At 45.0% G+C, this 72,089-nt stretch overlaps 1 protein-coding gene and 2 pseudogenes across 1 annotated transcript; all 3 read left to right on the plus strand.

The window, feature by feature from the left end:
* Positions 1-305: 305 nt before the first annotated feature.
* LOC117039017 (thioredoxin) lies at positions 306-836 on the plus strand. Its single transcript, XM_033136050.1, has one exon. It carries the CDS (start codon positions 364-366, stop codon positions 679-681), a length of 318 nt encoding a protein of 105 aa, XP_032991941.1. The 5' UTR covers positions 306-363; the 3' UTR covers positions 682-836.
* Positions 837-22,544: 21,708 nt separating this feature from the next.
* On the plus strand, positions 22,545-23,651 carry LOC117039095 (annotated as a pseudogene).
* Positions 23,652-33,528: 9,877 nt separating this feature from the next.
* On the plus strand, positions 33,529-33,674 carry LOC117039323 (annotated as a pseudogene).
* Positions 33,675-72,089: the final 38,415 nt, after the last annotated feature.

Here is a 72,089-nt window from a genome sequence, read left to right on the forward strand (position 1 = left end):
TATTTTCCTGTTCCCCTAATGTGTAAACAGTGATTCCCCACTGCAACAGGAGAGTTAATCCATAGGCCACTTAAGACAGTGTAGCTGGATTTAACACTCAGCAACTTAAAAGGTTCTATGTGGAAGCGAGTCTCCCATTGAACTCTGTCATGGCGATAAGGATGAAAGTGTTGAAAGTGGCAGAGATCCAGTGATGGCTGGTGAATCGCACGCGGATAATACACTGTTTGTTGGGGAGTTGGAAGGGACTGGATAAAGGAAAGGGGAAAGGGTACAACTCTTGAAAAGTTATTATTATTGACGGAAAGAGCTGCTGCAGCCGCCGCCGAGAAGCCGCAGGAACCGCCAGAAGGACGCGCAAAGATGGTGAAGACCGTGGGCAACCTGATGGAATTTCAGGCAGAATTAACAAATGCTGGTGGGAAGCTCATATTCGTCGACTTCTCCGCCACATGGTGCGGACCATGCAAAATGATCAAGCCGTTCTTCCACAGTCTTCTCGAAAAGTATCCAGATGTAGTGTTTATTGAAATCGATGTGGATGATGCTCAGGATGTTGCCGCTCACTGTGACGTCAAGTGCATGCCAACATTCCAGTTCTACAAGAATAATCAAAAGGTGCATGAATTCTCTGGAGCGAACGAAGAAAAGCTGGAAGAAACCATCAAGAATCTAAAGTAAACTAACCACAGATTCCTGCGTCATTAAAAAAAAAGTGCTGACTGTTAAATTATAGCCTTTTCTACATAATGAACTGATCAAGTTAGCTCATGTATCCAAATACACTTTTGACTCGTTGGCCTGTAAATGAGAAGAATAAAAATGTATAAAACCGGGGGGGGGGGGAAGTTATTATTATTGAAATTAATTTATCAATTACCTTCTAAACCAATGTTTCCCAACTGGGGGCCATATGGCCCCATGGCCCCTCCCTCCAGGAAATTCCGTGGGGGCCACAGGTGAAAATCACATGAATGCAGGGCCACAGCACAAGGCTAGGGGGGCACAGAGGGAAGTGATAAGTGAACGGGGGGGGGATCATTTTTTTAAAAAAAATCGTGATTGGCTGGCTATCTGCTTGGAAGATGGATCTCCCTTCGGAAGGTTCTGCACTCTCCTTCCTTGGAAGTTTCTTAGCGGAGGTTGGATGGCCATCTGTCATGGATGCTTTAGCTGAGTTTCCTACATTGCAAGGGGTTACATTAGGAAGATGACACTTGAGGTCCTTTCCAGCTCCATGTTTTTTTTCTGCTTCAACAATATTTCATTGTCGAAACAAAATAGAAAATTCTTTCCAGTAGCACCTTAGAGACCAACTGAGTTTGTTCTTGGTATGAGCTTTCGTGTGCATGCACACTTTTTCAGATACACTTCAGATACATATTTCATTGTGTTCCTATCAGGTCACCTGATCTGCTCTGAAGAAGTGTGCATGCACACGAAAGTTCATACCAAGAACTAACTTAGTTGGTCTCTAAGGTGCTACTGGAAAGAATTTTTTGTTTTGTTTTGACTATGGCAGACCAACACGGCTACCCACCTGTAACTATCATTTTATGTAATTGTATTTTGTATAAATTATAAAAAAATTATAAATAAAACATGTTCTATTTACAAACAAAACTTTTAAATAGCTACCATTCTACCAGTAAGGGGTGGGGCATGGGCATGGCTAGGATTTTTGTTAGTGGGGCAGGTTTTTGTTGGGGGGGGGGCAGAACCTCAGAACTGTATTGATTTGTATTGATTTTTACTTATTTGGAGGGGCAGCTGCACCCTGCCCACCCCCGGCTACACCCATGGGGTGGGCCCACAGGAAAGGAACAAGGTTGAAAGGGGACCATGTTCCGAAAAAGGTTGGGAAACACTGTTCTAAACTACCCTCTCAAGGTGATTTACACATAAGGTCATTAAAAACAGTTAAACTCACAAAAACAACGAATCCATTTAGAGCAAGACTAAAGCCTCAGCGAGCCGACACTCTTGGCAAAGACCTGTTTATTCAGCTGAGAAAGCCTGTCAGAACAAAAACCTTCTTCGGTTGTTTCCGGAAGGAGCAGATAGTGAGCGCCTGTGAAATCTTGAAAGGAATGCCATTCCACAGAACAGGGGAAGACACACTAAAAGCCCTGCTCCAAGGAAATGCAGAACAGACTTCTGAGGTCTTTGGAACTGGTAGGAGAAACCACAGTGACCTATACTGGGTGTATATGATGGTCTTTTAGGTAACCTGATCCGCTCTGATTGAATTCAACATATGTCCTTGACTTTTAGGTAAACATGCATTAGACTGCAATGCACATCAACATCTAGGGGGGCAATTAAAACAAGTGAATTAACTTTCTTCTCTTGAAATCTGTAGAGTGATCCAGGCTGATTGGACACATGCTTTTCTCACTTTTAAGAAGGCAAGAAGAACCTGCTTGATCAGATCAATGGTCCATCTAGTCCAGCCAGGGTTGGCCCACCCATGAGGCAAGGTGAAGCAGGATCCACAGGGGAAATAAATCCAGCCTCCAAGGAACGCATTGCCTGCTGCTGCTGCGATGGCAGCGATGACTGCGGTATGCTCCTTGTAGGCCAGATCTGCCACCTCCTCAGCAGCCCCCACCCTTTGCCGCTTCTACAGCGAATAGGAGGTGCTATTGGTCTCCTTCCAACCCTAGAGAGGAAATGGCAGGTGCTGCTATTCGGGGTCTCCTGGGCTCTGCAACTGCCTGGCATGATTCATCTTCACCATGTCCTTTGATTCCCACTGCAACCATCTGGTAAGGTTGATTTAACCCCCCCCACACACACACCCTGGACATGTTCCTTCATTTCTTGCATCGTTCCTGATGTAGATCTACACTCACCCATTCTTCCCTGGGGGCTCACACCATTTTTTGGCTCACTTCAGGTGTCAAAATGTCTTGGGCTGCCCCTGAGTCCAGCATCCTGTTCTCCCAGTGGCCAATCAGATGCCCCAATAGGAAACACGCAAGCAGGACCTGAGCACAAGAGCGCTCTCCCCTCCAAAGTTTCCAGCAACTGATATTTGGAAGCATTGCTGCCTCTGACTGTGGAGGCAGAGCACAGGCATCATGGCTAGGAGTCATTGAATGATAACCTTATTATTTCTTGGTATGAGCTTTCGTGTGCATGCACACTTCTTCGGATACACTGAAACAGAAGCCACCAGATCCTTAAATATAGTGAGGGAGTGGGGAGGGGTATTACTCAGAAGGGTGGTGGGAATGGGTGATCAGCTGATAGGTGTGGAAAACCTGTTGACTACTCTTAATGGCTGCAATTAGTCTTGCAGGGAAAGGCAAGGGGTGAGATGGCTAAAGATAGCTTTGTTATGTATAATGAGATAAGAATCCAATGTCTTTGTTCAGACCAGGTTTCTCCATGGTTTTAAGTTTGGTGATTAGTTGCAATTCAGCCACTTCTCTTTCCATTCTATTTCTGAAATTTCTTTGTATTAAGACAGCTACTTTGAGATCTTTATTTAAGGATCTGGTGACTTCTGTTTCAGTGTATCTGAAGAAGTGTGCATGCACACGAAAGCTCATACCAAGAACAAACTCAGTTGGTCTTTAAGGTGCTACTGGAAAGAATTTTCTATTTTGTTTCGACTATGGCAGACCAACACGGCTACCCACCTGTAACTGGACTTATTATTTCCCATGAGATTTAGTTGGACATGTGTGTGCATATGTATGTGTGTGTGTGTGTGTGAGAGAGAGAGAGAGAGAGAGAGAGAGAGAGAGATCTGTGCATCTGTGTAAATTATCTTTGTAAGTTCCCTATCAGGAACATGTTCCAGGTGAGCCACTTAATGTTTAACATGAAATAACTCCTCTCTCCCACTCCCCTGCCCCCATTTGCTGAGGACCTATCAAAAAGAAAAGGTGGGGGGACCCATGACAAAATGGATTTATATGTGTACACAGAGGAGACAAGAGGGTTGGAATGGCACTTATTTGCTTTGCCTTAGCAAACAGTTGATGGGTTTTTTTTTTTACTTGAAGGTACACCATAAAAACCCACCCTGCGGGGAGGCTTATTCTTAAAACAAGACCAAAAAAGAGCACCCTGCTGGGTTTATTTGCTCTGAGTAATAAATGGGAGCCCTTCAGGTGAGGAGGTGCTGGGAGGCTGGAATGTCAGGAGAGATTTACACCTGTACCTTATAGCTGGGATTGACAGCCCTTATAGCCTACAGAAATGACCACTGGAGACAGGCTGTCTAGGGAGAAAGCGGCAGGTTAACTTGAAGAGCAACTCGGAGCAAAAAGGGGAGATTACCCAAACTGATATACACACAGTTTCCTATATCAGGAGTGACTCCTCAGAAGTGATCCTCCTCCTCCTCCCTCTCCTTGCAAGTCATCCTTGCTGCATCAATCCATGAGCTCTTAGAATCCAAAGAGCAAGCCACCTTAATCTGGTATAGAAAAAAAAAAGCATAATCAAGAGTCTTGTGGCTAACATCCTTTTGAAAATGGCATAGAATTCCATGGACCAGTGTCTCTAATCAGTTTTTAAGGTGCTACAAGAGTCTGGATGACTGCAATGTGCTCTGCATGGGGCTGCCCTTGGGAGTTCCGAAGCTCCAGCTGGTGCAGAAAGAGGAGGCCATACAATGGGTGGGAGCATGTGGCTGGGAACAAGCAACACTGTTGCTAAAACATCTGCACAGGCTGCCTGTCTACTTCTGAGCTAGGTTCAAGGTCCTTGTATTAAGCTATAAAACCCTGGACAACTTAGGTCCAGGGTACCTTTAGGACTACCCGAACCTTTCTATCCCAGGTCGGTCACTGAGATCCTCTGCAGAAGTGTCGTTACAAGAAGACACTGAATTTTTAGTGTCATGGCCCAGTGCTATGGAACGCTCTGCCTATAGCTAATTCACTGAGCTTCTTCTGTTTCAAGTTTCATATGCCTGCTGAGAACGTTTCTATTCCATCTGAACACACCTTTCCAGAATAGCTGATTTCCGATGTTAACATTTTTATCTGATTTTACTGTACCATTTTTATGTACAATAATTGTAAACTGCTATTTGTTATGAATAACAGCATACACATTGTTCTTCTTTTTACTTATTGTATTTTTTAAAATAAATAAATAAATAAATAAATCACATATACACTCTGATATCGTGTTGGTTTTATTTGAAATCAGATGCATCTCCCAGTACAGATCCACACCTGGGGAATATGTTTTCTGCCTCGTACCAATGGACTCACCACCCCCAGCTAGCTCTTCACACTCAGAGGAAGTGGGGGGGGGAAAGCAGCCTTCTTTGGCCTCCCCTCCCCAACCTTGCTGACAGATGTTATCCAGATTCCCCAGGAATCCAGCCTAGCAAAGTTGCCTTCCTTATTTTGTGGACGATGGTGGTGAGGGGTGGGGGGAATGAGATGAATGCATTCCTGTCTCCCCAAGGGCCTGTTGCCACCCCTTTCAGCCTGCTGAAACCCGCCTATCTTGTTGCTGTCTTTCTCTGATGGCTCTTGGAGCCGTGGGCCACTCAGCCCCAGGTTGGAAAAGCGCACATGACTCTCTCCAGACTCAGAGACCCAAGAGGGCTCTTGAGAGTCAGCAGAGATGCCAGAGATTTGATGAGAGGGTTCAGGGTGATAGCTGGCAAACACCATCACTGGAATAGCTCTTCAGAATGAGGGTTGCTAGTGGCGAAGGCTGCTGTTTGGGTAGTCAGACGCAGCAGGGGATGAGACACATTGTACAGAAGAAAGGGTCTCAGCAGTTGTAGCCTACGTGACCAGTTACACCTGCTGATATTCCATCTTTTACATGTCTGTTAAAGGCGTGGCATCACTGTCCTCTTTCTGGCCACTTTAGCTGCAGCCCTGCACCCTGACAGCGAGACTTCACTTCAGAGTAATTTCCAGAGGTGCAACTGTGTTGGAGCAAAGTCAGGCAAGAGACTTGTTGTTGTTGTTGTTGTTCAGTCGTGTCTGACTCTTCGTGACCCCATGGACCAGAGCACGCCAGGCACGCCTATCCTTCACTGCCTCCCGCAGTTTGGCCAAACTCATGTTAGTAGCTTCGAGAACACTGTCCAACCATCTCATCCTCTGTCGTCCCCTTCTCCTTGTGCCCTCCATCTTTCCCAACATCAGGGTCTTTTCCAGGGAGTCTTCTCTTCTCATGAGGTGGCCAAAATACTGGAGCCTCAACCTCAGGATCTGTCCTTCTAGTGAGCACTCAGGGCTGATTTCCTTGAGAATGGATAGGTTTGATCTTCTTGCAGTCCATGGGACTCTCAAGAGTCACCTTGAAACAGCTGTGGTCTTTCAGACATTGTTGGACTACATCTCCCATCATCCTTGATCTTTGGCCGTACTGGTCCAACATTCCTTCCTCCATCCCTACCTTAAAGATGAACAAATTTATTATGGCAAACAGTTGCATGTACTACCAGAGTCCATTCCATGCATGAAGCGTGGTCTGCAGAAGGGATCCAGATGCAAAATAGGACAGGGTCATGTGCACCTTTAATTATTATGTAGAAGAGGGCATTGGGCATGCAAGCTCACCAGTTGAAATTCCCCCCTCTGTACAGTTATTTAAAGTGCAGGAGCCCTTTCTCTCTAGTGTATCTACCAGTTGGCAGGTAAATGCAGGGTATCGGATGAAATGGGCTCCCTAGTCCAGGGGTGGAGAACCTCAGGCTCAGGGGATGATTTATATATTGGTACTTATTCACAGATATACAAAAATACATATCCATTACAAAAGTATCTTTTTTATAATATACTAAGATAAGACAGCTACCTAGTGTAAAAAATAACAAAGCCAGAAAGAAGAAGAAAAAACAAGAAAAGGAGGGACCTAAAAAAAGAGAAAGGGAGAGAAAAGGGAATACAGTATTAGAGGTATCTCTCTATATGACAGTAGTGTATTATTCTGGGGTCATGGGGGTGCCAAAGACTCATTAGTATTTCTGCAGCACAGTCCCTGCAGGATCCTTATCTCCCATGTCCTATAGCTATAGCTGCATGATCAGCATGATAGGGGAGCTTTTTAGCCACCATAACGAAGTCTTCTCACCCTTTGTGCCGATTGGAACCAACCAGGTTGAAAGGAGGCATGTCAGCCATGGAAGACTGGCACCTAGGGTCCTTCTGGAGAAGGTGGGCAGGAGTTGTTGCTCTGTATGCTCCAAAGCTAAGTATTTAGAAACACTGACAACACCAGACGTTTCAGTTTCAAGAGAATGGTCTGCAAGTTCAGTGACATACAATGGAACTTCACGGAAAACACATTTAGTCATGTTGAAAGAAGATATTGGAGGTCTCCAAATCATTTGTCCAGGCACATGAACAGAAAATAGTAGCTCTAGCCACACTGCTACACATGGAGATTTGCATCGATTGTTGCAATGCATTCCTAATTATTATTATTGCATCATTCTCACATTGTTGTGCAACCTTAGAAGCAGAGGTGTCTGTAAAGGGGCATGGCTGTGACTATCATATGGGACCCTGAACTTCTGAATGTGCCACCACACTGCTGCTATCTGACCCACGAGACTCTGTCCAAGCCATGCCCTGGGATCACGCCCCTCATGGGACCTGCTGTCCACATTCTCTAGTGATTTTACCTGGCTGGAATCTGTCTTTTAACAACTACGTGAAAGAAGTGATTTCATGTAAGTAAGTGACGACACCTGTTGAAATTGATAGGATTTGCAAACTGGTTTCCCACCCCCACTCTTGAAAAAAAAGGAGGTTTTTTAAAAATTAACTTATTTATTGATACTTCTTCAGAGATATACAAAAATACATACCCATTACAAAATATCTTTTTATAATATACTAAGATAAGATAGCTACTATCTTATGTTAGTATATTATATTATTATAAAAAATAACAAAGCCGGATAGAAGAAGAAGAAACAAGAAAAGGAGAGACCTAAAAAAAGAGAGAAAGGGAGAGAAAAGGAAAAGAAAGGAAAAAGTACAGAAAGATTGTTGTTGTTCAGTCGTTCAGTCGTGTCCGACTCTTCGTGACCCCATGGACCAGAGCACGCCAGGCACGCCTATCCTTCACTGCCTCCCGCAGTTTGGCCAAACTCATGTTAGTAGCTTCGAGAACACTGTCCAACCATCTCATCCTCTGTCGTCCCCTTCTCCTTGTGCCCTCCAGAAAGATAGAAAAGAGTAAAAGGACCTCTGGCTCTCTGTTCTGCAGCTACATATAATATTCATTCCTTAAACTCCAGTCATTCTATCTCTTATAAACCAGTAAAGGTACTGGTGATTATTTTTGCTTTGTGATGTTTGCATTAGTATGAGTGTGTGTATGATTTAGGTCAGATTGGCCAGAAAGCAATAAAATTATTTTCACTATTAATACCATCTCATCGTAGCCTGTGTGCTTGCTCAGTCTGCTCTCCAGGTGCTAGAGCAGTTGATGGGTAGTTTCAAGGTCCCCCCCCACTCCCCCTTGTCCTGACTTTTTTACCTTCAAACTGGACCAGACAGAGGACCATCCTTGGTAAAGTAGGGCATGCGGCCACCGCAGGGCTTTTAAATAGCCCTGTTGCAAACATCCTCATGCCAGGATGTCTGCAAAGGACTTCTAGACACCATCCCTGGTTTCTCCTTCAAAGCACAGAGCCTTGAAGGAGAAGTGAGGGGTCTGCGTTTGAAGGGGCACTGGCCACTGGCCCATCAGCTGATGGACAGAGGGAAGTGTGCTTTACTTGATCAAAGGAACGTACCTTAAGCTCCTAATTGTTCCTTTGCAGCCAGGTGTGAGGCTGGTGGGCGTGGCTACCTGCAAATAGCTTCAAGGGCCAAAGGTTGAGGACAAGAAAGCTGCATGTGGACCATGGGCTGGAGATTCCTTACCCCTGCTCTAGTTTAACAGCCTCCTGGGCTCTGGCTGCAATCCTAACTCCACTTACCTGGGGGCAGGTGCTCCTGAATTAAATAGGACTTAATGTCTGAGTAGGAATGGCTAGCCTCTGTTGTTTATTCCATGCTTGGACTCTGACTCCCAGCCCATCTCAATTCCTGGCTCACTCTGACAGCTACCTGTTCTGCCGCATTGACAAACTACCTTTCTAGCTTAGGCCAACACTGATAGATCTTAAGCAGGTCACTCCCAGTGCCGTCAGCAACTGAATGTTTCTTTGTGCGAAGGCAGGGCAGTAGAACTGCTAAACTGCCGATAAAATTTAAGTAGAGACATGCTCTGTGCTGGGTGCTTCTAGAGTTATCTGATTGCTCTTGAGCCAAAATAGCTCTCATCGTGCCTCTGGGTACAGTCAACTAAGGGCCCTGTTTTAACACTGTTTCACAATTTGTCCCATGGAACTAGGGCAGGGGTAGGGAACTGGATCCAGCCACCAGAATCTTTATCTCTCCCCACCCCCTGCGGGCCAAGTTTGACCAGTGGCTGGGGTCAGGTACCCGTCAATCACCTGACATCACAATGAGGTCAGGTGATCCACCCCCCCCCCAAAGTGTTTTGAAATTGAAACATGTGGGCAAAAACAAAGAGCTTTGAAAGCCCTGATTTGATTTTATTTGTTTCAGAAAAAGTACATATTGCCTGATCACCATTAATTGTCCTGAATTTGTCATCACTGCGAGTTCCATAGTGCACTGCATGAAGAAAGACTTTCTGTTATCTATCCTGAATTCTGCTTCATTGCAGGCCCACTAGTTCTAGTGTTATGAGAGAGGGAGGAAACATTTTCCTCTATCACCTTCTCCAGGCCACCCATGTCTTATAAATTTCCCCCTGACTTGTGTTTTCTCCAAAGTAAAAGGTCCCCAATGCTGCAACCTTTTCTCATAAGGGAGTCACTCCAACCCTTGATTATTTGCCCCTGTTGGACCATTTCCCCTAATGGACCAGCCTCCACTGCAATAAGTATAAAATGGCTGGGTAACGACACTTGACAAAGTCATAAATACCAGTGTGGTGTAGTGGTTAAGAGCGGTGGACTCGTTATCTGGGGAACCGGGTTCGCGTCTCCGCTCCTCCACATGCAGCTGCTGGGCGACCTTGGGCTAGTCACACTTCTCTGATGTCTCTCAGCCTCACTCACCTCACAGAGTGTTTGTTGTGGGGGAGGAAGGGAAAGGAGAATGTTAACCGCTTTCAGACTCCTTCGGGTAGTGATAAAGCGGGATATCAAATCCAAACTCTTCTTCTACTAGATTCCCCCCCTTCCTTGTATCCACACTGAAGTCACTCAGTGAAAAGTGGAATATTTAAGCCTTGCTTGTTATATGTCCTTTCCACTTTGAAAAGCCACAGAAATCCCTTTCAGAAAGGAAACACATAGAAGAATCTCAGGGAACTGTCCCAAGCTCAGCACAGGGTGGTGGAAGGGCTCTCCAGATGCTACAGAGAGCCTCAGCCCCACCTGGACAGTAGCACTTCCACTTCCAGCGGAGGCAGCGGCGACATCTCTAGTGGGGAGGGGCAGGCCGCCCAGGGGCTGAGGAGCCAGGCTCTGGGGATGTTGGAGAGCCTTTGCAGTCCCCTCGCTCAGAGGGGGAGCAGGGGGACATGACATTTCCTTCACCCAGAATGTGTAGAGGGGTGAAACGCAAAGAGGGGAGGCGAGGATTCCGTATACCAAAACTCTTTTGTTGGGGTCAGAACCGGAAGGGGTCACTCCCGGATTCTGCCGTCGGTTGATACAGACATGAACTTTTAGCTCGGCACTGTACATAGTATGCACAATAAAACTACCAAAGGAGAGGTCGGAGTCTTGCCTGTTTACTCATGAGCAACTACCTACGGACCTTACAAAGAAATTGGCTGTGTTTGTACCTTTCATGGCAAGTGTTAGTTTTCCTACAGGCACGGATGTGTGCGAGATAAACACATGTGCCATTTAGGCCTCCCTTCCTCCCCCTGCCAATCTTCCAAGCCTTCAAGGTCCTGGGAAAAAAATGAGTGGCAGCTAAATTGCCCAGCAGGCCCCATTCCCCTCACTCGATACCCTTTCATTGCAGGTCTGCTCCACGAACAGGTGGCTTTCACACCTAGCAAATATTTCTCTTGCCTGAGTGTTAACAGGGGGAAATCAAATCATTCCCTTTGAGCCTGGAATTTTGATGGGGAGATGTCAGGGCTCCTTGCTTCGGAGGGGGCGTGTGACATCTTTCAGCAGAAACATCCATCATTTCTCAGTCGAGAGGGCGGCCTATAAAATATGCTCCTGTGCCTGTTATTACTCGGTCAATTCAAAGGTGTCTGCTTTTTTTAAAAAAATAGTCCCTTAGCAATCACACGTGCATCTCCTCCATCTATCATCTCGCTGTCACATCCACCTCAATGGAAGGTGGTATTGAGTGGTGTGGCTAAATGGGGACTGGCAAAGGCAGGATGAACTAGGAAATGTGTCCCCACTCTTAGGGCCTAGCTCACACATGCATCAGATGAGCATGGACAACTGTGCCTGGATATATATATATATATATATATATATATATATATATGTCATATAGTAAAACAATTACCACAGTTGGAGGCAGCAATGCTTCTGAATATCAGTTGCTGGAAAATGCAGGAGGAGAGAGGGCTCTGCTGCTCAAGTCCTGCTTACTAGTTTCCTGTAGGCATCTGGTTGGCATAGGCCTAATGGCTAGTAGCCACGGAGAGCCTTTTCCTCCATGAATTTCTCCAATCCTCTTACAATACAATACAATACAATACAATACAATACAATACAATACAATACAATACAATACAATACAATACAATACAATACAATACAATACAATACAATACAATACAATACAATACAATACCTTTATTGGCATAGATAAAACAATAGGCATAAGAACCATCAGTATATATTAAAATCCTCTTTTAAAGACATCCAGGTTGGTGGCCATCACTGCCTCCTGGGGGTAGTGAGTTCCATTGAGTTCCACAATGAGATGTGTCCTTGGGGACGGGTCATAGCTTGGTGGCAGAGCAGTTGTTTTGTGCGCAGAAGGTCTCAGTTTCAATTCCCTGGCATCTGCAGGTAAGGCTGGGAGTGTCACCTCTCTGAGATCCTGGAGAGCTGCTGCAAGTCAGTGTAGGCAATACTGAGAGAGATGGACCAATGACCTGACTCAGTATTAGGCAGATTCCTATTTTCTTATGGCTGAAGATGGATCCAGTTCATCATCCTGGTCCACAGTGGTCAATGGAGCAGCCTCTACTATGTGGGAGGAATAGCCTACCCTTTTTTGGTACGCTCCTCCATTAAAAATATAATCCGAACTCCCTTCGTGTAGAAAACTAGCATACAAGGGGGAAAATGCTATAGCCCAGCACTCTTTCTGTAGATTTTCTGAATGAAGGAGGACTTCTGAAGCTGCCAAGGCATTCCAGGAAATGTGGTCAGTGGGATGTGGTTCAGGGCTCACAGCAAACAGACCTCCTTCCAGTTGCACTTCCTGGTCAGATCCAACAAGGTTAAGCAGCGATGTTATCCTGAAAGATTTGGAGAAATTTCTTCTCCCCTCCCAAGAATTAATCAGAAAAAATTGGGCCCCATTTTCACAGCGAGAGAATACTTTTGGCGGGATTTTGGCCCAGCCTTAGGAGAAAAATCACTCCCAGGGAGATAATTGTGGATCAGTTGGGGCATCATCAAAGATTTGTGGGTGGTAATTAAAGTGATGTTCAAGTTATTCACATAAACCACTCAAAGTATATTCAGGTTTCACTCTCGTGTCATAATAACTCCAACTTCTAGGTCTGGCAAGGTATCAGGGAATAGGAAAATGTGGTGCATAAATCACCACAAAATAAATGTCTTGCTTCAAAAGAGGTGCCTGAGTGCTCATCATCTAATCCTCCACCTCTCCTTTAATTACAACAACTATGGTTCATTATATTCCTCACCATCCCCACAGAAGCTAACACAACAAAGTGTGGGATGTGAAACACAGAGCAGTCAAGTAGAACATCCCTAGAGTGGACATAAAAAGGGGATGTCTGGACCAGCCAGCTGGAACTTCCTGTTTCCTCCTAGGCTGGGACAGACTTCCTCTACATGTGACCAGAGGTGGGCGTGGCCTCACCTGTGCAGGTTAGAAAAGCATAGGACAGGCCGCCACCTCTCTCTCTCTCTCTGACTACATTCCTTGAAGAAGCAACATCTGCTTAGCCTAAGATGCTCTCTTGGCTTCCAGCCTAGGGCTTGCAGAACAGAAGGTTGGCGGTTCGAATTCCTGAGACGGGGTGAGCTCCCGTTGCTCGGTCCCAGCTCCTGCCAACCTAGCAGTTTGAAAGCATGTCAAAGTGCAAGTAGACAGATAGGTACTGCTCCGACGGGAAGGTAAACGGCATTTCTGTGCGCTGCTCTGGTTCGCCAGAAGTGGCTTAGTCATGCTGGCCACATGACCCGGAAGCTGTACGCTGGCTCCCTTGGCAGTAAAATGAGATGAGCGCCGCAACCCCAGAGTCGTCCGCGACTGGACCTAATGGGGAAATTACCAGGTATGGTAACTTATTTTAGAGGCTTTAGCGAGCCTGAGCAAACGCATCTGCTGTGCAAGTTTAAAAAGGGGAATGTTACTCCGCTAAATTGTAGAACTTGTTAACATCAGTTGGAAAGGATATAATCAAACAATATATCCTCTCCTGCATCCCTGAACATTCCCACACAAAGGGTAAGGACAGTGGCGGAGGAAGGCTCCGCGCTACCTGGGGCAGCAAAAGAAAATGCCCCGGGGGCAGGGCGCCGTGACGTCACATTGTGGCGTCACAATGGAGTGCGCCTGTGCGAAATGTCGCACAGGCGCACTCCATGGTCGGGCCACCACCGCTTCCGCAGCCCCCTTTTGCGCCGCAGAGCGAAAAGGCGGCTTGTGGGGCTGCCGAGTGCTATCGGCAGCTTCCCACCGATCACGCACAGCAGCCCCACGAGCCGCCTTTTCGCTCTGCGGCGCAAAAGGGGGCCGCAGAAGCAGCAGTCCGACGACGGAGTGCACCTGCGCGAAATGTCACGCAGGCACACTCCGTCATTGGGCCATGTGCTGCTGCTCCCGCGGTGACGGAGGGAGCGGCAGCGCGTGGGAGTGGCGGGAGGGGCTGCCGCTTGTCACCCCCACGCGCCGCCGCTTGTCACCCCCCTCCCCTGTCACCCGGGGCGTACCGCCCCTACCGCCCCCCCCAGCGACGCCCCTGGATAAGGAGAACATAGTCACAAGCAATCTAAAACAGAGGTCCCCCAGCCTTTTTATGCCAATGGACCTATTTGGATTGTTGAGCATGTGCCTCGGACACCACCCCCTCTGGTCACTCCACACTCTCCTTTTCTTGGATCAGTTCTTCCCAAGGAATAGAGAGATAGCACACACACACACACACACACACACGCAAACACACACTTTGCTTTTCTAAGGAATCTGTGCAAAGCTAATAAAATCATAGGGTTGGAAGGGACCCCAAGGGTCTTCTAGCCCAACCACCTGCAATGCAGGACTCATACTAAAATCACAGATCCAGGAGAATTAACCTGAGTCTTGGAAAGCTCATAAAGGAGGAGGAGGAAATGGGAAAGAGGGCCACTCTTAGTGTCACACATAGGTATTAAGAGGCACACTGTCTTGACAGTGGAGGTAGAACAATACCCATCATCGACCACTGCCCCCTGAAAGCTTTATCTTTCATGAAAGGCATACCTTCAAGAATTTAAAAGATGATTATGATTAATTAAATTTATATGCCACCCTATACCCACAGGTCTCAGGGCAGTTCACAGGATAAAATTACAATGTAAATACATAGAATACATAATCAAAATAAAAACAGAAAAAACGAATAACACGCACCCCCCCCCCAAATCTCTAAGCTCTATTTACTTCCTTTAACTGGACTGCAGATTGGCCAGCCCATTGATGCCAATAACGGCCAGCCAGTTGCTTTGATGATCCATCCTTGCCTGACCCAGCTAATCTCCATGTTGTGATATAAACCCTGTGTGCTTTTTTCTCTTTGGTAGGGATTACTCCAGGCTACAAGGTTAATGCCCTAGCCTTTCTTGAAAGTGTTCTGTGGATTATCCACTTCTTAAAGGGATTGTCTCTCAAACGGCAAGAGTGTTGCTTCTCGTTGCGCTTCTTCTTGCATAGACCAGAAAAATGGTGAGCAAAGTGGCTAGCGTTGACCTCCCATTTGCTTTCTATGTGATGACGGATGTGAAAGGTTGGCGCATCAGGCTATCCACCTGCTCAATAACTCTGATGTGTGGGATGTAATCCACTGAGAGCAGTCAAGTACAACATTCCTTGAAACAAAATAGAAAATTCTTTCCGGTAGCACCTTAGAGACCAACTGAGTTTGTTCTTGGTATGAGCTTTCGTGTGCATGCACACTTCTTCAGATACAACATTCCTTGTAATACTAGAAAAGACATGTGGGGGAATGTTTGGTCCAGCCAGTCGAAAACTTCCTGTTTCCAACTGGCTGGAGCATCCTTCCTTTTGCATGAGACTAGAGGTGGGTGTGACCTTACCTGTCCAGGTAACAAAAGGACAAGGCATGCTCTCTCTTTTCCCCCACTTCCTTTGTCTTTGAACCAGCTTCTTAGCTAGGAATGCTCCTGCTAGCTTCTCAGCTAGCAGAAGCACTGGGATTATTCCCCCATATGGGGCAGATCCACATGTACATATTTGTAACTAAGCCTGCCTTCATGAATCCAACTGGGAACTGATGTGAGTAAACTTCTTTTATTATGTTTGAATAAGATTATCATGTGTTTACTCTTTTTAAGAGGGATTAAAGGGAATTTACCAGGAATATACAATTCAATATACAGTATTGTATAACTAATTCAAAAATTGTATAACAGTGAGAGGCTTACACAAGCCTGCAACCAGCTATCTGCTGTGCATGTACGAAGGGGAATGTAAACACTACTAAGTAAAGAAACTTGCTAGTACAAGTTAGGAAGGATATTAATAAACAATATATCCTCTGCTGCCACCTTGAACATTCCCACATGATGAACTTTATTTTTCTGGGTTCGTATTCAATGCGCCATTGTGTTCTGGTGGTTTCTGCTGCTGCTATAGTTTAGAATCCTGCGTTGAAGGGGGTGCAACTTGATGAACCTTGGGGATCCTTTCCAACGTGATGATTTGCTCAGTGACTTGATGAGTCTACAATACAGTGGTACCTCGGGTTGCGGACATGATCCATTCCGGGGTGCTGTTCGCACCCCGAAAAGTCCGCATCCCGAGCGGCGATATCGCGCATGTGCGAAAGCGCAATATTGCACTTCTGCACATGCGCGAACTGCGCAGAACGCTTCTGCGCATGCGCAGACCACGCGGAGCACTTCTGCGCGTGCAGCGAAACCCAGAAGTAAACACTTCCGGGGGTGCTGCGTTTGCAACCCCAAAAAACGCAACCCGCAGCGGATGTAACCAGAGCTATGACTGTAATTCAGTGCAGTCCTTGGAACAATTTCACATGGGAGTGGGGTTGCTCAGAGACAAAAGGAAAAGGGGGCAAATAATATTAAATCTTCCTTTCTTCTCTCGCTTCCTTTTACTCATTCTTTACCCTCCCCAAAAGAAACTCATACTGAGCAGAGAGTGATAAAGGACCGGCCAAGTAAAAAGTCTCAGATCCATCTATTCTAAAAGAATGCCACCCAACTCAAGAAGAAAAGCTTCCCCTGGGAACCCTTTATATATTGATCCTTTCATTTATGTCCTTAAAAAAACCCACACCCTTAATTTTCAACCCTGGCTGCTCTTAAATTTGCCTTCCTTCCGCTTCTGGTCTATGTAATGCGAACATTACTCCACTTCTGGCATTTAAGCCAGGAGTCCATTCTCCATTCAGCAGGTTCAAACAAATACCACTTCGATATATTTAATATAAGTAGTGCTCTGTAATATGGGTAATGGTTCCGGTGGTCTGCATGGAGGCAATGGGCACCCCCCTCCAGCACACAATGCTATGCAAGACTTTGATTGAATTGCTGGAAGCTGCCTTGGCTTCCAAGCTGCCCTTGGCCTTTCCCGATGTCCTTGGGACGCTTGTAAATTTCATTTGAAGGCTGTCTGAACCCCCTACGCTCCCCAGGTCCAGAAGTCCCAGCTCAAGAGGCTGCCATATTTTACAGACGGATCCCCGAGGCTGAGAGACAGCCAGTCGATGCCTCACAGGAAGTCCATGAATCACTTGCGTATCCTAAACAAGTTGCCCTGAAATTAATGGGACTCATTTTCAACTAGTAAATTTATTTGATTGGCTTATTTTCAGGGAGGACCATAGCTCACTACAGAAAATAAGGAGGGCCCTGCTGGATTAGACCAAAGGCACATCTAGTCCAATTTCTTGGTGGCCAACCAGACCCTTCTGGGAAGCCCAGAGCCACGACTATGGCAGGATCCCACTGTTACCCATCCCCCACTGGGACTGGTAATGTTGGGGCACATGGCCTCTTAATGGCTACCAGCCATAATGCCTATGTACTACCTCTACTGTAAGATGTACTAATGCACCTGAACATCAGTTGCTGGGAGCTGCAGGAGAAGAGAGGGCTCTTGTGCTCAGGTCCTGCTCGATGTTTTTCCACAGGCATCCTGTGAGAACAGGATGCTGGACTAGATGGGCCATTGGCGTGATCCAGCAGGCTCCACTTAGGTTCAAATGTTCTTATGACACTTCTGGATGTAACACACAGTCATCAACATGACCTTTCTGGTTCCAGAGAGTGATTCAAGTTCAGGTTGCCCCCTGGCACCTCTAGGTTAAGAAGGCTTCATCCAGAGATTTTGGAGACTACGTTCCTGCTTGCTGGCTTCCCCTGGGCATCTGTCTGGGGACCATGAGAAAAGGGTGTTCACCTAGATGGACCTTTGGCTTGATCCAGTAGGACTCTTCCTATGAGAGCAGATCTTGACAACTCCATTACTAAAGATTGCAGAAAATGAACAAACTACTGCAACCCCAAGTGCACCAGGATAGGATTCCTAAACAATAATATTCTGCTGCAATGCACTCTACGTGGGGCTACCTTTGAAGGTGACTCGGAAAATTCAACTAAGCCAGAATGTGGCCAGAGGTGGAGCTAGTTGCTCCGGCACCCAGAGCGGCACACATGCTATGGAAATGGGGGGAGGGCTAGCCGCCCGTGGGGGCGGGGCTAGCCGCCTGTGAGGGTGCTGCCCGCAGCGGGTGGCCCTGGGTGGTGCCCCCCATGTCGAGCAACAAACGTCCTGGGGGGAGATGTGGCAATGTCATATCCCCTCAGGGATGACACCCGGGCCGGCTGCACCCCCCCCCCGTTCCTCTGCCAGTGAATGTGGCAGGCAGCTAGGAGTGGTTCCTGGGAGTGGCTGCTGGTACCATATAACACTGGTCCTAAAAGAAGTGCATTGGCTCCCAGTATGTTTCTGAGTACAATTCAAAGTGTTGGTGGTGACCTTTAAAGCCCTAAATGGCCTGAAGGAGCGTCTCCACCCCCATCATCAAGTCAGGACACTGAGACGCAGCTCCAATGGCCTTCTGGTGGTTCCCTCACTGCGAGACATGAAGCTAGAGGGAACCAGACAGGCGGCCTTCTTGGTAGTTACCCCTGCCCTGTAGAACACCCTCCCATCAGATGTCAAACACATAGGTAGTTATAGTATGTGATTTTTAAAAGACACCTGAAGGAATCCCTGTCCAGGGAAGTTTTTAGTGTATGATGTTGTATAGTGGTTTACTGTTTTTGTTGGGAATGGCTGGGGCAACCCAGTCAGATGGGCGACATATAAGTAATAAGTTAATAATAATAATAATAATAATAATAATAATAATAATAATAATAATAATAATAATATATTGTGTTATATTGTAACACAAAATGGATTTTAACATGGAAAAGGAACTTCTTGCACAGGCTGGGGATTCTGCCTGCTTTACAATACATCACTTTATGCGCAGGACCAGAAGTTTGCCTTTACTGCAAAACTGCCCACAATTGGGGGGGGGGAATTGCAGAATATTGATTATAGGATGAATGAACAGGAAAGCACGGGGGTTTCAGGGGTCTTTTCCTGAGGCAAAAAACCAAAAGCGGGAATACACAGCCCTGGACAAAACTGAAATGGGACCATTAGATATGGAGGAGAAATGTGGATGAGCCCCCGCTGCTAGCCAAAGTAGACTTCAGCACTAGATCATCGGGAAGCCGGGAGGCTGAAGCTGGCCACTTCTCCCCAGTTTTTAAAAACTGCTAAGCAAGTAGAGAGCGTGGGTGGCACTGTGGTCTAAACCACTGAACCTAGGGATTGCCGATCAGAAGGTCGGCAGTTCGAATCCCCACGACGTGGTGAGCTCCCGTTGTTCGGTCCCAGCTCCTGCCAACCTAGCAGTTCGAAAGCATACAGTGTAAGTAGATAAATAGGTACCGCTCCGGCGAGAAGGTAACCAGCATTTCCGTGCACTGCTTTGGGTTTGCCAGAAGCGGCTTAGTCATGCTGGCCACATGGCCCGGAAGCTGTATGCTGGCTCCCTCGGCCAGTAAAGCGAGATGAGCACCACAACACCAGAGTTGTTTGTGAGTGGACCTAATAGTCAGGGGTCCCTTTACCTTTAAGCAAGTAGAGAGATGCTTGAGCCGACCATTGATCCACCTAGTTCTCCATTGTCTTCTCCTCTTCCTCCTCCTCCCAACCAGTGCCAGATTTACGTATAAGCTAAAAAAGCTATAGTTTAGGGCCCCACTCTCTTGGCCCCCCCAAAAAAAGTTTAAAGGGGGAAAACTGGATGTACATTTCCAAAATATAAGATAAAAAAACAAATAAAATAAAACCTACATATAGCAACATTGTGTTGTGTTGTGTTGTGTTGTGTTGTGTTGTGTTGGCTCCTAAGATGTAAGTAATGGGCCCTGCCTGCTTGTATTAACTACAATTGCATTGTACAGGTTATAACACTTAATTTCATATTAATAAAGCTATTTATAATTATTACTAGTTTGCATCATATATCACCTATTATTATTTCATGTTATAGCAAGTTTCTAGAGACTAGATTATGAGTTTTTGTAAATTGTGTTTCTAAAGGAACTTTTGTCATTGCCAAAAGCCAATGTGTTTGTGTTATTAAGTTTGTTATGAATAAAAAAATCACTTTAAGTTAGAGCTTAATAATTATTTCACTATTAATATACTTCTTAATTGCATTTCAGTTCAACAATTACCTTGATAAAATACCTATTTTGTTATGTGCAAATGGCTTTAGACACCTATTAGGTCCATATATTACCATACAGCATATATTCAACACAAAAAACAGCGACAATTTGTTGTTGACAAAGGACATATAAAGGCCCCATTACCTTCAGTAGCTTAGGGCCTCATCAAACCTAAATCTGTCCCTGCTCCCAACCATAGATTTGCTCAGATGCCCAGCTTGGGGCTCTTCCTCAACCTCCTCCTCCTAACCATAGGATTGCCCAGCTTGTGGACAGCGGAGGACCACCTGCAATGAGACACTCCGTGGACAGAACTCTGGGCTAGGTGGACCCTCGCCCTGATCTCTCAGGGCTCTTCTTATGACTCCAAGGGAGAGTCACCCTTCCATCTTATTATAATACCTGCCAGATCCCTAGCGGGTGCGGGGCTTCCTCTAAGCAATTTAGACTGTGCTCCGAGAGAGATCTGGGCATCCAAGAATCATTCTCGTCCAGTTAAATGGGAGAGGAGGCGAGCAGCCTAAAACCACGCAAAGCATACTCCCCCCCCCCCTCTAACTTCCCAGCGGAGCAAATGTCTTATGTCTCCCCCTCTCCCTCCCCCGGAAAGAGGGTATTTTGTCCACATTATGTGTTGGAAAGGCAAAGCCAGGATACATAACTTGGAAATTATAAAAGGAAGTAAATCCATCAAAGCAAATTCTTTGGGGAATACAATTAGGCGCGGGGGCGGCGCGGCGCGGCTGCGGGGAGGGGGTGTGCGTCCGCGAGACAAAGGCGCCCACATTGGAAAGCAGCGCCGTCGATGAGTGACGATACGCAGGCGAGCTGGCTGTGCAGACGCGGGCAGTCTGTGTGTGTGGAAAGGAGGGGGTCGAGCTGAAACCGTGAGGGGGGGGGGGTGGAAATCAACAAATGTGATTTGGAGGAGACGCTGGAAAGCAAACCAAATCGATGTAAACTCATTTGGGCTTGAAAGGGGATTTGAAAAGGGTTTTAGACTTCCTCCTGCAGACATCCAGAGCAACCTCAGCACACCACTTACCTCTTTCTTTCTTTCCTTCCACAAGCCCTCCAGTAGCGCAATGGCTCGGTGTGTTTGGCTGTTAACCAGAAAGTTGGTGGTTCGAGCCCGCCCAGGATTCCTGCATTGCAGAGGTTTGGGCTAGATGACCCTCGGGGTCCCTTCCAACTCTGTAATTCTATTATTCCTTCCTTCTTCCTTCCCTCCCGCCCCGTTTCAAAACTGTGTAGAGAATAATCAACCTGCCCAGTAAAACAATATCAACAATACCATGAAACCCACCCTAATAGAAAACTCTTGACCCCAATCCCATAACCACAGCGAGCTTATGACATATGCCAATATTGGTGGCCTGGCTAAAGAGTTAACTTTCCATGCAAAGCGACAAAAGCGCAGCGCTGCTTAATTTGGACTGGGTCGTGCCTTTCTCAGTGCATGATCTGGCAACGTTTTTCCCAGCGATGAGGACTAGTCACAGCCACGGATAGGGACAAAAGCCTGTCTCAGCCCAATGGCTAGGGATGGAAGAGTTATAAATGAACAAGGAACATGCCCCACATTAGATCGTATTTACATTTATTCTTGCTGCTTGAGCGGGGAAAGGGAGTTAAGAGGTGGAGAACGGATACAGATAAAAGCCTTCTTTTACAATGGAAGCACGCGCACGCTCCAGAATTTTTGTCTTTTAAAAGTCTTGGATGATGGCTGAAGGTGGGGATATTCACATAAGGTGTGAAGAGAGATCTCCTGTGGTTATAGGGTGGGAAAACACTTTCCTGTTAGCCTGGAATGCTCCCCCACCCTGGATATATTAGGCTACCATTTATATCTCGCCTTTCCACCAAGAAACTCAAGGCGAGTTCCTCCCGCGATACGTATTAGTCTCACAACAACCCTGTGAGGTAGGTTGGGCTGAAAGAAAGCAAATGGGCTGAGGTCACTCATTGAGCTCCATGGCTGAAAGGTGTCCAAAACAGGACTAGTACAAGACTCCAGCCGCAATACCTTATTTTACCCTACCCACCACACCGCACCTTCTCATTACTCAACAATTCCCTAGAAAATGTTCTGGCCGAGGCGTTTCAGGACTAAGAGGTGGCAAAGGAGGACCCTAAGTGTAGGAAGCTGCCAGTCAGACCAATGGTCCGTACAGTTTGATATTAACCACGAACTCCGCGAGTCCCCGCGTCCCGGAAGTGGCATTTGTGGCGGCGGGACGAGGGAAACTGCAAAGAAATGGTTCGACCTGGCGGAAGCGCTCCCGGAAAGGTGCCGCTGCGCCCATCGGACGGAGGCCGGCGGCAGCCAGAAGAGATATGGGGCGCCGGCTCCGCCATGGCTAATCAGTACGACGCGGTGGAGTGTCCCTACTGCGACGAGGTCTCCAAATACGAGAAGGTGGCCAAGATTGGGCAAGGCACCTTCGGGGAGGTGTTCAAAGCAAAACATCGTCAAACAGGCACAAAAGTTGATGGAGAATGAAAAAGAGGGGTTCCCTATCATAGCCCCACGGGAGATCAAAATCCTCCAACTACTCAAGCATGAAAACGTGAATCTCATTGAGATCTGCAGGACCAAAGCCTCTCCGTACAACTGCTGCAAGGGCAGCATCTACTTGGTATTTGACCTGGCCGGACTCCTCAGCAATGCCCACGTCAAGTTTACACTTTCAGATATCAAGAAAGTCATGCAAATGCTGCTGAACTGTGCTACATCCACCGTGTAATAAGATCTTGCATCGGGACATGAAAGCAGCCAACCCGTGATGGTGTTCTGAAGCTGGCCGACTTTGGCCTGGCTCGGGCCTTCAGCCTGGCAAAGAACAGCCAACCCAATCGCTACACTAACAGGGTGGTGACTTTGTGGTATCATCCTCCAGAGCTGCTTCTGGGGGAATGAGATTATGGACCACCCATTGATCTCTGGGGTGCAGGATGCATAATGGCAGAGGTGTGGACCCGAAGCCCCATCATGCAGGGAAACACAGAACAGCACCATCTCACTCTCATCTGCCAGCTTCGTGGATGCATTACCCTGGAGGTGTGGCCAAACATGGATATGTACGAACTGTATGAGAAGCTGGACCTGCCGAAAGGGCAGAAGCGCAAGGTGAAGGAGCGGCTAAAGGCGTACGTCAAAGACCCATATGCTCTGGATCTCATAGACAAGTTGCTGGTCCTGGATCCTGCCCAAAGGATAGATAGAGATGACGCCCTGAATTACGACTTCTTCTAGTCCGACCCTATGCCCTCTGATCTCAAAAACATGCTCCCTACCCACAACCAATCCATGTTCGAGTACCTGGCTCCTCTCAGGAGGAGGGGTGGACATATGACACAGCAGCCTGCCAATCAAGGCAGGAATCCAGTGGCGACCAATCAGACAGAGTTCGACAGCTGTGGACCAAGAATAAGAACGGAGTACTGGTTTCCAATGGAATAACGAAAATGATTTGTTTCAGCTGTTTTTTCTTTTTTTCTTTTTACTGTTGCAAAGCAAAACAAAACGAACAAAACAAAAACTGGTGGGAAGAGAACAAGACAGCTGTGGGTCTGTGTTTTAAGAGCTGCAGGGCTAGATTAAACACTGGAAAGGTGTGTAGAGTTCTGCCTAGCTGGGCTATCACAGACTGAGTTGCAGCTTTTCTGTGCTTGTTGATTTCTAAAGCACTGAAACAATCTCGATGAACTGGTGGTGGTTGTTTTTTTTTTAATTCATTGGTTCTAATTCAGAAGTGCTTTCTTTTACTTTACGTCTCCTGAATCTTCCAACATTCAGCTGACAGGCACTTCCACCCTCTGGAATGAATGTCAGTAAGAAAACAGGCAGTTGGGGTGGGGGGTGGGGGGTGGCTGTCTGCATACTGACTAAAGTTGATGGGACAGTGCCCAGTTTACTCTAATAAATCAGCCTCCACTGTGTCCAATGGTACCAGTTGACCTCTTTTGAATTTATTTGACATTGACCTAACAGCTGACATTAGATTCTGAATTGTCATTTGTCGTATGTCCAGTGGTGTCTTGTTCCCCCCCCCAACTTGTTGTTGAAAGCAACACAGGCCAAGAACCACCCTGATAAATCTGTTATCAAGGATTGGGAACCTGTGGCCCTCCAGATGTTGTCGGACTCCTGCTCCATCAGCCCCAGTCAGCATGGCCAATGCTCAAGAATCATGGGAGCTGGAGTCTCCAATATCCTCTGGAGGGTCACAGGTTCCCTTTTTCCTGGTCTAATAGGTGACTGGCATGAGTTTGGCCAAACTGCGGGAGGCAGTGGAGGATAGGGGTGCCTGGCGTGCTCTGGTCCATGGGGTCACGAAGAGTCGGACACGACTGAACGACTGAACAACAACAAAGAGTGAGGATTACAATCCCTGCTATCATCTTCTTCATCATTATTATATGCATTAACATTTATACCCCCCCACCTTTTCTCCAAGAAGCTCAACTGTTCAGGATTCCCCATCCCTTCCATTTAAAATGCACAAGAGGTTGGGCTCAAAGCGATAAGGATTGGCCCAAAGCCTCATAGCGAGCCCCGTGGTCAGCAGGGAATTCGAACCCCGATCTTCAAGATCCCATTCAAACACCCTAACAAGGTTGTAACAATGACCCTTTCCATTAGCACCTACTTAATAACATTGTCCCTCCTCAAACGGCCGCTCTGGACAAACCTTCCCAGCCCTGCTCCGATTCCACAGAAAGCCCCCCTTTTCTTGCTCCGGATTTACTACCTCCCAAAAGAGTTGTCATCATCCTTCATTGTGTGTGTGTGTGGGGGGGGGGAAGCACGGGGAGCGTTGGCTGTGATACCTGGTGAGTTTCACTTGGCGGCTGCAATTCAAAACCGGGGAGATTTATTCGCTTAAACTGAGCATGATTCACAGGATTCGACAGAAGTCTTTGATGTAAATGAGGAGGAGGAGGTGGGGTGTTCCCGGAAGCTGATGGAGTGTTTTGCCAGAGGTAAGTGACTGTGAAGGCCAATTCTGGATCTACATGTCCTTTCACAGTGGGGACATAGGTTTCCCAGTGGGAGCTAATCATGGTGAGGATTTGCCAAACGTGTCTTCCTCTTAGCACGTTTCTCCCTTTTGTCCTGAGTTGAGTGGCTTCAAAGTTCATGACACTTTTGGTAAAGGCTGTTCTCCAATTGGAGCGCTCGCAGGCCAGTGTTTCCCAATTGTTGGTGTTTATCCTACATTTTTAAAGATTTGCCTTGAGAGTCTTTAAACCTCTTTTGTTGACCACCAGCATTATGCTTTCCATTTTTAAGTTCGGGTTGCAACTTATTCTTTCCTTCTACTTTTTTCTAAGCAGAAACTACTTCGTTCTTCCATCTTACTCACATAGCTGTCAACTCCCCCCCCCCCTTTTTAAGGGAAATTCCCTTATTCCGAGTAGGATTCCTCGCAAGAAAAGGGAAAAGTTGACAGCTATGCTTATTCACCTTCCGCTCCTCTTTCCTATTCACAATCTTATTTCCTTCCTACCTTCCTTCCCTTCTTGCCCCCAAACTGATGACTCCTTTCCCCACCCTTCCCCGCGCGACCCCTCGCGCGCCTTGGCCCTTTCCTCTCGTTCCATTAAGCCGACGGCTTGTTCCAGCTCATTTCCGTGCCTCCCTTCTCGTTTTAAGAGCTCTCCAAGAGTCTGCAGGGGAAATCCACCGAGAACTCGATTTCTGTCAAGATTATTTTTCATTAGCTTGATTTGAACAGTTACACAAATAATTTTTAATCCGGTTCAGCGAGGGGGCAAAAAGCCTCCAAGACTTTCCCCTCCCTCCCCTTCGAGTCATTCACGTTGCCTCATATAGGACGAAGGGAGCCGTCGCCGTTGAGGGAGGCCTGAGACTTCCCTGTAAGTTTTTTTTTTTTTTTGGGGGGGGAGATGAAACCACAACACAGCGATCTTTCGCAGGCTGCACGTGAAAGTCAGGGTTCTCGCTCTGTGGAGAGGCTGGGGTCATCTAGTCATGCTCCACATCCCTCAATTTAACGGAGGGGGGGGACACACTGTTCCCTAAATGACCCCAAATGCAGGGCCGTTGGTGGGTCGAGGAGCTCTTACCAGCACACACTGCAAATGCAAGAGAAAAGGTTTTCATGTAGAAGGTTCCGGCTTCAGCTTCCAGCATCTCTAGGTTAGGGCTGGGAGAAACACCTGTCTGAAACCATGGAGAGTCACTTAATGTAGACAATGCTGAGCTAGTATAACCGGCAATGTGACTCAATACAGGAAGCCCACAACTTACACACATTTAACTTACAGGTAGGTAGCTGTGTTGGTCTGCCATAGTCAAAACAAAATAAAAAATAAATAAAATCCTTCCTGTAGCACCTTAGAGACCAACTAAGTTTGTTCTTGGTATAAGCTTTCTTGTGCCCATATCTGAATATCTGAAGAAGTGTGCATGCACACGAAAGATCATACCAAGAACAAACTTAGTTGGTCTCTAAGGTGCTACTAACATGTGTTTGGCCAAACTGCGGGAGGCAGTGAAGGATAGGCGTGCCTGGCGTGCCCTGGTCCATGGGGTCACGAAGAGTCGGACACGACTGAACAACTGAACAACAACAAAGGTGCTACTGGAAGGATTTTTTTGTTTTTATTTTGTTTTTACACATTTAACTTGTGTGCATTCAGCTTTACATGTTTTTTTAAAAAAAAATAGGGTGGAAAGGGAGCAGGGTTCCTGGAAAAATGGTTAGCAATCCCACCCACTATCAAACCCAATGTGCTTTGACTATACACAATTTTGATTTCAGGCATGATCACTGGAATGTAACCCCCCTATAAGTTGCAGACTTATTGTATTAGGCAGCTTCCTATGTTCCAGAAGTGATGCAGCCTTCTTTCCCACTGGTGGAACAGCCTGCCAGACTTAGGTTTTAAGATGAGGGATCTCCAAGAGGGACCTTCAACTGCAATCTCTCAGCCCATCTCTGTCTCCATCGTTTTCATAGTCTTTATGCATTTTCAGTAGTAAATTCAGATAAATTATCTAACTCAAAAGAACCCCCTATTCCCACTTCCTCATTCATCTCATGTGTATGTATTATAAACATAGAGGTATTTAAACAAATCATGTGGAGATGTCCGTTGAAGCTTTTAGGTAATGTTATGCACATTGTCTCAACAGATTACTCGAGATAATACCTTGTCATGGTGATTCTGATGTGCTGAATAAAAATATACCATGTTTCCTCAAAGTTATCATTGGAATATTTTTTAGTGCTTTAAGTTTGGTGCTGTGGTCTAAAACACTGACCCTCGGGCTTGCCAATCGGAAGGTCGGCGGTTCGAATCCCCGCGACGGGGTGAGCTCCCGTTGCTTGGTCCCAGCTCCTGCCAACCTAGCAGTTCGAAAGCACGCCAGTGCAAGTAGATAAATAGGTACAGCTCTGGCAGGAAGGTAAACGGCATTTCTGTGCACTGCTCTGGTTTTGCCAGAAGCGGCTTAGTCATGCTGGCCACATGACCCGGAAAAACTGTCTGTGGACAAAACACCGGTTTCCTCAGCTTGTAAAGTGAGATGAGCCCCACAGCCCTAAGTTGCTTAGATGGTTTTTCCATGAGCATAGTGTTCAAGATCTCGTACCATGCCCCCACTGTCAAAAGAAGCATTCACCTTCCAATTTTGAGCTGAAACTTGTCCTGCAATCATATGGACTGCCTTTGCCATTGCATTCCCACTTTTGGCCCTTTTCATTTACAGTGGTGCCTCAGTTTAAGAGCCGCCCTGTTTACGAACAATTTGGTTTACAAACTCCGCAAAACCGGAAGTAGTGTCCCGGTTTGCAAACTTTACCTCGGTCTAAGAACAGAAGCTGAACAGTGGAAGGGCACCAGCGGCGGGAGGCCTCATTAGGGAAAGCGCGCCTTGGTTTAAGAATGGTTTCGGTTTAAGAACAGACTTCCGGAACGGATTAAGTTCGTAAACTGAGGTACTACTGTACATGGTTGGTGGGGATTTGGTGAGTGTAGCACAACTCTGATGATCTACACACCCACCCAAGCCCCATACAACTTGCAAGCGTTTCTGAAGCACCCCAAAACATTAAATATTCAAACCACCTTGCACTAATTCAGCAGGCCCCTGCTGTGAAAACGATCCTCCTTTTGCCGGAATCCAACTTTTGATCTAATTTGTTGCCCCATCCAACTTGACTTAAAGAGTAAAATGGGGCATTCAGTTGACATCAATCAAGGCTCAGTCTGAGGAGGCACGAGGATAGAATATCAGAGAGGTGACCAAGCATGCCACATGATTCAAATCAACTCAGCATTGATTAATTGGGTTCAGTCAGAGTTTCTGGATCATAACAACTGTTGTTCTCCTTCACGTAACATCAACAGGGCCTTGAAAGGGAGAGTATCCATTTCCATCCTGCTCCATCTAGGCGTGTGGTTGCATTAAGACAATCATTTTGTATTAAACCTTTAAAGGCTGGGTGAGTTTTAGACAAACTCAATTTGCTCAAGATGGCCCGGAGGGTGATTAGACAATGTTGGCTCCTTCCCTTCATCAAGAAGATTATATATATATATATATATATATATATATATATGCGCAATGTTTTGACATATGGAAAGGATGTGTGTGTTTTAAGGGAGGGGGGGGAATACAACTGAAGATGGTTTTGAAAAAAGATACAGAAAAGGGAAAGCATTTGGAAGCGTCAACTATGCATGAAACAATGTTGAGATATATACACACACACACCCAAGATTTGATGAAAGAATCACGACGTGCCAACATTAATGAAGCACAGAGGAGAGAGAAAGAGAGAGAGAGAGACTAAAAGCCCTGTTGCAAGGTAACTGTGGAGTGGGCTTCTGAGATGGTTGGACCCTGCTGGAGAAAATTCCTTATAGATTGCAGGGATCTACTATGTATATAAGGAATAAAGTGGACTCTCATATTGTTGTTGTTCAGTCGTTCAGTCGTGTCCGACTCTTCGTGACCCCATGAACCAGAGCACGCCAGGCACGCCTATCCTTCACTGCCTCTCGCAGTTTGGCCAAACTCATGTTAGTAGCTTCGAGAACACTGTCCAACCATCTCATCCTCTGTCGTCCCCTTCTCCTTGTGCCCTCCATCTTTCCCAACATCAGGGTCTTTTCTAGGGAGTCTTCTCTTCTCATGAGGTGGCCAAAGTACTGGAGCCTCAACTTCAGGATCTGTCCTTCTAGTGAGCACTCAGGGCTGATTTCTTTGAGAATGGATAGGTTTGATCTTCTTGCAGTCCATGGGACTCTCAAGAGTCTCCTCCAGCACCATAATTCAAAAGCATCATATCTATATCTATATCTCCTTCTCCTTCTTCTTCTTCTTCTTCTTCTTCTTCTTCTTCTTCTTCTTCTTCATCTATTCAATTTTGAAAACGTAAGCACATTAACTTCGAATTGAATCTATGTTTCTCTTGCAAAATGAACAAGGTGACTTCCCACACTTCCCTCCGTTGTGTTTTTATTCCTACCTGCATTGTATGTCAAACTATATCTAATAAATATTTCCTCTTCTACATTTATTTTCATTCTCAGTCTGCTGCTCGTAATTCAAATCCTGCCTGCAATTTCATTTGATTATAATTCTTTCTCAAATCTTCCAAAAAAGGGGTTTCCATTCTTCAATTGAAAAACAATAAAAAACTCAGTCACTTTGGTCTCTCACTCCTGCTGTCAATTTTTCCTCTATAAACCTTAATAAAATGTATTACAAAACAAACAAAGCATGCCACCCCTGGACTCTTGCTTTCAACTTCACCAGTTCCACATAGTCCATTCGTTTTGCAATCTATTCCTCTTTGGTTGGGACTTTTTCCTCCTTCCAATTCTGCACGTAAAGGATTCTGGCAGCTGTTGTTGCACACTTAAATAGTTTAGTCATATTCTTTGGGACATTGGGATAAGGTGGACTCTCAGATAACCAGGTCCTGAGCTGTACAGGACCTTATATGTTATTACCAACACCTTGAATTTGGCTTGGTAGCAGATGGGTAGACAGTGCAAATCCTGCCCCTACAGGGAATCTCACCACCTATGTTCAGCACCAACTGCAGCCTCACATAAGAGTGCATTGCAATAATCAGACTGAAGTTACCAATGCGTGGACAATTGTGGTCAAGCTACCCTATCCAGGAATGGTTGTAGCTGTCTTACCAACCAAAACTGGTAAAAAGGTGGCTTCTCCCTTGATGCATGGTCTGTGATTGGGAGTATAGTTGTACCTTGGTTCTCAAACGCCTTGGTACTCAAACTACTTGGAACCCAAACACTACAAACCCGGAAGTAAGTGTTCTAGTTTGCAAACTTTCTTCGGAAGTTGAATGTGCCCCGTTTTGAGTGTTACGCTGAGGTCTGTCTGTTTTTGCTATTTATTTTTCATTTTTGTTTTTGTGGCTCTTTCTTTTGTTTTTGTGACTGTGTGGAACCCAGTTCAGCTACTGATTGATTGTGTGACTGCAGTACATTGTTTATTGCTTTCATTTTATAGATCAGTGGTCTTGTTAGATAGTATAATTCATGTTAAATTGCTGTTTTAGGGATTGTTTTTAAAAGTCTGGAACGGATGAATCTGTTTTGTATTACTTTCTGTTGGAAAGCGTGCCTTGGGTTTGGAACGCTTTGGTTTTGGAACGAGCTTCCGGAACAGATTAAGTTTGAGAACCAAGGGACCACTGTACTGGCTTAAAATATTGGTGGTGGGTGGGTCAGGTAAGCTCCACCCTGCATAATCAATCACATGATTTGAATGGCACATCATTTGAATGGCAATGCCCATCAACTTGGAGGGGGGGAGCAGCCCCCTCAAATATTTTACTGGGTGGGCTGAAGACCCCTTGGCCCCTAGGAGTTGGCTCCTATGTTGGCTTATTTAAAACCAAAGTAAAGAGAATGGTGAGTGGTACAATGAGAGAGAGAGAGAGAGAGAGAGAGAGAAGTGGTTTCGCTTCCTCCTGAAAATAAAGTCACAGAGTAGTGAGGACCATTGTTACCCCATTCTGAGTGACAGCATCTTCCCATGAAATCTAAAGCTGTACTCCCCCCTGTCTCTCTCCCTGTTTCAACCCCCCCCCAAATCCCTCTACTTGATCTGAAAGGCTTTCTAATAAAATAGAGATGTAACTCTATCTGCAATAAGTGCAGCAAATGTTCAATGGATAACATGTAATTAATAACAGAAATGCTTCTCTCTTATTAAAACGGGGGGCCTCCTTTAGCCTTTCACCTCCATATAAGTGTCTCTCTGGTTTTATGATGGCAATGGACAACATTATTGTGCGAGCCTACGTGTGTGTGTGTGTGTGTCTTAAAAAAAAAAAGGTTCACATAATTTTGGCTGAGATTGACTTGGTTGTGGTTGGTTTCCGTCTCTCTCTCACACACCCCCCTTGGTATATTCTTATTTTATTTGCTCCTAGCGGTTTATAGGGAGGCTGTCCGCCGGATGAACTCAATCAGTGTATGAAAGCAAGCCTTGTCCCTTTGAGTCAAGATCCTGTCTATGGACTTCAGTGCAACTGTATCTATTTACACACAAACAGACCACGAGGGGAAGAGAAGGCGCATGTGAGCAGTTGTGTTAGTGAAACAGGGGCAGTAGGACAGGGGTGTGCTCAGTCCATTGCACCGCCAAGCACCTGAGAATGTATCAATATATTTATCTGTGTGTGTGCAGCAATGGTTTTACAAAAAGGTGTGGCCAATTGTGTTCCTATAGCATGGGTAGGCAAACTAAGGCCCGGGGGCCGTATCCGGCCCAATTGCCTTCTAAATCTGGCCCCTGGACGGTTCGGGAATCAGCGTGTTTTTACATGAGTAGAATGTGTCCTTTTATTTAAAATGCATCTCTGCGTTATTTGTGGGGCATAGGAATTCGTTCATTATTTTCCCCCCAAATATAGTCTGCCCCCCCACAAGGTCTGAGGGACAGTGGACTGGCCCCCTGCTGAAAAAGTTTGCTTACCCCTGTCATATAGGGAACATGCACTTCCTTACGACATAGCATTTAATCCCATTTGGGAAGCCATGCCAGCTTCAGAATCTCTTGGGACAGCATCACTGCAGAAGAATGAAGACCCCTGTAAATACGTCTATGAAAGAGGCTTTGCTTTCTATTGGTTTATCTGTGCAGGGTGTTTGTGAGGTGATGGCTGTGTGCATTTTTTCTTTTCTTTTTTAGCTTATAGGGCATCTTCCAGTTTAGAACGACTCCAAAGAGGATCATACTGTAACACGCAGCACAATGCTCTGAGCGATTGGAAGCTGTGGAGGTTGGTCTGAAAGGGCATTGTAGAGTTGGATAAGGTTCAGAAAAGGAAACCCCAATGATCAAGGGGTGTGTGTGTAATGACTCCCCTACAAGGAAGGTTTGGTATGGTATATTAAGAGAAAGTCACACTAAAACGCAGATGAATTTTCATGATGACTTTCAACAAAAAGACAGACAGACAGACAATGTGGAAATTTGGAGAACTGGATTTAAGATTGGAAAAAGGAGAAAATAAGCAAAACCAGAACTGAACACAACTGAACAAATCTATGCTTGGGCTGCAAATGTTTTTGGACCAGCCCCAGCTTTTTCTGGGTCAAAGTCAGCCTTGACTTTTGTACTTAAGGTGCTTGATTCTGCAAGTGATCTCTCCCTACCTACCTTGCTACCTGCCTGCCTACCTACCTACCTACTCTACCATGTCAATCTCACCCCCCCCCCCACTGGTTATACACTTAGTTGGATTCTCAGCCATGCAATCTCATTTCCATCCCATCTTTTCTTCCACTCCTTCCTTTGCTACCTCCACTTGCACTCTGACTGATCTGCCTGCTCAGGACTGGGACTGGCTAGTGTTTTGGGGTTGAGACAGAAGATCAGGCTGTTCTGATCTCTGGGAGAGACATCGAGCTGGAGGCTGGCTCTGTTCCCATCATAAAGTGAGAAGCAACTTGGTGAGAAGCAAACTGGATGTCATCTTGGAGTCCCAGTTTTTCATCATTAATACCAGCTTCACCTGTTTATTTGTATGCCACCTTACCACAAAATTGTGTCCAACATGGCTCACCACAGATAAAGTGAACAATTAAGCATTTTAAAAATGATATATTAGAAACAATGAGAAACAATAACATCAATAATTTTTTTTTTAAAAAAACCAATCCATGTAAGTTTGTATAAAAGAACACAAATAAACCATCTTAAAATTACACAGGCGAGAGAATATTATAAAACACATTTAAAAAATAGTATACAAAACACCCACACTCTCCAGATGATGTATTTATTTCCAATAGTTTGTATCCAAGACTCAATCTTCAAAGTTACTCGGCAGGGGAAATACTAAGATCATGAAGAAAGTTTTCCCAGGGTGAGGCTCACCCATTGTACTCTGGCAATGCTGCCTCTTCCAAATGCAGGAAACTCAACTGCATAATTTGTGGCTTTCTTTTTTCATTGAATGTCCCAGAATTCCCTCTGATCTGGGGGCTGTGATAAGAGAGGTGGGAGTGGCAGCAATTAGCAGATAGTTGTGAGACACCCGAGAGTAATGGAATAGTTTTGCCTACCTTGTAAGGGAGTTGTGCAAGGAAGTGGGTGAGTGGGCTCTCCTGCTTCCTGTTTTGAATTTGGCTTCTTCTTGCCCTTGTGCAACCTTTTACGTTTGTCCTTGATGAATTTCCACTTCTTGCCATTTGCCCAGGTCACTAATTTATTGAGATCGTCCAGTGCAGTTAGCCTGCATGCGACCCTCTCCTGGGCCATTATTTATATGCTTAAAGGGAAGGATGTTTAAATGATTGCAGGATCGGGATTGATGTTTGCTAAGAGGGCCCCAGCCGGTTTGTGTGTGTGTGTTATTACAGAGTTTGTTCAGCCTTCTGGAATTTATCACTTAGTTACCTTTTTCTGCCTCTCCCCCGACATCATGACTGACTGATGGAGAAATGAGTAAGCCGTGAGGCAGGATTCCGGTTTCCACATGGAGTGCAATAATCAGGGCCAAAGCCACTTGCAACATTGTAACATAAACAATAGGAAGCAGATTAAGCAGAAGTTGCTTGTGTGAGGAATGCAGGTGTTAAACATCAGAATTCTCTCCCCCAAACAAACAAACAAACAAACAAAGAGCAATGCTTCAAAATCTGCACACTTCCCCCCCAAATTGTTACTGTGGTTTGGAACTTATCCAATGGTGGCCCACCAGATGCTATGGAGAAGCCCCCAGCAGGGCAGTGAAGCTACAACACACCTGACCATCTCAGCAACTGGAATCCATTGCAAAATAAACTATTATGTGATTTGTGATCTATTTGCTGGGGGGTGGGGGAACACAAAGTTGTTGTCCTGAATGCCCTCCTGGTGTGAATGATTCTTTTTGTACACCCGAAAAATGATACTGGCCTGATAAAATAATAAATCTAGGGAAATCGCCCCCCGCCCTTGCCCTTCCTTTCTGTTCCTTTCCATCAAACCCTCCGTCCTCCCCCCCCTTTTAAAAAAGTTTCCATTGCAGTTCATCCCCAAATATTTTAATTGAAAAATGTCACCCCTGCCCCCCCGCCCCCGAGATAAATAACATCCTCGGTTTTCTTGTGCTGACGGGTCTGATCTCCTCCAGAGACATCAGCTGGGAAAGACACTGCACCCTGAATGAACTTTCGAACTTTACCCTTCGGCTCCAGCCGATTCGTTTTTCTCAACACCCCGTCAACAAGTGGTTGTTGCACATATGAAAAACAGATTAAAAGAGAGAGAGAGAGCGAGAGAGAGAGAGAGCGCAACCTCAACTCTTGCTCCTTCTGATTGGAAATGCATCTTATTGGATTGTCCGGTAAGTTCCAACTTTGGCAGCTGCTTACATTCCACCCCCCCCTTTAAATTTTCTAACTGTAGGGCCACGGGCAGCCTTCCTATGGCGGAGAAGTGCCATAAGTAAAGAGAACGGCCTGCCATCTGCTTGGCTACTTGATCAAGTTACAGTAATAAATTCTTGTGAATTTCCAGAGTGTTTTGCTGCGCTACCACTAAGGCAGTGATGGAAGCCGCAGTGTGGATCTCTTTGTGCCAATTCAACAGCAACTCCTTCTAATGCAAACTTGCTGTGGCAAATAGAGATGGGAGAAGAATGCATTTTTTTAAAAAATTAGTACATTATTTTATGTACTACCTTTCCACACTCCCCCTAGCCGCTCAAGATGGTGCATGAGGTACTCCCCTTCCTGTCCTATCATCACATACTCCTGCCAACCTAGTAGTTTGAAAGCATGCCAGTGCAAGTAGATAAACAGGTACCACTGTGGCAGGAAGGTAAACAGCGTTTCCATGTGCTCTGGTTTCCGTCACGGTGTTCCATTGTGCCGGAAGTGGTTTAGTCATGCTGGCCACATGACCCGGAAAGCTGACTGTGGACAAACGCTGGCTCCCTCGGCCTGAAAGCAAGATGAGCGCTGCAACCCCATAGCCGCCCTTGACTGGACTTAACCATTCAGGGGTCCTTTACCATTTACCTTTACCTATCATCACAAGAACCCTTTGAGATAGGTTAGGCTGAGAGACAAGATAACCCAGTGAGGTTCATGGCTGAGCAGGGATGCAAACCCTCATCTCCAAGGTCATAGTTTGACAACGTAATGTTGAGAACCAGTGTGCCTCTAAATTTGAAACAAAATAGAAAATTCTTTCCAGTAGCACCTTAGAGACCAACTGAGTTTGTTCTTGGTATGAGCTTTCGTGTGCATGCACACTTCATGAACCTCTAAATTTGGTTCAGTTTGCTTCTAAAGGTGAACTTTCAAAATTTGTACTTTCAAAAACAAGACCTGTGGCTTGGCAGCAGTAGATGTGAAAAGGATCTGGGGTGTGTGTGTGTCTTAGTAGACCATAACTTCAACATGAGTCAACAGTGTGATGCTTCAGCAAAAAAAGCTAATGCAATTCTAGGCTACATCAAAAAAAGTATAGTGTCTCAATCAAGGGAAGTAATGGTACTACTCTAGTCTGCCTTGCTTAGAACCTGCCCAGAGTCCTGTGTCCAGTACTAAGCACCACTGTTCTAAGAAGGATATTGATGAGTCGAAACGTGTGCAGAGTTGAGTGACCAAGATGATCAAGGGTTTGGGAAACCAAGCCTTATGAAGAACAGTTGAAGGAATTGGGCATGTTCAGCCTGGAGAAGAGAAGACAGAGATGCAATATGATAGCCACATATCCAAAGGACTACCACATGGAAGCTGGAGCAAGCTTGTTTTCTGCTGCTCCAGAGAGTAGGACCTGAACTTGCAAGAAAGGAGATTCTGACAAAACATTAGGAAGAACATTCTGATAGAAAGAACTGTTTGAGAGTGGAACAGACTACCCTGAAAGGTGTTGGATTCTGCCTCATTGGAGGTTTTAAAACAGAGGTTGGATGGTCATCTGTCAGGAATTCTTTAGCAGCAATTCCTGCATTGCAAGAGGTTAAACTAGATCACCCTTGGGATCTCTTCCAACTCTACAATTGTATGATTCTAGGAAACACAGCCATCCTTTGAAATCCACACATCTCTGAATTTGCAATGCAGTTCTCCACTAAAAACAATGTGTATAAGAATGCATAAACTGGAGATGGGATTCAACGAAGCCAGCTGAGGCTGATGGGAGTTGTAGTACAAAACACTTGGAAGGCCCCACATTGGTAAAGGCTGCAGTAAGCCTTTCAAAGCGAAATCCTACACACAACTACTTGGCAGTTAGTTCTCCTTAGGTCAATGAGGCTGGTTATTCCAAGGTAGGTGGTGCATAGGGTTTTAGCCTTTGAGATCTACTTTCCAGTGGATTCACCAAGGCTTACTATAAGGTGACAGAAGAAAACACATTGGAGCAGGTTCTGATTTTTCACTGCTTCCAAATTCACAGCTTCCTACGTTACAGAACTGAATTATTAGCAGAAGTGTGAAGAAAAAGAGGCTCCCTTTGAAGAGCTAATCCAAACCAGTCGTTCAGACATGAAAGATTTGATCTTAACTGTGTACCACGTTTTCCCGCATATGATAGCCGTCAATAGAAAGACAAGCTATCAGATGTACACAAACGTAAGGGTAGCCCTGCTGGATAGTAAAAAGCAGCTTCCTGTATTCCTTGTGACATTGAGAGATGCCTTCTACAGGGCTAGTTCTACCATTAGATACCCATTCTCCCTTTTCTCTTAAGCTACCCTGCTCCGCACCTCCTAAGCTAACCCGCTGCCCTCCAACATGGGTGGAAAATGTCGTCCTATCATCACTGTTGAAATAAGATCCAGCTGCTAGTTTGGGTGGAGTGTCATACTGTATTGTGCTTCACATCCTGGAGTAAAATGGTCTTCCAATCACTATGCTGATGTTGTTGGACTCCACCTCCCACCAGTCCCAGCAAGCATGGTCAACAGTCAGGGATGATGGGAGATATCTATCAACATCTGGAAGGCACCACATGTTGGAAGTTTGGGTGCAGGTCGGCTTGCAGAAAGGGGCTGCATGGGTCAAAACAGATAGAGTAAGGGATGCCCAGATCTCCACACTTTCTCTGTACCTTTAACCTCTATGCTAACTTCTCTCTATCTTTCGAAATTTAGACTGATTTGTCCTAGGTTGCATCCTGTTCACAACTTCCTCTTCCTCCTTTCCCTGGACTTTGAGGCATGAGGTCATATTGGATGTACCTTCTGAGAAGAAAGGGGCAGACAGAGCTTCATTGTTTCTCCAACTGGTTGGTTAAGTAGGAATATAGAACTCTTTCCTATTAAAAATGTACTTCCCTTAAAGTCTTGGGGCTCATCCACACTTATCTTCCACCACTCTTTCCAGACAGCACTTTAAAACGCCATGTCAGAACACACACACACACACACACACACAAAATATATTGCCCTGAGCCGCCTTCTTCTTCTTCTTCTTCTTCTTCTTCTTCTTCATCAAGAAAAATATACATATCAGGGAGGCAGTTATGGTGAGTTCTGGCACCTCTTTTTCTAGAAAAATGGCACTGACAAAACTTAATATATTTTTCCTAAAAAAAAAAAAAAACCAAACCAAGAGTTTTATCTAGATACTATGAAAACACAAATAGGGTGTGTGTGTGTGTGTGGTGGGGAGATAAATAGAGAAAGAAAAATAAAAAAATAAAAAGAGTAGAAAAGAGGTTAAAGGAGAAGGATAGAACAGTAATATTTAGAAAATAAAGAACTTCTGATTCTTCATTTGTCCGCTATTAAAAAAACCAATATTAACTTCGTCCAATCCAATATAACACCCAACAAAGCCAATTTCTATAGACAAACATTAATCCTGAAATCCAGATATCATCATTACATTTTCCTTTTCATACAAAAAGTCTACAAGGGGTTTCTAATCTTTAATAGATGTTAACAATGACTCTTTAAAGCTGAATTGGAGCAAATATCAATTTGGGTTTTCTTTGGATTGACGATTGCTCCGATTGAGCTTTTAAGAGTGGGTTTTGTGGGGAAAGCTCTGGAGCATAAAAGAAAAAGTTGCTTGGACACAGAAAATCTGTTCCTGGAAAGAGTGGAGGATAGGTAAGTGTGGATAAGCCCTCAGTGTCAAAGGTGTGCTTCAAACAAGGATTCATTTAACTAAAGTTAACTTATTCAAACTCCAATTGCTAATGCAATTGCTTTAAGTAGAAAATCTGGGAGAATTCCTAGTTATTTAGAAAGAAATCATAATAGAGCAATCCAACTCATGCCTACTCAGAAGTAAACCACACTGAGTACACACAGCTAAGTGTCTGTAGAAATGCAACCTTAGGGCAGGTTCCTGCAATGATTTTATCACTGAAAAACATCTGCTTCTCAAAAGCACTCAATAAATAATTTTAATCACTAGGGCTGTAACATGTAGTCAGTGAATAGGTTAGTTAGAGCAATCAATTCAGAACATTTTAATTGACCAGAAAGGTGCTCTCCCGATGAACCAATCAGCAGATTTATTCATGAAATAAATATACCAAGTTCCCATAAAAGAGAAGAGGAGAGAAGAAGGAAAGAGGAACGAACTCTTTCTAAGATGATGTTCTCTAGCACATAGTGCAATCATCTAAAGACTTAAGATGCTGCCAAGGCTGAGAAATAACTCAGTTGTAAACTGGATCTTCTAAGATCATAATTCCTGAATGTGTGACAAGCCCTGGCTTTGTTCCAAGAGAATATCGTTGTTGTTGGCATCCGTCTGTCTTGAGAGGCAATGGAGTGCACCTCTGGGGGTGAAGTCAAACTGCTGCGTTAGCAGCACTGAGGTGACTTTCCCAGGGCACAAGCCTGGGTGGTGTGTATGGAGGTCCTGGCAGTGGTGTAGCATGGGTTGCCAGGTCCCAGGGCTGCGTGGAGGGGGGTGGGTAGGAGGGAAATGGAAGGTGTACGCATGCACATTCAACTACCTAATGACGACATTCGTGTCACCCAGGAGATCACAGCTGCAGAGATAAGAAAGTAAGCCATTCCATTGTCTGGAGAGGTCACTTCTTGGTTCATATGGATAAGCCATTTTCAACGGATCCCAGTGATGGAAGTGCTCAGCTGTATTGAGGCAGCACTGGATATTGAAGTTTTGTACCCCCTAACAATTTTGCACCTGGGGCAACTGCCCTTGTGCCCCCCTCCCAAGCTATGCCACTGGGTCCAGGGCTGTCTAGATGACAAGACCCTCCCCACTCTGTGACATAGTCCAAAAGGGAAGCAGAGCAACATGTTAGGCACTAGCTTGGCTGCAGGAGTTGCTGGAAGGAGGTGTACAAGGCAGCATCCAACCGTCCTAAGGACTCCACTCCAGATTTGTGTAGTGTTTACTCCTCAGCCTTTTTTTCCTTCTCCCAAAGATATTGCGTAAGGTTTTCCTTCTCCTAGATGGACTCCCTTCTCAGACTGGCGAGCCCCATTTGCCCCTCTACAGCCCATGCAGAAACGTCCTTCTTGACCGTTGGATCTACTATTGGTCTTATCCGCTCAATCTGTCTTTGCATGTAGGGGAAGTCCCTGACTCACTGAGGGTTTGAGACCCGTTGGCTACCCTCACCTGGTGTAGCTGACCAGTTGACGCTGTTTTCCAGGGTGTGGCGGCTGTCTCATGCTGACAGCTTCCAGGAGCCACAGGTGAGAGTTGAGTGCAGGGTTGGGACCAAAGGTGGACAAACAGAAGGATCACAATGCGTCTTCCACCAGAGGTGTTACCCCTCCTCTAACACCCCATGCGCCCCCAATATTGTAATATCTTCCTTATTCAAACTAAGATTGTTCACAGTTCTGGGGGATGCCAACATGTGCCCATGGGTGCCAGCATGCCCTCCAGCACCTACAATTGCATCTGTGTGAAACATCTATTTACTCTTCCCAGTCAGTTTCTGTTTGCACTGGCAGAGTATTGTCTACACTGACTGGCAGCAGCTCCCCAGTGTTGTAGACTGGAGTTATTTCCCCATCCTACCCTGTCGGGGACCAAACCTTGGACTTTCTGTGTGCAAAGCAGATGTTCTGCCACTGAGCACTCTTCCACCAAGACCAGAGAGCTCTGCCTGAAAGCATGCTGGAAGCTGGAGACATAAAAGACCAGCTTGCTCTGTGCTGGATCCAAAGCTGTTGGGGTGTTAATGCTGTGGGCCCCTCTATCCTATCCTCAGGTTGTATATATGGGTCAATAAATTCATATATCCTGAAGGCACTACAGTCTCTGCTGACCTTCATTCCAAGGAAACCAAACCTGGGTAAGTGCCTGGATTCACTCACCACTCAAAGATGTGGTAGTGTGTAATAATATCTTTACACTCTCCTTTTTTTCATTTAAGGAAGGAGAGAATATTTGGAGCAAGCCTCTGCCTTTGCCTTTCACACTTTCTCCATTCCACTGATACCTGGCCAAGCAGGTCTTGGAAAGCCTCCCACACTTGGCAGTGCAGGCGAAACAAAAAGGCAGATTGTGGATTCTTCATTTCAAAGCGATCTCCTTCTCTTGCTGCTGTAGGAGCCATTAAAGGAGAAAATGCTTGTCAACCATCCAAGCAGCATCTCTGGACAACATTTCAAAAAGTGGGAGACATCTGTTCTTAACTCCTTCAGAGGTCTTTCTCTTCTCTCTCTCTCTCTCTTTTGGAGGGGGTGTTGGGTTGTAGAAAGGGAAAAGCGACAAATTCTCCCACCTAACATACCGCTACACTACGCAGAGTCACGGAGGCAAGAGGTGTTCCATCTAATGTTATGGTATCTGTCTAGATGTTCTTGTTACTTTGAATAGATGTCATTTTCGCGATTGTATTTACTTTTTTGCAACTGCAAGTTTTTGTTTAATGTTGCATTTTAAATTGAAACCCACACCGCGACCTTAGAGTGAAGGGCGGAAAATAAATTGAAGTAATAACAGGAACACGGAAGTTGTCTTATACTGAGTCAGATTGTTGGTCCATTTAGCTCAGCACTGTCTACACTGACTGGCAGCAGCTCTCCAGGATTTCAGGCAGGAGTCTCTCCCAAATCTGCCTGGAGGTGCTGGGAATCGAACCTGGGAACTTATGCTTGCAAGGCATACACTCTGCCAATGAGCTAGGGCTCCTCCCCATTATTACTATTAATCTTAATAAAAAATAATGGCAGGCTGCGCATTGATCAATGCTCCACCTTGGTGCTCCTTCCTGCCCTCCTCTTTTCAACCTCCGCTTCTTCTTTATTTTTTTTTTATTTTTTTTTTAAAACCTCCCCCCTCAGGTTGTAGCCAACCATGTAGATTTACAACGTGTTTTGCGTTTTGAACACCCTTGGATCACACTGGGGCGATGAAAGCCTGATAGGTCTGTAGATAGGGAATTGGAATTTTTGTTTTTGCATTCTCTCCCCCCTCCTGTTCAGAGAGTATAATGAATAAAGTATTATATGCACATGCCCCCCCCCCCCCCGCACAGTGTTTGGCTTTAGTTTGCAATTGTAAAAAGCGCTCAGAAATGCAGCACCGGAGACCACAGGTTTGCCTCGGCCCATGTGCTTAACAAGACCGCAAGGAGTACGAAAAACTAATCACAGCCACATAAGCAGCACTCCGTAACAGAATCTGCTGGACTTGCAAGGGCACAGAAAGCACATGGGCCAGGCCTGTTTGGAAGCCTCCTCGGCTGTCTGCCTTAACAGCTGCTGTAATAAACTTCCCAGAAAGCATTAGGGGTGTGTGTGTGTGTGTGTGTGTGTGTAACCCCAGCAAGAACCTAATGGGGAAGATGTATCAACTAAGCCAGCCTGATACAAGCTCTTTCTCTAATAAAAAAGGCTTGCAATTGGCTCTCCTGACTTGGACTGAGTGCTAAGTAAGACTTTATAATGGGTTATTGCATGCATGCATTTTCTTTCTTTCTTTCTTTCTTTCTTTCTTTCTTTCTTTCTTTCTTTCTTTCTTTCTTTCTTTCTTTCTTTCTTTCTTTCTTTCTTTCTTTCTTCTCTCCTTACTTCCTTCTTTCCTCCCTTTCTTTCTTTCTTTCTTTCTTTCTTTCTTTCTTTCTTTCTTTCTTTCTTCTCTCCTTCCTTCCTTCCTTCTTTCCTCCCTTTCTTTCTTTCTTTCTTTCTTTCTTTCTTTCTTGCTTCTGTTCTTCCTTCCTTCCTTCCTTCCTGTCCCAACAACTCTTAATGAATATGCTAGCCACCTTCAAATAACTAAAGGGCTGTCACATGGAAGATGGAGCACACTTGCTTTCTGCGGCCCCCATAGCATAGGACCCAAACCAGTGGATCCAAGTGGAACCAATCTTAAAAGGTGGTGAGCTCTCCTTTGTTGGAGACTTTTAAACAGGTTGGATGACCAACAGTCAGGGATGCTTGAGCTGAGATTCCTGCATTGCAGGGGGTTGGACTAGATGGCCCTTGGGTCCCTCCAGCTCTACGATTCTATGATTTGCAGCTTGTGGAATTATTTGGAAGAAGCTGTGTCAGTTCGAAGTGGCATCACAGTGCTTTCAATGTAGGGTGCCTGCATGCCTACCTTTTCCCCCAAGCCAAAGACCTCTCTGCCACCTTGGGTGCCCTTTTTCCTTTGCCTCCCACCGAAGTGCTGAAGACCCCCTTCCTTCCTTCCTTCCCCGACTAACAACAACACCTCCCAGTTCTGAGCAGCTCCTCCAACTCCTACGCCTGCAAGACTTGGAATTTCCTGCTTGCGCAGTGGTGTGGTTTCGACTGCTTTGGGGCTGCAGATGGGTTCTTTAATCTCTCGCCAGCTGGGCCCGTGCAAAAGCGTAGAAGGCAATAAGGCAGCTTGTTTGCCAGAAATCGCACCAGCAGGCGGAACAGTGTTCCCCCCTCTTTCTTTCTCTTCGTAAAAACCAGGGATCGACATGAAATAAAACATTAAGCGGCCGCCCTTCCTCTCCTACAAGCTGGTAAATAATACCACAATCCAGTTCAGACTTACAGCTCTTATTTTGCATAGCAGGTAAGGCTATGTCTTCTTGGCACCCAGTACTGGGCAAGATGCCTTGGGATAAATCTGCTCTGCCTCCGCGGTTAGAGGCTGTAGTGCTTTTGAATGGTAGTTGCTGGAAACCAGGTTGCCAATTTCTGTTTCTTTCTTACATCATCGATCATAGAGTTGGGAGGGAATATGCAGGAATATGCAGCTGTCTCATACAAGGAATCAAACCTGCAACCTTGGCGTTTCCAGCACCACACTCTAACCAGCTGAGCTATCCAGGCTGGCTTCGGTTTCTCATTTTCTCAAATTATTTACTTATTGTCGGCCTGGATAGCTCAGTTGGTTAAAGCATAGTGCTGATAATGCCAGGGTTGCAGGTTCGATTACCCAGTATGGGACAGCTGCATATTCCTGCATTGCAGGGGGTTGGACTAGATGGTCCTCAGGGTCCCTTCCAACTCTACAATTCTATGATTCTATTATTCATTATGTCTTGGAGTGGTTTAACAATTAAGCCCTCTTCCCAAGGAACTATCGTTTTGTGAGAGGAACGAGGGAGGGGTCTGGTAACAACTCTCAGCACCCTTAACAAACTGTAGTTCCCAAGAGTCTTGTTTGACTGTTTGAAGCCATGATTGCTGCCATGGTATAGTCTTCTCCATAAGGTTTTCTACATGCAAACCTTTTGTATGGTGATGGTGGTAAGTTGTGCAGCTATATACCTGGGATTTAGCATTCTGACACTTTCATTCACCACCACTTTCTGCCTGAGATGTAGATCTGATCTCCCTGAGCAGAGAGGCAACATCCTCCCTAGTGTAAGAACATAAGAATAGTCTGCTGGATCAGGCCAATGACCCACCTAGTCCAGGATCATGTTCTCACAGGACGCCTGTGGGAAATCCAGAAGCAGGGATTGAACAGCACTCCTGTAGCTTCCAACAACTGGTATTCAGAAGCATTGCTGCCTCTGACCGTGGAGGCAGAGCATATCCACCATGTCTAGTAGCCATCGATAGCCCTTCCCCTCCATGAATTTGTCTAATCCTCTTTTAAAGCATCCACATTGGTGGCCAACACTGCCTCCTGCGTGAGTGAGTCCCACAGGTTAACAGTGTGCTGCGTTTGTCCCTTACACCAAAGCAAAACACAACTGAAAGAGGCGAAGGAATCAGGCGACATGCAAAATGCTGGAAAGAGATAAAGACTGTCACTGTTAATGTTTTGCTTAGAGAAGCAACTAGGTTTCAAATATGTTTGTTGAGCAGCTGTCATTAAGGCTGAAAAAGATGTCTCGGTAATGGGGCAATTGCTGTTTGTACATCCATGTTCCTCCCAGCAATTTATGTGTTTTCCACTACGTTAGCTCATCATGCCTAAATCCCGGAGCCTCTGAAAATAAATGAGTTCTGCATCTCCCTTTCTCCTTCCAGCCCCCGCATATGGTTCTGACTACTTCCAGAGGGAAGTATTTTTAGCCCCCCACTTTTTCGGTTAAGGGCACACACACACACACACACAAAATGTTTTCAATCAGCAAAATAATTAGGATGATCACAAATCCTTATGTAAAATGAAAAGCCGGTTGGGCAAGACGAGAGCATTTTCAGCGGGAAGTGCAGGAGAAGCCTTTATCAAGCAAAGAACTGACAGAGCATTAAACGAACATGAGATGGAAAACATATTTGGGAAGGGAGCAATGGCAGTGGTAGACAATTGATGGCATATGATAAGCTCGCAGGGAACAGACCACTGCAGTGCTTTACAAGTTAGGCTATCACAAGGGGAGCATTTCACATTTGAAGAGGGCTTCTGAATGTTCAGAGAACTTTACATGCATCGTGTTACAATGAACAAGGGAAGCATCTGAGACTGAGTCAGGCCATGTGGGAATGTTGTGGATAGTAGGAGAGGATATATTGATTAAATATTATCCTTCCTCACTCACGCTAGTGAGTCAGTTGCAGAGTACATTCCCCAGTATATTGCAGGAAGCTAGTTGGTAGATTCGTTTGAATCTCTCGAGTTAAGCAACCCAGTCTGGCTTGTCCGGATTGGATTAGTTCCTGGTAAATACCCTTTGTTCCCTCTTAAAAAGAAAAAAGACACAACAATCTTCTCTTTGGAGTAATAAGAAGTTTACTTACATCCAGTTCACAGTAGGTTCCCTGAAGGCAGGCTTTAGCTTGTAGTTACAGAAGAGAGTCTGGGTTCATCCCATGTGGGGATTGAGCCCACGTGCTGCTGGCTGAGACCCAGCACACAGCAAAAGAACATCAAAATGAAATAAAGCAAAGAAGAAGGAATGGCATCAAGAGAAAGATGGCTGCATGACCAGCCCTTTTAAGGAGTCTATCAGAGTCACACCCATCTACCTGGTCCCACGCAGGGGGAAGGATGATCCAGACAGGTGTGACAGGAAGTCCTCCTGGCTGGAGTAACACCCCCCTGTGTGTCCACTCTGGGCAAACAGGAAATGTTGTACTTGAATGCTACAGTGATGTCACATCCCACAGCCATTGGTCCACCTAGCTGAGTATTGTCTGCACTGATAGGCAGCAGTTCTGCAGGATTTCAGACCAAGGTCTCTTCCAGCCCTACCCAGAGGTGTCAGGATTTGGGACCTTCTGCATGCAAAGCAGATGCTTGGCCACTGAACCATAACTAAGGATGGGTAATTTTCTCAATTTCAGTTTCTCATTTTTCCAATGTTAGGTTCAGGTCTTCACATTTACACACCTGTTTGTAAAATTTTCAAAGTCCTAAAGAAAATTTGCCAGCGTTTCAGTGTGAATTCAGTGTTAATGAAATCTTGCTTAACAAGCATACTTTTTTCAAAGCAATTTTCTCTAGTATAACCCCCCTTTTCTTTTCTTTTCTTTTTTTACTTTGCAGGCTTCTCCAACATAAAAACCCAATTCATAAAAAAGACAGTTGCAACTCTGTCGTGACCATCATGGGCACAATCCCAATGGGATGCGCGAGGCTTGCGGAAGATCAAGATTGAGACATTCCCGGTGAGCTGAGCTGCAGCTTCTGTCATCATTGTGAATGAAGTGGAGTGGAGCTGGGGGAGGGAGGAAGCTTTGAACTGTGACCTGTTCATGTCTTAAAGGCTCAAAGGGCAGTAGGCAAGGGAAAACAGCACCAGTGAGTGTTTTATTACAGGCAAGCTCATGGCTGGAGCGGGTGAGAGCTGGTTGTGCAATGGCTGAGGTTAGACTTTTGGAAAGGTGTCAATGACTTCCCCAGGTGCTTCCCCTTCAAGGATTCTTCCCCAGCCTCTCAGATGACCTATTGGGAGACTCCCTGTCTCCAATGGGGAATTCCCCTGCAACCAGATCTATCCTGCTTTACTAGCTCCTTTACTTGGCCACTAGATCCTCCCTCACCTTTCACCCCTTGTTTTCTTGATAGCTCATGCCTTCATGTTTGTGAGCCCGTAAGCAGAAATATTGTGTCTGTTGCTCTATGTATGGAGTCGGCAGGTGACTGAGGTTCAAAACTGGTGAGATGGTCTCCAAATAGCTGGCAGGTTTGCAAATATGCAACATGGCCCAGTTTTTTGTTATGTTTTGCCACATTCAGAGCTTGGAATGGTCAAATATGCAAGCAAGGGAGAAGGCTCTGGGAAGTGGATTGGTCCGCTTGCTGCTGATGTCACAGTGGCTCCAAAATGGGCTTACTGATTTAAATGGGATGGGGTTTGAGGGTATGTATGTGTGAGGATGGCGGGCAGAAAGATGTGGGTGTACCTAGACACCTCTGAATTTTGCATGGCTGCAAAATACTGTACAAAGGCAAGACTTATCACTATTCCTCTACCCATTTCTCCTGTTAGGCCACGCTCACTGCAGGAATGTGACCTTCCTCCTAACTTGTTGCTTACTTGATGTTTGCGTGCTACTCAGCTTGCAGAATGGGGTTTTCATGGAGTTAAAACATAGGGCAAGGGAGCCAGATTATCTATGTAGCTTTGCCTTCTCTGCTGACCTACCTATCCATTATATTTTAGACTGATACATCTTAGGCTGCATCCTCTTCACTTCCTCCTCCTCCATGAGACCTCAAGATGAGAAGCCACCTTGGAGCTATCCTCTGGGAACAAAGGAGAAAGCATGGCTGCCTTTGTTTTATCTAGATAAATTAGATTAGAATTGGAATCTTTCCTATCAAAGTCATGCACTTCTGATAATAAATAATCTTGTGTGATTGTGGCAGGTAAAGTGTGCTTCCTAACCATATTGATGCTTCACTCTCTGCATTCTCTACATACTAATATTCCCACTGTTCAGCATGGGGTGGTTCTGCCTATTATTGGCTCTGGCTCCACCTACTGTTGGTCTCCCTGTCTTCCACCCTACCAGTCCCAACATTGGCTGCTACTAGTCCTAGTACAATCAAGGATGTTGCTAACCCCCCTTGGCTGGGCAGCTGGCTGGCCCCTAGAGCTGGCCCCAGCTGCTGAGAGTCTACAGCCAAATTCAAGGAACCATCCATGCTTTACATCTTTTCCCGCTAATGTGGAACTTTCCCAAAATGTTGCAATCTGACTGCTATCGGAATCTCATCTAGGACCAGTTCAGAGAGAGAGAGAGAGTTCCAGAATGACAACAAAAACTGTCTAGCTCAGAAATAGTTTCCTGGAACTTTGGCCCCTGTTCTTCACTCCGAGATGAGATAAAGTCGCCCATTGTTTGGTTTGGCTGCCTATAAACTCATGTTGCCGACAGCAGGCTTTGATCACAGGGCTATCAGGGCACTGACCCTTGACAACCAGCCCACTCCCTCCTCACTCACCGAACCGCCAGACCAGTCTCCATTATAAAAACTGGATTGTATTCTCTCTCTCACTCACTCTTTGCCATTCAGGGTTGGGGGAACCAAACCTAAATTCCACCACCCCTAATAGTCATTTGAAACCCTCTTTCTAATTAGTCTGCAAATTAGATTTGAGAGCTCCTTTGCTGCAAAGGAGCAGAAAGAGAGGTATTTGCTAAAGCTGGAGTTGCAGATTGGTCATCACAGCCTGTCTCTTATTTTAGACTTTATTTTAGCATCAACTACATGAAAGATGCCAGATGCAGAACAGTAAAACAAATCGGGCCCAGCCTAGAATCAGGGCTCTTACAAAGCAACAGAAGCATGCTGGTCTCAGTTCTACAGCAAGAAGGTATATGCATGTAGCATTTTATTAATAAACATTTCAGTCCCATTTTCAGATCACAGGACATTTTGGGTCAAGCTGGATGTGATATCTGTCATGTAGCTTGCCCTTGACTTGTTGCTCACCATCCTGTGTGAGTGAGCTGGATTTTGGCGAAGGGTTGTAGCTCAGTGGCAGAAAAGCTGCCTTATATGCAGAAGGTCCCAGGTTCAATCCCTGGCATCTCCAGGTAGGGCTGGAGGAGTTGCTGGTCTGAAATCCTGGAAAGCCGCATCCAGTCAGTGTAGATAGTACTGATCCTGATGGACCAATGGTCAACATCAATAGAGTGCAGGGCTGTAGGTCAGTGCTAGAGTATCAGCTTTGCACACAGAAGGTCCCAGGATCAGTCCCCAATGGCATCTCCAAATAGGGATGGGTGTTACCCTTGTCTGAAACCCAGGGGAGCCACTACCATTCTGTGCAGACAATGGTCTGACTTTGTATAAGGCAGGTTCCTATGTTCCCATATATATTCCTGACTGGTCTGGCACTAGAATCTTAAAAAGGTAAAGGTAAAGGACCCCTGACAGTTAAGTCCAGTCACAGACGACTCTGGGGTTGCGATGCTCATCTCGCTTTACAGGCTGAGGGAGCTGGCATTTGTCCGCAGACAGTTTTTCTGGGTCATGTGGCCAGCATGACTAAGCCACTTCTGGCGAAACCAGAGCAGCACACGGAAATGCCGTTTACCTTCCTGCCAGAGCAGTAACTATTTATCTACTTGCACTTTGACGTGCTTTCAAACTGCTAGGTTGGCAGGAGCTGGCACCGAGCAATGGGAGCTCACCCCATCGCAGGGATTCGAACCACCGACCTTCTGATCGGCAAGTCCAAGAGGCTCAGTGGTATAGACCACAGCGCCACTCGTGTCCCATTAGAATCTTAACTGAAATCAATTGTGGCTAGTGGCCATTGGGATGGGTAGGATGGAAGGCAGGGAGGACCACAGCCAATGACAGGCAGAGCCAAAGAATTCTAGTTTTGTCCCCATCCTCCTCTCCAAGCTGACCCTGGGACCTTCTGTGTGGACCTAGGTGGGCCTAATCATCAATGGCTTTCCAGGTTTCCAGGCAGCAAACATTCCCAGCCCTACCTGAAGATGCCATTACGGATTCAACCTTCTGCATGCAGTGCTGATGTTCTACCACTAAGCTATGGTGCTTCCCTTAAAAATAATAGTAAGATGACGTGTACTCATGGTTTTGAAGAAAGGGCTGATTTTGTGGGAATGTTCAGGGTGACAGGAGAGGGTATATTGTTTATTAATATCCTTCCTAACTTGCGCTAGCAAGTTTCTTTATGTAGCAGAGTTTACATTCCCCTTTACATACATGCACAGCAGATAGCTGGTTGCAGGCTCGTGTGAGCCTCTCGCCATATATTCCTGGTAAGTTCCCTTGAATCCCTCTTAAAAGAATAAAGACACGATGATCTTATTCAAAGTCAATAAAAGAAATTTACTCACACCAGTTCACAGTTGGATTCCTGAAGGCAGACTTAGTTACAAATATGTACATGTGGATTTACCCCATATGGGGGAATAATCCCAGTGCTTCTGCTAGCTGAGAGCTAACAGAGCAGTCCTACCTAGAAGCTGGTCAAACGAAGAAGAAAGTCAAAGAGAGAGATGTGTGCTGCGTGACTTGTCCTTTTGTTACCTGGACAGGTAAGGCCATGCCCACCTCTAGTCACATGCAAGAGGAAGGATGCTCCAGCCCAGGAGGAACAGGAAGTTTTGACTGGCTGGACCAAACATTCCCTTGCATGTCCACTCTAGGAAAACAAGGAATGTTGTACTTGACTGCTCTCAATGCATTACATCCCACAGATTTAAATAGGGGCAGACTATTTGTCCATCTAGCTCATTACTCTTTCCAGGGTTTCAGACAGGGGGCATTCTCAATCCCACCAGGAGATGTTGGGGATTGAACCAGGGACCTTCCTGCCATGGAGGCTCCCGGACTAGATTTCCTGGTTTAAAAGTTTCAGCTTGCAAGGAAAAAGAGTTAGTGAGCAATATTACAGGAAAGCCCACATTTATGCATGCAGCTCCAATCCCCCAAAGCTTAGCTTTCCCCCCACTTTGGTTTTGTTAGGGATGAATGGAGAAGTAATGTTCCTCTAAGGAAGAAAACATCCCGGAATAATCTGACAGAACAAGTTTGCAGAACGACTTAGGATGTGGGCATGCATTATCAGTGATTATGGAAAGCACATGTTTTTCTCATTAAAAGCCTCCTCTGTATATGAAACAGCCCAGGGAAACCGTAAATAAGTCGGCACAATGCTACTTGAGGTTGATGTTGACGTGACAGATCGCTCCCCCCACCCTGCCCCTATGTACCACGTTGTCAATAGAGCTTTTATTTGCAAGCATCTAGCTATGCTGTCCTTGTAACCACAGCTGTCTGTGCAGAAGTGAGTCCCCCCCTCCATATTCGTGATGCAGCCGAGTGTCTCAAGGGACAATATTATGGCACAGTATTAATGTTTCAAATGCTGCACTCTTTCGGTCGGTCGGTCGTCTTGGAGATTGTGTTGGAAGGCACTTTGCATGCAAGGGTGAGAAGGAAGCAGCCCTAGGAAGACAGGGGCCTTAAATGAGCCAGACCATTGGGCAGTGGTGGTGCAGGGGTTAGAGTGCTAGACTAGGACCAGGGTGATCAGGGTTTGAATCTCCACCCAGTCGTGCAGCTCACTGGGTGACCTTGGGCCAGCCATTCACTTTCAGCCTAATCTACCTCACAGCATTGTTGCGAGAAGGAAATGGGGAGGGGGAGAACTATGTACACCACCTTGAGCTCTTTGGAAGTCAAGAGGGATACCAATGAAGTAAATAATTAAATCTAGTTCAGTATTGTCTCCAGCAGGTGGAGACAATGTGTTGACCTCCCAATGTCGTTGGGCTACAACTCCCATCATTCACGATAATTGGCCATGGTGGTTGGGGTTGATGGGTGTCAGGAATCAATATTTGGAGGCAACACCTATCTGGAAGGCTGTTTTCTGCCCTACCGACCCTCTTGGGTGTTAAGATCACCATAGGGGGGCTTCTTGGTCATTTCAGTGCCCTTAGAAGCTTAGAGGATGGAGGTGCAGCAGAGACCACCTCTGTGGCAGCCCCTAAGTGGTGGAAGGATCAAAGTGGCAGAGAGACCCCACTTGCTTATGAACACCCCCAATGCTATTTTTCTAGAAAAATTGGTGCTGGAACCTACCATAAACACTTCCCTTGTCCTCTTATAATGGCAATGGTGCCCACCTGAGAGGGGCCGGAACTGAGTTCCTGTGAGTTCCAGCTGAAAATAATGTCCTGAATACCTCCTTCCTGAAAACCAAGCTTTGTCCCATCATCTACCCCTATTTGATACATTTCCATCTTTTTCTTTAGAAAATTCAGGGAGGAAAATTCTTGGGCGATGACCTCCATTGCCCAACCATTCTCAGCGTTCCATTACATTAGTCTTCAAGGCTTACGCGATGCATCATCAGTCAGGCATCTTTTCTCATTTCTCATCCTTTACCTTAGTAATTATGAAATTACTAATTGTGAACTCCCCCACCCACGTTCCATGAAAGCAGACCAACATTTAAAAAGGAACAGTTATTGTCTTCTTCCCACTGCAGATATTCTGCTCTCCCCACCAACCACAGCACACCTTTGCTCTTGTGGGCAAAATTTCAGTTTCGGTTTCCACCCATTCCTCGTTTTCCCTATTTTGAATTCTGTTTTGCACCTTTCCGTATCAGTTTGAGGATTGCTGTTGTTTTTTTAAGTCCTAGAGAGAGCCCATCTCTGGAAGTTCTCCACACAGCTTTCATCGCAGGGATGGTGACCCAGAGTCTGTTCTCATATCCTTGCTGAAAAACTTACACAAAGACTGAAGGTAACGGGGGGCAAAAGTAGGAGGGACAATTTTGCAGGCATGGGGACCCCTTCTTGTGTTATATGGCTGATCTTAGAGGTGCTACTCATCTAGAATTTTTTTATTGGTTAGATTTTTGAGCAACACGCCTTCCTAGAAAGGCAGTCCTTGATCGCTGTTGCTAAGTGTATGAATTTTGTGTGTTTGTGAATTTCCCCTTCTAACAGGCAGCAAATTGCCGGATACTGTATTATTACTATGTTAAAGTTATTTTGTAGAGCTATGTATTGTATACTGTTGTGATGTCATGGATTTTTTTTTATAAAAAAAATCCTTATGAAAATTCACCAGCGTTTTAGTGCGATTTTTCTCCTAATACATATATATTTATGTGCCTTTTTCTCTAATATGTGTATTTTTGCAAAGCATTTTCCCCTAGCATAACACATGGTTGTAAAGCTATTTTCACTAATATGGGCTTTTTAAATACATACTTCACCTTAGGATATACATATTGTACACAGGACTTTACTGGAGAACTGCACTGCAAAGTTTGAAGTGCAAATTTTTACAGGATGGCTCTGCATTGGTTCTCTTATTGTTCCCCAAGAGTTTGAATTAGGTAGGCTCACCTTTAAATGCAAGCTGAATCCAATTTCTCCCCCGTACTTGGAAATGACTTACGTATAGCATAAGTATTTCACCTCATTAGAATGATTCTGGCTGGCTGGCTGCCCACCCTGCCTCTCTCCATCTCCATCAATAATTTTGCAATATATATATATATTGCAATGGTGCCTCTGGATGTTTTGTACATGTTGGTCATGTTCCCATAACCTCCCAGTTTCATAAAGCTTTTAAGTCTTTTAAAAGTATGCATAACAGAATATTTTTTCATCAGGAATTTCTGGAATAACTTGAGGTTTGCCCCATAACGGTGGCTCCTATGATTAGTGACCCTGCACAATCCATGCTATTGGTTTCTGGCTTCAAGAGAAGAGAAATCCCTGGTGTTTCTAGTCCTTGTGCAGGTAGGGAAATATCCTTTTTGCATGGCTCCTACTATGACATTTTGGCAGCGAGTTCATAAGTCAACTGTGCACTGCCTCACTCCTTCGATCTCCTCTGCCAAACAATTGCGATGTTGATTTCTAACCTCGTGAAAGCGAGGGACAGATATATATCTCTATCTGCTTTTTCCACATTCTGCATTTTATTTTAATTTTTTTTTTTTTAAAAAAATAAATTCTATAGGCTTCTACTATGTAATCTTTCTCCCCCCCCGCCCAAACTGAAACAAAAACCAAAGCAAAACAAAAATAAAACACTCTTTTCCTTGTATGGAAGGAAAAATATTCAGTGCTGCAGGACTGAGTGGCCTTCGTGGAACATATCTGAAGATTCCAGAAGCCCATAATCTGCCTGATGATTATTAGTCCTGCTTGTTTCAAAGCAAATGGGACCAGATTCGTGCACTGAAGTCATACCACTTACAGTGGAGAGGGCAGCTTAGGCTGCAGCTTCCTTCTGAAGAGCAACAATGTCAGAAGGACCTCTTCACGGTCCCAGTTCCACCGAGTTCTATTTACACAGCTCTTGGACAGGAACTCTTCACAAATGGCCTTTGATCTCTAAAAATCCTTGCTCTGTTTCCATGGCAATGGCAGTAGGCAGCACAATTATGAATGAACTCTATTGTGTGCAGCTCTCTCTCTCTCTCTCTCTCTCTCTCTCTCACACACACACACACACACACACACACACTCCACCAAATTACTGCTATGTATTCATGAGAGCAATACTCATGCAGTTGACTACCTTGATACAGAAACTTAACAGAGGGACATTTCTTTATTGCCCAGTGTTTTTTAACAGTGCAGTTCTTTGGCATGTTTGCCATCATGTCCGATGTGCCTTACCCCTTAATGATTTGTGTTCAGGATTGCAACCTAGAGAAATGGCTGTAACTCACTGGTAGAGTGCTGGTATAAACCAATGAGGTTTCTCTCTTCTCCTCTCCTCCTCTCTCTCTCTCTCTCTCTCTCTCTCTCTCTCTCTGCTGTACTGCGCACCATTCTGAGTGGCTCACCTCAAAATGGATCTTGTAGAGTTGGAAAAGGTTCAGCAAGGGCATCCCAAAGTGATCAGGAGATGGCATGATGAAGAAAGGCTGCAATGTTTGGGATGTTTACTTCACTTCTTTAACTATATTCTCTTATGTAGCTGCAGGTATTACAATAATCCTGCCGGTGTTTTTTTATCTATTACAATTTGTCTGTAAATTCAACAAAACAATTTCCATTCTGCCATTTCTGCATATTCCATAAGTTTTTGTAACCACTTCTTCCTTTGCTGGGACTTCTTCTTCTTTCCACTTTTGGGCACGTAACAATCTGCCACTGTAGTCGCAGACATGAATAAATTTCTATACAATTTAGGTAGTTTCTATCCCTATAATTCCCAAGAGAAATGCTTCTGGTTTTGTAAATGCGTTCCTCTTAGAAGTGTCGGAGAATGCACCAAAAGCAGAACTGGCAGTGATTATTTGCTGATGTCCACCTATTCTTCCCATGTCCAGAATAAAAACCAGCTGAGTGAATACAACCAGTATTCACTGTCGCCGCTGCTTTCAGTCTGCAAAGATACACAACTGATTATGTCCCCCCCTTCCATTGCCTTGTGCTTCCTTTGCATTGAAATAACCCACACTGAAGTGTCATAAGGAAAACATCATATATGCAGTTCATCTTGTAAATTACATATGCAATTTGTCCCTGAAGATTACGTATGTAGTTATGTAGTTCCACCACAGCAAGAGAGATAACCTAGTTTTGGCAGAAGATGAACTGCGGCAGATCGGAAACAAAGCTGTTTGTGGTGAATGCAGGGCAGAAAGGAAAAGGATGACTTCTTACACCCCTAGTTCCTGTTCATGGTGTTATGGAACCCTTTGCTGTTCTTATGAGAGGTGGGGATGCGGTAAGCGTGAGAGTGATGGACGGAAACGGAAGCACGCAAAACCCCATTGACTTCCACCTTATGGCTGCTCGGGACTGAATGGAGATAAAGGATGACTCAAAAAAGGAGCCGCGATTTCGCGAGGATGGAATGAAGGCTTTTTCCGTGCAATGTGTGACTCCATGACCCACCAGTCAGGGCTCCTGAACAAGAACAGAAGCATCATTCAGGACAAAACTGAATCGTATCTTGGGGCACTGAGGACACTACTAAGAGGAAAGTTTGACAGGTGAAATTACCTTAATATAATTAGCCCTCTTCCTCTAAATAATGGTATAGTCTTTCCTTAGGTCTTCCCCCCCCCTCTCCTCCTGTAATGCAATCCAGCAGACCGGTCCCTCGTTTTTTTTTGCTAATGCTTCCTTTTCAGATGGAATGTGCTTGTCTAATCTCTCCTCCACTGCCCCCCACCCCACCCCCTGTCCACCACACACACACACACACACACACACACATTTTGCACCGATAGATAGACATATATAGATATGCCATCGATCCCTTGGCTACAGTCTGCGTGCTCTGTTGGTGAAGAAGCTGAAAAGGAGCCCATCTCTCTCCCCCCCCCAATAATAGAACGATTTGGCCTGGAAGCCAAATCTCCCTTGATGAACAATCGGACACAAACGTCAATAACAATTAGATTGTCTTTGGGAGCCAGTCACTTAGGAGTCCAGTTGGCTGGCTGCAGCGCTCAAAGGGAGGTCCGCCGAGCTCGGGTCTGCAAATCAGGTTTGGCATCAGCAATGAAAAGACATCAAATGTCATAGCATTAAGAGGTTGACGGGGGGAACGGGAGGAAAGGCACTAGCTTTCTACCCCACAAACGCTGTGCCTGGTGGGGGCTGATCCTGCTGTGAGCGTGCATGAGACAGGTTAGGTGGGGGGTGGGGAGGGAGAGATCGAGAATGGATGATAGCATGAGATGGGTGCAACCAAGCTGTCAGGGTTTAGGTGCTAAAATTAAAGCCATTGGAGCTCAAATATGTCTTGGGGTTGAACCAGCCCTGATCAGTTTCCTCGCCTGCTTTCCAGCACCACAAATGCCCCAAATACAAAATGATCTGTTAGGAAGTTGTATTGCCACAAACGTCACTTCCTTTGTCTCGAAGGCCACATTTGCACCAGACGTTCAAAGCACGATGATACCATTTTGAACAGTCTTTGGCTCCCCCAAAATCTCTGTTAAGGGTGCTGAATGCCATTAGGAGGCCCCCTTCTCCCTCACAGAGTTGCAGTTTTCAGAATAATTCAGCAATCAGGTCCTCTACACGGGGAACTTCTGGAACTGTAGCTCTGGGAGGGGAATAGGGAGCCTGCTAATAACTCTCAGCACCCTTTGGAAACTATAGTTCCCAGAATTTTTTGGAGAAGCCATGACTGTTTGAAGTGGCATTAAATGTGTGGTGTAAATTTGGCCTTATTCAGTTCTGTATGTGTGTAGCTTGGTGCAACAACTATCTGGAGGTAGGGTTTGATTTGACTCAGGCACCTCCAGAAACTGATTACGCTTATTGTACCCCTTTCATGGAAGCCTTTACCTTACATTCCAAATGTGTCAGGAACTGATTGCAATGAGTGCTGTGGGAATCACACTTTTTTACATGCTCGGTGTAACTTTATTTTATTTTATTTTTTACTATCATTTTGCTAATCCCCAAATACAGTAATAATCAGCTAAAGTATTTAACGAACCTTTCTAACAAATCTCATAATTTTTATTTTTATTTTTTGCATTTCCAGTGTATGGAATGTCATTCAAAAAGCAAAGCTTTCATCAGCTTAAATGCACATTTGTTTATTGAAAAAAGAGAAGCATACAGCTATTTTCCATTTTTGTAGCATAAATATTTACCACATTATTTTTTTTAATGCACATTTAAATGGACATAAACATGGTTAAATGCACATGTTATTTTTATTTTTTTTAAAAAAAACCCCAAATACATACAAAGCATAGGGATGCATATGAGAAATAATTTATATTTCTTATCATGTACATCTACCTCTATCTTCATCATGTCTAAACATATAGACAACATCAAAAAATGGCCACAGATTCTTATATTTCTACCTTTTAAGACATGCAGCATACATTGTTTATCTCCCATGCTGAAAAGACGGCTCAAATATGAAGTAAATGGGGTCCTTGAATTTTCGCAATAATTGCAATTTCTCATAATTGGACATTTTCTGCCAATTTTGCTATCAGGACTAAATGCCACAATTCTGCAAAACAACTTATTCCTAGTGGCACATAAACCACATTTAAAATCAATTAGAACTGAAAGGAAATGTAAGTTTGATTTTAAAAATGGCTCACTTCTGCTTCCTGTCTTGCATTAAAAACAGTCGCTGTGTGCAACATAGGCCTGATTCAGACTATAGTTTATGGGAAGACGCCTGTTTGAGCCCTTGGGATCAACTGTGCTACCCTCCTTTCTCCCTCTTCTTCCTGATTTAAATGTTCCAGTTTGTTGTAAACACAGTTAAACTGTGGTTTGTTTAAACTCTGGTTTCTTAAAACAAGCCCATGGTTTCTGGTTTTGGCTTGTTTCAGAAAGCCATAGTTTAAACTAAGCAAGTTCCCTGCTTTAGTATTAGTAACAAACTGAGGTTAGTTTAAACTGGAAGCATGTGCTTCCATTTCTCTCATCCCTCAGAGCACAGGAAATTGCCTTCTACTGAGTCGGTCCATTTTTTCCCTGTTGTCCACACTCACTGGAAGTAGCTCTCCGGTGTTTCAGACAGGCGTCTCCCATCGCATTTAGAGATGCCAGGGATTGACCCTGAATCTTTCTGGATACAAAAGAAGGAAGAAAGAGGTGTGTGTGTGTGTGTGTGTGTGTGTGTGTGTGTGTTGTTTTTCTCCCCGTGGTGGGACTGCAACTCCCATCATCTGCTTTCTACCTGTGCCATCATCAGCTTTCTCGCCTGTGGTGAGATGCTGAAGAATGCTCCACAGCAGGGGAGCAAAGGAGAGGGATGCACTGGAGCCTGAGCAGGTTCATTCCCATAAAGCTCAACTATGATATTGTTGAACCCCAAGTCCATCAGTGCCAGTCAGCATGGCCAATGGCTCAAGGAGGTTGGGAGTTGTAGTCTAAAACTACTGCACCGGGTTTGGATCTGGTGTAATGTTACACTGACTTAATGTACATAAACTACTTGTGGATAGGATTGCTCCCTAAATTTGCTCCCTAAGCTAGTAGGATCGATGGCTCTAGGCTAGAGAGGAACTGCAACAGAAATACTAGGGTCAGTTCTTGCATTCTCTGCCCATCACACTCTAAGGAACAGAAGCAAGCCTGAAGTTTTGTGCTCTCCCACACCTTGCATGTAAGCACATAAGTTTCAAATTTCCCAAACATTCCACGAAACAGTGGAAGCAGTGGATGCACCTTAAATTTAGTCTCTCCAGCGGGATAGGGGGTGGGGGGTGGGTTCCTCCCCAACCCCACTCTCAATTGTAAATATGCAGTGGAAAGAAGAATGCCCAATCTAATTAAGAGCAATCGAGGAGTATGGAGACAGGACCCTCCCAATGGGAATGCTCTGGGTTAGAGAGGTTAAAAAGAGGAATGTCTTGCCTAATAAGAGAACCTCGCTGCTGTGGGCACACTTTATCCATCCGGCGTTTGAGGCCAATTAGTTGACAGGGTTAAAGAGGTCTGGGGAGAAGGAGGGCTGCCATCATGGCAAGGGCAGAAGGAAAGTTGTGCTGATGTGCTTTTTGCCTACCCCTAAAAACAGGGATCAAGAGGAACAATTCACTTTGAAACCCACCGGGCTGCTTTCCTGTTTAGTTAAGGGATGGTTTGGCCACACTCTGTGTTGGTCCTGCTCCACATCTCAGATGATTTTGCATGGCTGGTCTGTGCCCTTGAACTCCGACAAATACTCTCATTTGCCTTAGGTTGAGGATAGAGAGGGCTGTCTTCTGCACACAACTAGAATCTATATTCATAGCTCTGCTGACCTTTGCCTCTGGCCCCACTTATCACTGGCATGTGGCCCCCAGAACATAGGAGCCAACTCCTAGGGGCCGAGGGGGTCTTCACCCCCCTCAATAAAATATTTGAGGGAGCTGCCCCCCCCACAAGTTGATGGGCATTGCCATCCAAATGGTGTCCATGCACCGCGTCATGTGACCAATTATGCAGGGCAAGACATACCTAGGCCCCCCAATATTTTATTCAAGTTGGCACCTCTGCCCCAGAAGATTGCCTGGATGGAGCTGAAGAAAGTTTCCCTAGTCCTGATCTAAATACTACCTTCTACTGAGAACACTAGCAGTATAAGAGGCGAGGAGGAAGGATAAGGATAAGGCTAGCAACCGCATCTGCTTCGGATAGTTGGCTGCTTTTGTGCAGACAATCGACCCCCTTTCTCAAAATTAGGTCCATCTGGATGTGCACAGAGAAGACACGGACGGCCCCCATCCCATGCCAGATTCATGCCAGTGACGTGTCTTTTGGAAGCGGTCATGACAATCAGCCATGCTGATCAAAAGTTTCCATTCATCTGGATAACGCTGCTGCCCAGGGAAGAAAATTAGCTGGAAGTGCCTCTTCCCCCATTGTGATGAAATTATGTCCTCATTATTGTTGGGGGGGGGAGTTCCCCTCATCTTTGAGAGGCTTGGTTATCGGTGTTTGGTGTGTGGGGGGAAGAGAATGCATACCACATGATGTCCAAAGAAGAGCTGGGCCGCTTTACAAATCCAGCTTGTTAATAGCTTTGTAAACATTTATTCAGGGTGACAGCTGACGGCAACATGTGGCATTAATTAGCAGGCCCGGCAATGTCACATATTAAGAGCTAACTTAAATCTGAATTAGCCGGGCTTGCCGAGACTAAACACCCACGAGGGCCGCAGCTCGGATCTAATGCATTATGATTCATTTGATGCCGAGGGCCCACGGGCCTCTTGCTCAATGCCCCGGGGTGGGTGGGGGAATTGAATCATTCCATCAGCACGCGAGCTAGGAAGCCGCTGCAACTCCTACGGGGTTTGGTGGTGCAGAATATGGAAGCTGACAGCAGGATGGGGCATGGATAAATCATCAGTGCCTTGGGGACTGGGGGCACCTTAGGCCCAAAAGGGGAGAGACCCTCCTCCGAAATTCCCTGTGGCATTTAGAAATGTCCCCGTGATCCTCCCAGGCTGTCGTTGATCCACCCTTTTTCCTCGCCGCATCTACACTATGCATTTAAAGCAGTATTATATCACTTTATTATATTATTATTATTATTATTATATATTATTATTATCCTGCCTTTTCGCCAGACTGGGACTCAAGGTGGCTTACACAAATTGAAACAACACGGATAACCTACAAATAGCTAGAATGTCAAAAAATATAATGCCTGAAAAAATTATGAAGCTCAAATAGAATTAAAGCAATACAGAGATAAATCTATGAAAATACAGTTACCAAAAACAGCACAGCCCCATTGAAAGCTCTATTCTTAAAAAGCAGCCAGTTCCCAAAGTCCTGTTGGAATAAAACAGTATTCACCTGCCATTGGAACAACAGCAAGGAGGGTGCCCGTTTGGCTTCTCTAGGGCAGGAGTTCTAAAGTCTGTGAGCAGCTACTGAGAAGGCCTTCTCTCACATTAAGGGTGGCAGGACCGAGAAAACGGTGTCCCTTGAAGATCTCAGAGCCCAGACAGGCTTGTATGGGAGTATATGGTCCTTTAGATGGCATGGGCGTGAGCCCTATAGAGCTTTACAAGTTATAGCCAGCACAGTGGTAAAGGTAAAGGTAAAGGGACCCCTGACCATTAGGTCCAGTCGCGGACGACTGGGGTTGCGGCGCTCATCTCGCTTTACTGGCCAAGGGTGCCGGTGTACAGCTTCCGGGTCATGTGGCCAGCATGACTAAGCCGCCTCTGGCAAACCAGAGCAGCGCATGGAAACACCATTTACCTTCCCGCCAGAGCGGTACCTATTTATCTACTTGCGCTTTGATGTGCTTTCAAACTGCTAGGTTGGCAGGAGCAGGGACCAAACAACGGGAGCTCACCCCGTCGCGGGGATTTGAACCGCCGACCTTCTGATCGGCAAGCCCTAGGCTCTGTGGTTTAACCCACAGCACCACCCGTAGTTTATTACAAATGCAAAAAGTTGTGAGGAGAGCCCTATTCCCCTCACACAGTTACAGTTTTCAGAGTTACCTGGGAAGAGGTACTAATTATTAAAGCACTCTGGGAATTGTAGTTCTGGGAGGGGAATAGGGTTGTTGTAAAGAGAAAATGGGTGGTGGTGGTAGAGGAGTTGGGAAATGAGCTGCCAGTGACAGGTTTGGGCATCACAGGGCATCTTTCATTGTCCAAACACCAGCAGAAGGTTCACTGCCTTTGTTTCTCAGTTTTCTAATCTTAAATTCAGTTCTCCACATTTCCAAAGCAGTTTGCATCTTAATAATAGTAATAATAAAATTGCAATGAAAATTCGCAATGAAAATTTGTCAGTATTTTATTGCAAATTTCTCCTGATAGCCACATTTTTGTACAGGGTGTAGGCTAATATATACCTTGTTGCAAACAATTCCCTCTAAAAAATGCATTTCTGTACACTATGTTTTAAAATGAAGTTATATGTTTTTATGCATACCTTCCTTCTGATATGCACATTTTTGTACAAGGCTGTTGGCATTGCAAAATTGAGAGAAGTGCAGATTTCAAAGGATAGCTGTGCTTTGGTTTGTGCAATGGTTCAAGTCACGTGATTTAGCTAGCTGCTCCTTAAATGCAAATGCAGCTGAATTTCTCCTCTACCCCTAGAGGTAGGTTAGACTCAGAGAGAGAGAGAGTTAATGGCCCAAAGTTACACCCAGTGCTTTTTTTCCCTAAAAAAGAGAAAAAAGTACTCTCATTTTCCTCCTCATATTGAAATACCGCCCCTCAATGAGGCCAAACTTAGATTCACAAAATGTTTAGGGATATGCGTCTCCCTGCGTCCCCCAGAAAAAGCACTGGTTACACCACTGAACTTCATGGCGGAGTGAGGATTCGAACCCGGTTCACCAGTCCTAGCCTGACGCTGACCTTGAGACCATGGCCATTGCCAACCACAGTTTAAATCTTTAGAGTAGATGTGTCTTTGCTTGAAATTTGATCCGCTGACTGAGTATGTGACTGTGTGGTCCTATTAACCATCTCGTTCAAAGGCCATTTTTATCCTTGTGTTTGGCAGGGAAGGTGAATAAATTTACAGGGGTCCCTTTGAAGAAAAAGAACGAGGAAGCAAAGGGTAACTGTACCATGAAGGTCCTCTCATTCTTAAACAAACCGCCTGCTTCTTAAACTTCAGAACCCCATTAGATGCTTTCATTTCTTGATGTGCTGGAAGTATTTGATGAATATACGTGTGTGTGTCATAGGGAAAGTGCTATGCGTGTGTTTGGGAAGAAGGCAGTAATGGGTTCTGGAGGGCCTTAATTTTTCTATCTCTTACAAGCTGTTATGCCACTAATGGTGTTGAATGTAAACAGGGTTCTAGAGAATGGCAGGGAGAGAGAGACAGGGAATATGTGAAAGAGGAAGAAAAAAAGTGGGGAAGCATAGAAACCACAAAATGAGGAGTTTTCTGTACTGCTATTTCTCCCAACCCAAATCCCAGAATTAGACATGGGTCCAACTGCTGAATGACATTGGCGTTAGGAGGCATTTGGCAGGTAATTTATTTGTATTACCTTTATATGCTATCTTTTCCTCCGAGGAGCTGAAGGTGGCATACATCCTTCCTCATGCCTCCCCCATTTTATCCTCACAACAGCCCTGTGAGTGTAGGTTACACACTCCTGGCACCAAGATCCTGGTCTAATGCTCCAACCATCACACCAGACGTGCTTTCAGGCTTGAAGCAGGAATGTAAAATTTGAATTCAACATTATTATTATTATTATTATTATTATTAGTAAAACTGGACTATTTCTCCTTTTTTGGGGTGGAGAGGGACAAATGATGCATATCTGTGAATTTTCATATCTCCACCAGAAATAAACTACCTTTTCATTTTACAAAAACAAACAAACAAACAAGTGTGTAAGTTTGGTAGATGAAGAAGCGTCCTAGCCAGTGCTGTCAAGTATCCCGTTTTCCCCGGGATTCTCCCTTATTTCAAGCAGTTTCCCACTGCTCTCCCTTATTTTTTATTTCCCTTAAATTTCCCGTTTTTAATGGAAGCAGCTCCTCCCCTGCTGGCCAGGGACTGGGTGGGAAGACCTCGCCTACTTGGAGAGAAAAGCCTCAGCCCTCAAAGCAAGTGGGAGCCGTTTCCCGTGCTTACAAGGGGGTGTATTCCTCCCCCTGCATCAGCCCCTATCTGTTGCCGCCGAGCCCCTCAGCCGGCCAATAGGGTTAGCTGGCAAGCAGAGCCTGGCTGCCTTTGAGCAGCTGCTGCTTCCTGTCCTGTTTTGATGGGATCAGACAAGAAGACGATGGGGCTCCATCGCGCGGAGCACATGGCTGCCCTCCTTTGCTCCGCTCCGAGCCCGAGCCCGCTTGGAGTTTACATTGCTGCTCCGCCCACCACTGACATGTGACTGTCCCTGGGATAGGTGAGACTGCTGATCCCTTTTTCAAATCCGAAACTTGACAGCTATGGTCCTAGCTGGTTCGGAAGGTTGAGCCTTCAGCTCAAATACTGGCCTAGTAAGGCAGCCAAAGTACCATTAAAAAAAGGCATGGATTTATTACATCAAAAGGATCCCATTAAAATGCTGTTTAAAGACCAGTGTGCCAATTTGAGAAAATAACGATTAGCAGCATAGCTATATGATCTGCTTCACGATGCAGTGACTCATACCTTGTAATGCGCTGCTGGAGAGTAAATAACACAAACCTCTGACTTTACTGATGGAGCGTGATATTTTTGTTGTGTCCAAAATCCCAGGTTCTTTAACCTCAAATAGCGTCTTAGATGTGATTCACCGTAAAGCAAGAAGCGTATCATGTAACTTTTCTGACCCCACTTTCTCTCCACTTGCCTTCTTATTCAAATGGGAGATGAGAGCATACCAACCGAGCTTTGTGGGCGGGGGCTCTCTCTTTCGGATTCTGTTTTGTGGCAAAGCGGAAGACTGGAAGAGGTCTGCTGAAGGTCTGCATAAAAAGTAATTGACGAAATAAAAACAAGTCAAGAATATTTGACTCTTAAGAATATTAGGAGAGCCCTTTGCATCAGGCCCAGTGCCAGATTTACGTATAAGCTAAACAAGCTTAGGGCCACCACCCCCACTCCCACCCCCCCAACCACCCCACCACCCCCCCAACCCCCCACCCCACCCCCCCCCCCCACTCTCTTGCCCCCCCCAAAAAAAAAATTAAAGGAAAAAAAACCTGGACGTACATTTCAAAAATATAAGATAAAAAACAATAAAACCTACGTACAGCAACAGTGTTTTGTGTTGTGTAGGCTCCTATGATGTAAGTAATGGGCCCCGCCTGCTAGCCTGCTCCCTAAAATATCACATATAAAGGGCCCCATTACCTTCAGTAGCTTAGGGCCTCATCAAACCTAAACCCAGCCCTGATCAGGCCAATGGCCCATCTAGTCCAGCATTCTGTTCTGACAGCGGCCAACCAGATGCCTGTGGGAAACCCACAAGCAGGACTTGAGCACAAGAACATTTTCCAGCAACTTGTATTCAGAAGCACTACTGCTTCCAAATGTGGAGGCAGGGGAGAGCAGAGCCATCATGGCTAGTGGCCACTGATAGCCCTCAATCCTAATGACTCCCTGCACCCCTTAACAGGCTACAGCTCCCAGAATTCTTTCGGGGGAAGCCATGGCTGTTTCAGGCGGCATCACAGTGCTTTAAAAAGTGTGGTGTGTGTGTGGCTGCACACTAGAGGAGGCAGGGCAAAGCCATCATGGCTGGTAGCCACCCATAAGACATTGTCCTCCATGAATTTGTCCAAATGCCCATGGGCTACAACTCTCATCATATTGAGTCCTCAGTGCCAGATTTACGTATAAGCTAAACAAGCTATAGCTTAGGAGCCCCCCTCTTGGGGACCCCCAAAAATTTTAAAGAAAAAAACAACTGGATGTATATTTCCAAAATATAAGATAAAAAACCAAATAAAATAAAACCTACATACAGCAACAGGGTTTATGTTGTATAGCAGGCACAGGCAACCTCTGCCCTCCAGAGAGTTTTGGGACTACAACTCCCACAATCCCTAGCTAACAGGACCCAAGTGGTCAGGGATGATGGAATTGTAGTCCCCAAATATCTGGAGGGCAGAGTTTGCCTTGCCTGTGTATAACCTGTTGTATGATGTACGTAATGGGCCCCGTCTGCTAGCCTGCACCCTAAAATATCACTAGTTTGCTCATTTCTATATAAGGGTGCCTACATTCTGCATGGACTGGTTGCATAGGCAACATGTGCAAATGGCTTTAGATACCTGTTAGGTCCATAAATAACCATACAGCATATATTCATCTCAAAAAAGCAGCGGGCAATTTGTGTTGACAAAGGACAGCTGGACATAAAGGGCCCCATTACCTTCAGTAGCTTAGGGCGTCATCAAACCTAAATCTGGCCCTGTATCTGACCACTGGCAGGGGCAGATAATAATAATAATAATAATAATAATAATAATAATAATAATAATAATAATAATAATAATAATAATAATTAGTACCCCACCCATCTGGCTGGATTTCCCTAGCCACTCTGGGCGGCTTCCAGCAAAAATCAAATACATTAAAATATCACACATTAAAAGCTTCCTAAACAGGGCTGCTTCAGATGTCCTCTAAATGTCTGGTAGTTGTCTATCTCTTGACATCTGATGGGAGGGAGTTCCACAGGGCAGGCGCCACTACCGAGAAGGCCCTCTGCCTGGTGGGAGCTGAAATCTCACAACAGGTCGAAAGCCACAGCTTACCCAGCCCTGCCCTAGACATGTCAGATTGACTTTCCCAGATCTTCTCCCACTCCACTCAGACAAGCAGGGGTGACTTTATAGCGGTGTGGTTGATAACCAACCATCCAACCTATAAAATGAAACACAAAGGAGCTCAGAGTAGAATTTCATCTTGATCTGCTCTCCCCTCAGGTCATCCACAGTGCTATGTACGCTAAGAAATAGAAGATCCTGGCCTCCAAAATTATCTTCCAAGGAAACAGCCAATAAATGCCTGCATTTGTTCCTCCTGCCAAGAGGCGTTCTCCAGTTTTATGTCTTGAGTGTGGAAAAAAGAAGGAATGGGAAACAGAGGGAGGGGAGAGAATTCTCTAAGTTCTGAATTTAGAATTAGACACCTCAGCAAATTACGTCACATGGAACACAAGTTAAAATACAAGGCGGCGGGAGGGAGGAGCAATTTTTCCTCTGATCTTTCATTTCTCTCACGGAAAGCATGTTCTTTCCTATTAGAGAATGGGGGGGGGAGGTCCCTAGGATGGGGAGTCCAAATCCACGTAGGATTTATGGTTTCATTTCAGCAAGATTTTGATTTGCAAGATTCTTAAACGGCTTACTATTAAAAATTTCAAAGTGGCATACAGTAAAGGAAAACACATAGAAATAATATGATATCATGAGTGATGTGAAACATGTTCATATTTATAGAGTCTGTCTCACCAGCTGGTGTTTGGAGCACTTTCCATAAAGATGATGATGATGATGATGATTCCTGCCTGCAATGCTATAATCCTACACCCATGAAGCTTGGAGTAAGCCCTATGGAACTTGATGGGACTTACTTCTAAGTGGGAGGGAAAATCAGATTTGTTTGCATTTTAATGTGAAACGAACTAATCCCCTCTTCTCAAAGTAATATTCCAATTGAAACACAGTCCATCCGTTGAAATTCACACTTTTCTGAATTTTGCGATTTAGTTCTCTGACCCAATTTATGTATGAAAATGCATCCGTTCAGGAGAATAAGATACAACAGTGCATTATATCAGGGGGAAATGCTTTTAAAAAGCCATTGTATATTAGTCAAAACTGCGTACAAGGAAGCATTTACAATGGTATCTCAGTTTTCGAACAGCTTAGTAGTTCACGAACGACTTGGAATTCAAACACTGGAAACCCGGAAGTAGGTGTTCTGGTTTGTGAACTTGCCTCGGAAGCCAAACGTACTCCGTTTGAGTCCTGCGCTTTCTGTTTTAGAGTTGTGCCTGTAATTTGTGTCCCCGCCCCATTGTAATTGAAGGCTTCCCTTTCCGTCTTTACTGTGCCCCCCTCCCACCCATTCCTGTCCCCTGTTTTATTATTTTATAGTACAGTACATTGATTATTGCTTTCATTTTATGACCAATGGTCTTAGAGATAGTAAAATTCATGTTAAATTGCTGTTTTAGGGGGTTGTTTTGAAAAGTCTGGAACGGATTAATCCATTTTGCATTACTTTCTATGGGAAAGCGCGTCTTGGTTTTGGAACGCTTTGGTTTTGGAACGGACTTCCGGAATGGATTAAGTTTGAGAACCAAGGTACCACTGTATTGGGAGAAATCTGCGCTAAAATGCTAACCAGTTTGCACAAGGACACACACACACAGAGACACAAAATAACCCCAGCAAATTGCTGGAGAAATGTGAGATCAGAATTTAAAATGGGAGAAATGAGAAGTGCAGAGAACCAAAATTGTTAGATTCATCCACCCCTAAAAAGGGGTGCAGATGGTGCTCCCCAAGTGTGTTCCTGGCTCCCGCTCATAGTTCCCACCTCTACCATGAGGATGGAGAGGTGGATGCATGGAGCAATGGAAGCCTTACCCCTGTGGGATCCCATGGCTTCTGCTGCTCCAGTCAAGGTAATATATGCAACACGTTGGCAGTGCACAATAATCTGTTTGTAATATCATCAACACATCATGCTTTTGGAAACCACAGTGAACTTACCTTTGTGATATCTTCAGGAATTTATTTAAAGGAAATTAAAGACTGAGTTTAACATCTGGAAGACATACTAGAATTAGATATTTAGATGGTATCAAAACACTTTGGGGGGAATAAAACACATTGTATTAGATTTCAAGAGTCTGTTTTCAGATTTGTCTGGTTATAAGTCCTTGTGGCTTTTGTATAAGACTTTATATATTTTTCTCAGAAGTTTGATGACTAATATATGATTAAGAATGTATAATTGACTTGGAGATTATTGTGCGCCACCAACGCGTTGTATATCTTATACCAGATTACTACATGTATCAGCAACACAGGCACATTTTTTTCAGTGCTCCAGTCAAGGTGGCTGGGATCCTGCAAAATGCACTCTGCTTGTGGGATGCCCTGACTCAGTTGCCGGGATAATTGGCTGGCCTTAGGTACTATGCTCCTTGACTGTGGCGGTGAGACTGCTCTTCGCCCAGTCCTGTATATTAAGTGTGGCCAGGTCATAAGTGATTGATGTGTTTCAAAAGGAGCGCTACTTCTCCAAGGAACTGATCTCCAGCTTGGAATGTATTCTGGTAGCTCTTAGTATGTGGAGTGGTCTGTTTGATGAACTGAGGGGAATTTGCTAGTTTTGTGGTTGCCTCCAACGTAACCCGGACTCAGTTGAGGAACACTTGACCCAGATTTTGGGGCCCCAACAATTCGAGGAGGGCAGTAGTGTTTGTTTTTAAAAAAATCCCTATGGGCAGGAGCGGCGAGGGGGAGGAAACTAATTCATATCTGATGGGTCTATTCTGGGGTCAACCCATATTCTTTTGTAGAGTATACTGTGTCTCCACACAGAGAGAGAAGAGAGAGAGAGATATATAGCTAGAGAAAGAAAAAGAAAAGGAGTAAGTCTGTGGGAAAAGAATATCAAAGCAGGTATCTATTGAAATTTTTTTGAAATTACTTTCAGTATTCATTAGAGTCACACGCTTACATCTGAGATCAAATATAAAATTGAACAGGAAGACGAAGTTTCAAAAAGTCCCTAAATTGGACTATAAAAAAATTGGAGACTATCTATTGTGCACATATAATGTGTAATGAGGGAGAATAATGAAGAAAAGATCCATTATTCTTTCAGTGCCTTTTTTTTTAAAGTGTAGCATTCATTGACAGAGCATTTGCTTGTGGGCCAACTCTGCGTCCACCTAAGCAAGAAAACACAAAAAAGCAAACCTATAAACTACATGTCACATGGGCTAAGCACTCTGAATATCTCATAGCTTCCTTGCTGGGTTCAAGAAACAAATCAGATTAACTGCGACTGGCTGGCTTCCTCAGTCTTCTTTGATACCCAGTAGATGAGTTCTTTGCACGGATCATCCCTTAAAACAGGGATAGGGAGAACTCGGAATGTGGCCATCCTGGCCCTCAGAACGTTTTCTTCAAACCAGCCACAGCCCTCTCAACCCTGGTTCTCAACCTCCTTAGAGTTTTGACCTGTCTTGAATGTGTCCTTGATCTCTGATGATGACTTATAATTTACTATGTGTTGTTGTGTAGAAAATCCCCTATGGTAAAGAGGTAAAATGCCTCTTTTCCCTAGCCCTGATGTGTGGCCCCCAGAAGTTTAGCCCTTTGTCCTTTTCCCACGCAAGCACCCAGAGGTGTTGTCCATGGAGATATGTTTACAAAAGGCATGCTCCAACCATGGCTTCTCCCAGTTCCCTTCTGTCTCCTCCGTTTTCATTGTTCCTTTAGCAGGATGCTGGCTTGGCTGCGAGCTACGTCAAAGTCATCCGTCAAAATATGGAAATGGTTAACACAACACACAACGCAAATGCAGAGAGAGGGGGAGAGAGAAAGAGAGAGAGGTCTGGAACAATGTGCTATTTTGAAACCTGCATGCCAAAGCCGGGCGGGGGCGCAGGGAGATTAACTGTGCCCCAAAGCTGTGTCTATTTCAGCAACAAAATAATAATCCCTTGTTACAAAGAAAGAAAACAGTCGTTTAATTCTGAAGAATCTGCAGGGCAGGAGCAAGTTCGCTCCTTAGGCACAAGCTGTGAACTACGAGAAAAGAGCTGGAAAGACGGAATAGAGTGAACATTTGTACATATGGGTTGCATCCAATGTGAGTCTTACTCGGAGTAGACACATTGGTGTCAATGACTGGCGTAGGTTCATTTTAACTGGGTCTCTTAGACTGAATTCACACAGCAGTCTATTCCATTTCCCCAGTGTTTCCCTAACTTTTAATTTCTACATAATCGATCTATCACATGATGTAAAAATGAGAAAACTTATGGAATAAAGCACATGTTCAGTGCTCATTTCTGTGTTGTCTGATTCCAGGAAAAACCTGTTGGCAGCTCCCTTGACTTGGTAAACCAAGGGAGCAAAGTGACAAAATTTGGGGAGGTATCCCAGCATACAGTACTTTAATGCTGTTTTCAGGGGAGAATCATGGGGGGGGCAGGCATGTGTGGAAAGTGTGGGGGAGCGATGCTGTTCAATGACATTCATTGCTGTGTCACACAGTGCCTACTGATGTGAAAGAAATTTATGAATGAATGCTGGTTGCTGGAAACCACAGCGGAGGAGAGTGTTCTTGTGCTTGGGTCCTGCTAGTGGGCTTCCCATTGGGGCATCTCCTTGGCCACCGTGGGAACAGGATGCCGGACTAGATGAGCCATTGACCTGATGTAACAGGGATGATGGGAGTTGTAGTTCACTAACATCTGTAGGGAACCACATTGGTCACAACTGTGATTAGCTGTTAGCTCAAGCAGGGCATCCCACCAGCCCCCCTCATTTTCTGCAGCTCATATTTTGTATTGATCTATCAGTTTATAAGAGATGATCTATTAATATGAGATGCCATATATCCACAGCAGCAATAACAACCGCAAAAGGGATATTATTATTTTTGTGTTACCTATTACATAGGGTGAAGGGAAGCAAGAGAAAATGTTTAAAGGCTTCCACAGACTATTTATTAAAATACATATTAAAGCAATGATTTTATACATCGTCTACTAATTGATTAATCCATTATCTTTATGTATTTCATACTTGTAAGGTTTCTGATCTAGCCAGACACCATATCTTACATTGCATTGGCTAACAGGATATTTTTTGCAATCATTTGTCTGTATGTCCCTTGTGAATGGGTGAATTTGTATATTGCTCTTATTATTTCAGAACAAATAAACTACACCTTGCCACATATATGTTCTCCATTTGTCTCCCATCACTAATTCTAATGATATTTGCTACCTTAACTACATAAGCTACATTTTCACACTGAAATGTGAAGACAACTTGGGGCCTTGTGCCATACACCTAGGAATGGGGAAAAATTGCTCCAGCTTGCCTTTTGGATGAGAAACTACCTAATTTAGGCTTCTCTTCTTCTCTTCTTCTTCTCTTCTTCTTCTCTTCTTCTTCTTCTTCTTCTCTTCTCTTCTTCTTCTTCTTCTTGGAGAAACAAAATCAAAAATTCTTTCCAGT

The sequence above is a fragment of the Lacerta agilis genome, chromosome 17 (genome assembly GCF_009819535.1).
Source record: "Lacerta agilis isolate rLacAgi1 chromosome 17, rLacAgi1.pri, whole genome shotgun sequence".
Taxonomy (NCBI): Eukaryota; Metazoa; Chordata; class Lepidosauria; order Squamata; family Lacertidae; genus Lacerta; species Lacerta agilis.

Excerpts from the sequence above, each read along its gene's own strand:
- LOC117039017 (XM_033136050.1), top strand. The coding sequence starts at position 364 with ATGGTGAAGACCGTGGGCAACCTGATGGAATTTCAGGCAGAATTAACA.